Source organism: Lycium barbarum, chromosome 8 (genome assembly GCF_019175385.1).
Source record: "Lycium barbarum isolate Lr01 chromosome 8, ASM1917538v2, whole genome shotgun sequence".
NCBI lineage: Eukaryota > Viridiplantae > Streptophyta > Magnoliopsida > Solanales > Solanaceae > Lycium > Lycium barbarum.
In genome coordinates, this window is record NC_083344.1 from 94,868,264 (window position 1) to 94,940,352 (window position 72,089).

The following is a 72,089-nucleotide window of genomic DNA, read 5'->3' on the forward strand; positions in this document are numbered from 1 at the left end:
GTTAATAAATTAATAATAATAACAATAATAGTGGTAATAATAAGATAATAATAATAATAATAATAATGATGATAATAATAATAAATAAATAACAATTATTGATAAAACAATGACAATAATTAATAATAAAATAACGATGATAATGATGATTAATAATTGATAACAAAATAACGCTGATAATAGTGATTAGTAATTAACAATAATAATAATAATGACAATTAGTAATAATGATAATTTAAGAATAATAATAATAGTTATTAATATTAATAATAATGATAATAATAATAGTTGTAACAGAATAATAAAACGTCGTTCTTGATAAGAGACTAATAACTATAGTAAACATAATATATATTATTATTTATTTATTTATTATTTTTTATTATTATATTTTTTTTATTTGTTTATTTATTTATTTATTTTTTAATATTAGAAGCGCAAATATGTATTTCGGAGGAGAGGCGGGACAAAATTGGGTGTCAACACTCGGCCCTGGGCATCCAGCTGGCCCTTTAAGTCGTCAACCTCATGTTGGGCACGGACAAAGCCCTCATTAACGAGCACAACACTCTGCAGAAGAAAAAGAAAAACTGAGTTAAGAAGTTGGATAAATGAGAGTTGAAAATCACACATCAATATTATGGAAAGATGAGTGTAAAGCCTACTCGGTTGCCTGCATACATGCCTTTGTTAAAAAGGCACTGCCAAGGGACCCCGACCATATTTCTCTTATCTGAGTCTGAAATAAGAGGCCTCAGATAACTTGCTACTCCCACAGGGCGGGACAAAAAGCTACAATCCTCGGGGAGGATGATCACGGCTGATCTCGTCCTTCTCGGTTCCACACTAGGGCCGGGAAGATACCTACAAGGGAATCCCTTGCGCCCGTTTCAGTGGACCGGCTTGCTGCCCTCGTGGCTTGAGGAATAGGAAGGTGTCCGAACCCAACTGCATCCCCAGTTGCATGAGGGATCTCTGAGAACATGTCGTCCAGGTTATCGGACCTCGGTGCAGGAGTAGGAGAAGTCGGAACGGCTCCAGCAGCCTCGGTAGAAGCAGGTGCCTCGGATGTAGTAGCTTAGTCACCACCGGGTAGTGGGCTGGTAACCATTGTAGCCTCGTTGTCCGAAGCTGGAGCTGATTCAAGACTTTGATCAGCCTCGGTATCCGAAGACGGGCCAGACCTTCTAGGCCTCTTTACCAAGGGAGCCACTTCAGGCGAACCATCACCTGAAATATCGATAAATTCAATGGACCTCAGTGGAATCAGAAAAAAGAACATCATCTTCCCTACCTGTGTACGGGGTCAGGATGGAAGTTCCTTCCTCAGTTGTAGGTAAGGGCGGAATGGTAGTTTCCTCCTCCGGAATAGAGGCGACAAAGAGGCCCTCACCAACCCTTCGAATGAGAATGTCGGACTCTGATTCATCCCTCAGGGTCCGAACAACGCTCCTCGGCCTCTTCTTTTGTTTCTGCCCTTTGGCCGAGGGCTTTCTCTGCTTTTTTTCGGCTGCAGGAATGAGTCGGGATGACCTTGCCGTATCAAATTCAGGAGCCGGTGCGGCAGTCTCGGCCGTTGATTCGGGTCTTGGCTCCACCGAGCCCTTGGGCAAGCCTGAATACCAAAGGATTTAATAGAAAGAAAAAGAGAACGAGAGGATGCAATTAATATCGAATTAAGGAGAAGATTACTATGATTTTGGGCCACCCATCGGCCACGGGACAGGTCCCCCCATGTCCGTTTTAAATGAGGGTGTTGGCTAATGATTGCCCCAACCCACTCGGAAAGGTTCCGGATAGCTGGAGGTATCCATACCTTGACTAAAAAAAATATGCGTGTAAAGGAGAAATTTGGGCAAAGTATAGAGTAAAGATAATTATAGAAGAGAGAACTGAGAAACTTACATCTATTATTCCACTTTTTCGGAAAGGGCATGCGATTATCCGGAATAATGTCTGCGGTCCTTACCCGGACGTAACGTTCCAACCATCCTCGATCTCTATCCTTATCGAGTTTGGAAAGAATCGGGTTCCGACCTCGTTTGGCGACCTTTATCACGCCCTCTCGGAAGATTCTTGGAGAATACAACCGGATGAAGTACGCTAATGTGAATTCCTTTTTGGCATTATTGGCTAGTAGGCAGAGTTAGGCCATGATCCTCCAAATAATCAGCCCAATTTGGGCCAAGTTCACGGTGTACGTCCGACATATCTCGAGAATAACCGGATCAATTGGAGGATCAAATTTGAGCGTGAATGGATACGTGTAAATGTATAAGAAACCCTGTAATCTGCAATGGAATCGTCTGGCCCGGGGGAGAACACTTGCACCTGATGCTTATCCCATCCACATTCGGCCAGGACCCGAGGGAGGAGATCCTCTGTAATAGATGAAGGGTATTGCCTTACGTCGTAATCCCTATCCGCGATTGGAAATGGCTTCTCGACGTCAAATTCGTGGTCGTAGTTGAGTCTGGACGGTATTATGTCCAGAGCAGTCGGTTCCACAAATGTTTTTCCTTTGGGTTGTGAAATAGGCTCGGCTCCCGGAGAAGAACCGAAGGAACGTCCTGGGAAGTAGATTCGGTGTTGGCAGACATTTTTAAGGTGAAAGAGCGGGTATGAAAATTTTGAGGATTAGAAGAAGCAGATGGAAGTTTCACAACAAGAACAAAACAATGAAAGAAGAAATATTAGAAGGATGGAAGAGACAGTTAAAAGATGCACATAAAACCTTGAAGATTCAGAGCAAATGAAGTCAACAAAGAGGCTTTATGATCAGATAAGCAAGAAGCAAGAAGTAGAGAACGTGAAGTGAATGTGAAGTGAAAGTGAAAGTGAAAGTGAAAAAATGGAGCTGTTTGGGGCTTTATATAGGCATTCCACTATAGCGGTTACAGAAAACAATCAATCGAGCGGCGACACGTGCCCCATAATTAACGAGACGTGATATGAAGCCACGTGGGTTAAGGCGATTCCCGAGATCGACCACTTGGGATGAGACACATGGCCGATGTCAGAAGGACGTGACATAAATGTTCCCGCCAAATTTGAAGATAAGAACGGAGCTTATGGAACCACCGGTTTTGGGACTTATCCACTTCCTGTTACTCTGGTAAACTATGATCCAGAAAGTGTGGGGACTATCTGTATACGGTAAAAACCAGGTCACTGTATGATCAGTGAATCCGGAGCCGAAGGTAAGTCCAAATGAGCACGATATGTTCGGTTTTTTCTTTACATCGGGGTATAGTACCGGATACAGTTGACCCGAGACAAGAAAAGTGTGTCCGTTGGTCCGGGTATGCCGATCCAAACTCAACGAGTCCGTTGTTTCGGGTACGCCGATCCAAACTCAATGTGTCCGTTGGTCCGGTTAACCGGTTGCGATGTTGCCACGCGTCAGGAAACCGTTCTGCCATTTTGTACTAACGACCGTACGGGTGTCAGGCAGTACGGTCCTACCTTATCTTTTTTAGGGTTTCTTTATTCTTTAGGGCTTTGCGTTGCATTAAAGGCCTATAAGGCATACCTATAAATAGAGGACATTCTCCCCCCTTTTGGGGTTAGCTTTTTCAGATCTCAACATTATAATAATCAAATATATCGAAGCTCTCTCTCTCTCTGATATTGGTCCGGATTTGTGGAATTCTTTAGCTTTATTCATTAATTCAACATTATATATATATATATATATATATATATATATATATATATATATATATATATATATATATATATATATATATATTTAGTGTAAATCACCAATCACAATACACATCTTCATAGCAATAACACACATATATACGTATATAGCAACAAACAAATACATAGGCATTTCCTTCCAACCGAATAGATTAAAATTCACCCACATATTCTATACCTCAGTTATAAATTTAATTGTTACCGAAATCTGGGGTAAACAGTTATCTATTGTGTTTACATCTTGTTGCTAAGCCTCAGTGTTATTTGTTGTGTTTATAGCTTCTTGTAAAAGCCTCAGTGCTATCAAATGTATTTACATATTGTTTTACTCACGAGGCCTCTTTCATGGCTCAGTACGCTATTTTACGCACGAGTTTTTTTGGTAAGTCTCGTTACGATATCTTACACACGAGGCCTCTTTATGGCTCGGTGCATTATCATACACACGAGGCCTCTCCATGGCTCGGTACATTTTCTTACACACGAGTTCCTTTATGGCTCGGTATATTATCTGTTGTATGCCCCCAATGGCTCTTTTACACACAAGGCCTTTGTATGGCTCGTTGTTTGGTTGTTGTGTGCCCATAGTGGCCTTAGGTCAAGTTGCAAGGGTTAGAAGAATCTAGTGTACTTGCCTTCAAAAGTGTAACAAGGAACTTATCACATTCCATCGTATGAAAACCAAAAGATTGCATATTATGCCGTGAACAGTAAGAGTTGGTATTCATACCCCCAAGTTATCCTTTATACTCAGTTATACTTAATGTTTCGAGCTCGGTTTTATCTTATATTGGTCAGTTTGCCTTACATACTTGATACATTCTTTTGTATTCACGTCCCTACGCCGGGGACCCTATATTTCATGCTACAGGTTTGGATAGACAGGTTGACAGACCTCCACAGTAGACAGTTTCCACAGTTCAGCGGTGAGCTCCGTCTCTTCCTGGAGTTAAGCCAAATCTAGTTGGTATGATTATATGTACGCTCTATGGGTAGGTCTGGGGCCTGTCCCTACTATATAGCAGATGTCGTACTTCTAGAGGCTTGTATACGTATGCCATGTGTATAGTAATGTTGTGGCCTTGTCGGCCTTGTTGTTGATGTACAGACACGTGTGGTGGCCTCGTCAGCCCATGTATAAATGTTTTGGGTTGATCTAATTATCAACATATTATATCGTTTATCTTCAGATTTCATGTGTTACCCTTGACGGCTTATGTTGGTTCTATTGTATTGGAGGTATATGCCTTACAGGTTGGTACGCTCGGCAAGTAAGGCACCGGGTGCCAGTTTCGCCTCCAAGCTTTGGGGCGTGACAAGAAGGAGAGCTAACCTTCCTCTTTTTGCCTGAGTGCCATGAGGGTTGGCTAGGTTAGCTACCCCAAGCTCGTAGAGTCCATTATTTTGTTGGAGAGAGAGATCGACATTTTTCATGCGTGTTTGTAGATCTCGCGTATACAGGGCCACTATGTGTAACTCTTTTTCAAAAAAATTATGTTATTAAGATAACTCAGTTTTCAGTCTCAGCTTAAGATATCAGCCTATAGTCTCAATTTTAATCTTACACCTGTTTTTAAATTTTAAATGATTTGCATGCTTGTTGGTGACTCGTACATTCTTGTTTACTTATGTTTTACATCAGTAAGTCTTATTCCACCTTTTAGGTGGTAGTCTATGGGACTTGTTGAGTTTCCCAGAGGTGGTACTTGGCCCGTCAGGGCTGTTTCCACTTTTTGGATGCAATTGGCGTTGGCCACGTTCCAAGTGCTACTAGTTAATTGGAATCAACTTCCAGCTTCCTCGCTTCTCTTTTCGGTGGGAGCTTCAGACTTATTGTTTATTCATTTTATTTTAATACTCCGGGTTATGCCCCGAGGACATATATTATGAGCCCGTTTGGATTGGCTTACAGCTTAAAGCTGTTTGCAGCTTATAAGCTGAAAAAAATAAGTTGGGGTAGTCCAACTTATTTTTTTTGGCTTATAAGCTGTTTTCAGCTTATAAGCTGCTTTAGATAAACTAAGTCAAATGGGTTCAATTATTTTTTTGAGCTTATTTTAAGCATAAAATGACTTTAAGCTAGTCAGCCAAACACTCAAAAAAGCTGAAAACAGCTTATAAGCCAACTTATAAGCCAATCCAAACGGGCTCTATATCATCACTCTTGTCAGTGTTTTTTTAAAGGTTCATGATTTAGTCTAGTGGATGTGATGAATTTCACTCTCAAAGTTAGTATTCAGATTTAGACTTTGAATGATTAAGTATCATTAATTATATTAATTAGTCTTTTTAATTAAATAGAATAATTCAGTCAGGTTATCTTACAAGTTTGTAGCTGCATGTATTCATTTTCAATGTCCAGTTAGAGTCGGGCGCCAATCACTCCCACCGTAATTTTGGGGTGTGACACATTGCCTCCTCCCTCCACCCTTGAATGCCCCTAACCCCCAACCCTGCCAACCCCGACCTGCACTCCCCACCCCAACCTATATCCCCCAATCCCCAACTCATCCCCATAGTGTTTTTCTTTATTACAGATAAATGCCTTTGATATAAAATTTTTACTTACTTGCCAAATTAAAAAAAAATATATAGGCTAGCAAATCATATATTTTTCGAGCAAACATTTTCTTTGAAAAATATTTTTCTTATTACCACACACACCCTTTATGTTGCTCCCGCCTAATCGGTGTACTCTTTCTCTATATATATGTGTCAAAATATCATCATAGTCGAGGAGGTCTGTTAAAAGATTTAAATGATTTTCTTAAAAATATAAGTCGACTCAAATTAACGAGAGAGATTTATAGTTATTTTTCAAAAGTATGAAAGCAGTAACAGACTAAAAAAAAAGTACTTTATTTGTTTCAATTTATGTGGCAGCATTTGCTTCTCAAAAGTCAATTCGACTAATCTTTGAAGCTAAATTAGATTAGATTAGCTTAGCTTAATGTTTTAATATTAAACTTTAGATATTCAAAAATTATACAAAAGAGTAGTATAATTTATAATTTTTCTCATATTAACATGATAAAAGTACATTAGACAATGAAGGTCAAAATGTACATAATTCGAATCTCTAAAAAAATAAAAAGTATCACATAAATTAAACACAGAAATATTGATTTGCAATTTAGTGAATCTTGAAGAGTACCTTGAAGGGGACCACTTAGATAGATTCTCCTCCTCTTGTCGGGAAGGGAAGAGGTACAGTAGAGAAGCTAGATTTGAATATTATTATATTTCTCTGCGAACTTATTTGATTTGATACGACATTTAAGAAAGAGTAAAAATTTTAAAAATTTTAATTCAAAATAAATCTTGAATATTTATGTGATTGTAAATTATTTCATAATGTAAATTTGCTTCCAAATTAAAAAAAAAATTATTTATTTTAATACAAATTAAAAAAAAGATTCACATAAATTAAAATAAAGGAATCATGTATATTGAGTATAACAACATACAAGAAAGAACATTAAACCCCCAAAAGGGGAAAAGCACAAAAAGATAGATTGATCAAAAGGAAACGCACACATGAGAGAGAATTTTGGTATCACTATGAAAGAGAAAGGACAATGATAACGACAAAAGCTGTCCAGAAATGATCCTTGCTCCCCACTTTGCCACGTCGGACCTTCACGTTGCAAAAGTAGGACCCATCACGACACCCTACCTTTTAATTCAATTCAATTCAATTTGTTCCTCAGCCAATTTTCACTACCAAGTGTGTACTACAATGAAAAATGAATAAAACATAGGCTCAAATAACTTATACTCCCTCCGTTTCAATTTATTTATCAAATTTGACTTGGTATGAAGTTTATATAAGAAAATAATGAAGACTTTTGAATTTTGGATCTTATAAAAAAAATATGTAAATTATGTAAAAATATCATTTAATTTTGTGGTCATAAACATAACGTGTAGAAAGTTGGAATCAAAAAATTGTCAAAAAAGGAAAGAGACATTCCTTTTTAAACAGACTAAAAAGAAAAGTAAGACAATTAATTTAAACGGATGAAATGTTGGGTGTACGAACAACGTCTCACATCGGTAGCTGAAAAATGGGGAGTCAATATATGAGTGTGTGAGGCCTTCTGGAGAAAACTGTGTGGGCTTGGTCCAGACCGGACAATATTACACCATGTTAAGAGTAAATGGGGGTCGGTTCAGCCCAACAAATGGTATAAGAGCCCAGGTTTGGCGGGACAAGTATGGCGATGGTAGAGAGATGGTGCGGGCTCAGTTTGATTGTCATTATGAGCTTTCGAGACGCCAACACAAGAAGAAGCTAATTGCGGGCTTTGTTTGCCATAATACTCTAATGATGTGGGCGGCACATAGTGAATCTCGAAAATTGACCGTGGATTGTGGTAATGGTTCGAGGGGGAGATTATTGGATGTACGAACAAAGTCTCATATCGATAGCTGAAAAGATTGAGAGTCAATATAAGGTGTAGGAATCTCTTAATGGTGTGAGACCTTTTAAGAAAAACGTGTGAGTTTAGCCTAAAATAGACAATATCACCCATGTTAAGAGTATCTGCGGGTTGGTTGAGCCCAACAGGGAGTACTAATATATAACAAGATATTTTAAAAATATTTGTACACTATAATTTTTCAACGAAAACGGATTTAATTTCCTCCCTATACTTAGCTCCACCATTGTGCTGTAACGAAAACAATATATCTACGTTCCTTTTAGGAATATATTGCTTTGATGCATTTAAATTAAAGGTTTCGGACAACTAAGTGATGCATAATCAATGTGACATTAATTGTGAAGTATGCGTACCAAATTAAAATTCTCTAAAGTATGAATCACAGCTCCTGCTTATACATTTTCAATTGCTTTGGCTTACCTAATTGTTTGATCGTAACACTACATAAACGCTAACTATTAGTCATCCATTGAAAATATTAGAATTTCAAAAGGTGTATAAAATTTAAATATCCATGTTCTCATTAGTTAGAGAATAAAAAATTTCTTGAGATCAGAGGCGGATCAAGAACTTGAAATTATGGATTAACTGAGTTTAGATAAATTTCTTAATACATATATAGAGTCTGACCAAAAGCTAATGGGTTCACATGAACCCGTAGCTTACGTTCCGGCTTCGCCTCTGCCTAAGATGAGTTTAATTGGAAAATCATGTTCTGTGAGAATTTATAATCAACTTCAACTTGTTTTAGAATGAGGAAGCATAATAATATGAAAAATATTTACTCCTTCCGTTCTCAATTTAAGTGCTTACTTTCCGTTTTGGCCTTTTGCAAAAAGAGTGCAACTTTCTATATTTAGTAAGTTTTCCAATACCAACATTCTATGTACATTACCAGTTTGAGGCCACAAGATTTAAAGGATTACACACATCTTCAATTTAAAATAACAAGATTCAAGGTCTCTTTTTGTTCTTAAACTCCATATCCAATCAACTAAAACATTTATTTGTGATGTATGGAGTAATATTTTGTGTAAAACTAAACATTGGATATTTAATTTGGACAATACCATAAAGTATAATTAAGAGAAGAAAAAGAAAAGAAGAAGTAGCCTAGTTGCGAAAATGTCGGTTGGTTGAAGGGAAGGGAGTAGAAAAATAATGAGCATGTGAAAGGAACATTTATGGCAGATTGACAGTTAAGAAAAGCCGCCAATTCGTTTCCATACAGACAGTTTCTCGTTAACGTAGTTGTAGAGGGACAAAGATCCTCTTCTCCTCCAAGTAAACAAAACAATTGTTTTTTATTTTACATATATGCCCACCCATTAGCCAGGGTCGGTAATGTAACAAATCAGATTTCACCACGTGTACAAGGAAGCTCAGATTCCAAGAAAGGACAACTTCCAAGCATAGAATTTTGCTAGAGAAAAATACTCTATATATATTGTCCTCTGTATGTATTGTATACACTGAATTATATGCATGCAGACAAAGTGCTTTAGAGAGAAACAAAGAGGAGATTGAAACTAGTTAGAGCTTGAGAATAAAGATTTATTAAAGCGAAAAAAACAATTTTAAAGAGGAAAGTAGGCAAGAGGGGGAGGCAACTTTCATTTGCTTTTTGGACTTCACCTCTCTTTTTGTCTTCTTATCAAAATCCCCTCCACTTACCCAATCCTACAAATCATTTTCTCTCTTCTTTGGAACTTCTCTCTCAGGAAGAAAAAATTATCAACAGAAGTTCCAAAGGAGAATTATAATACTATATGGCACCTGTTTCATTGCCCCCGGGTTTTAGGTTTCATCCAACAGATGAAGAACTTGTTGCTTACTACTTGAAAAGAAAGATTAATGGAAGGAAAATTGAACTTGAGGTCATTCCTGAAGTTGATCTCTACAAATGTGAGCCATGGGATTTACCAGGTATAATTCATGGTTTCCTTTCTTGTTATTGTCCTCTTTAAAAGCAAAACATATATGTAATTAATGTTAATAATAAACAGAAATCATGGGTTTCTTCAGATCATCATCTCTAATTCAAGTGCCATAATTAAGACGAGTGTCAAAGGAAAAAGGATAGTACTAAATATTTGCCTAAATTTTCTAACGTGGCTAGCTTTGGGATAATTGCTTAGAGAAAGAAAAAGAAACATTTGCTTGCTAGATATATTCCAAAGTGATTATCAAGAAAGGTATATAAGTAACGAAGACGACAAAATAAAAGACAAGCTATCATACTATTTCCTTTTTTACCTTGTTACAGAATATAGAGACTCTTCATGTAAAAATGAAAAGACTCATAAAACAAATTAATATTTTATTTCTTTGGTGTTTCAACGCATGCAAACTAATGTGTTCTGATTCTGGATCTCTGAACACACTTTAGTAGTCAAAAATCATACGTATGCTTTATATACAATTTTCTTAAATACTATCATTATTCATGCATGTTTCTTGCTTTAAAGGAAGTTATTAAATTGGTCCCTACATCTTTTAATTTCCTATTGAAGCTTAAAGATGTGTACTTACAGCTTGGGTGAGATGAGATACTCAAGTCAAAAAGGCAAACTGAAAAAGAAATAACATTATTGCATTTGTCCTCCAGGGAAATCATAAGTTCCAGCTCTCAACTCTTTTTGCCATTTAAACCCCTCATTTCATAATTTATTTTAATCCATCTTATTTTAGAACAAGGGTTTAGTTCCTTTTTTATGATTACCATGTTTCCAGAATCATGGAGATCTCATTTTACTTATTGTTAATTTATTATGTTACAGATAAGTCCCTATTGCCAAGTAAAGATATGGAATGGTACTTCTTCAGTCCTCGTGATCGTAAATACCCTAATGGAACAAGGACTAATCGTGCAACAAAAGCTGGATATTGGAAGGCTACTGGAAAGGACAGGAAAGTAAATTCACAGATGAGGCCAATTGGAATGAAGAAAACCCTAGTATATTACAGAGGGAGAGCACCTCACGGAACTCGAACAGGTTGGGTTATGCATGAATATCGTTTGGAAGAAAGAGAATGTGAAGTTGCTAATGGCTTGCAGGTACCAATTTAATTTATATAATTAGCGTAATTTAACATGTTGTGCTCTCTCTAATTTTCTTTTAAGTGATTTGATAGCAGTTGTGGAGCCAACAAGAAAATTCTAAAATGTCCCGCCTATGATTTAATTTTGTAATTTAAAGTAATTTTTGAATCTCATTTGCTACTTCACTAGAATTTTTTTAATCTTATATTAAGGGAATTCAACAATTTATATATAACTAGAAGATTTTACCTATTTACACAGTATAGTTTTTTTTAAGAGGATTCAATTGAAGCCCATTTCTTTAATTTAAGCTGCTTGATAAGTATGAAAATTTCATTATACTAACATGTGTATAGAAGTTCAAATCATATTATATGTTGTTTAATTTCTATATAATAATAATGATAATAATAATATATTAGTATCAGATCACCTAAAAGATAACCACATATAGATAACTATTCATAAAAGGTGGGATAAGTAACTTGAAGATATTATTTATAATGTCACTGTATAAGATATTGTTCTGTATAATATAATGTCAAGGTTTAGATCATCTGATAATGTTAGTGTTGCATGAGAATTGCAGGATGCTTATGCACTTTGTCGTGTATTCAAGAAGAGTTTGAATCAACCAAAAAGCGGAGATCATTATGCAAGTGATAGATCTTCTAGCATTAATGATCAGCTATATACTGAGGGAAGAGGTGAAGATTATGAGACTTCTGATTATGGAATGCCATCAGCTACAACAAGCTCATCCATGCTTGTCCATGGACATGGTTCTCCATTAATGAATGTTGCTGGTCCTAGTGATGATAAGTGGATGCAATACTTGTCAGATGAAGCTTTCACTTTCAATAATCCGTCATTTCCCAGTCATAATGGAGGTTTGCCGTATCACCCATCTAAGGTAATCCTGCTATAATTGAGATATACATCTACACGTGTGTTTGGCAAGGACAAACTATTTTGAAAAATATTTTTAATTTTACATGTGTGGTTGATTAAGATATGTTTAAGAATATTCTTTTAGGAAAATGATTTCTTTATTATGAGACTAGGAAAACAAGTTCTACAAGAGTAACAAGAGTATTTCATACAAATTGTCTCCTCCTCAGTCCTCACCCCCAACACCCTACTCTCACCCCAGCCACACCTCCATATCTGTAGTGTTTGCCTAAATAATATATAAACGCTTTTGGGACAATAATTTCTGCTTATTACCAAACATAAGAAATATATAAGAATACCACTTTATTTTCTCTAAATAAATATTTTTTACAAAAAAAAAAAAAAAAGCTCGTGGAAAACATTTTCCCTCTGTACCAAACATACCCTACAAGCAAATTAGTAGTAAAAAAATGACTTTGAAGAATCAGGAAACAAGAAATAAAAATGTGAGTTTAACTTCTATTCGTTTTCAATGTATAATTATCAGATCATTTAAAAGGTAATTAACTGTTATAAATCAAATTTGTAACTTGAAAAGTAAAGCAAATAACGAGCCACGGCAGGTAAAACTACTGTCATCATATTAAGTAAAAGAAAATAGATCTTACTTTTGGTTTTTTTTCTAAGAAATGTTGATTCTCTTTTTTGGATTTGTGTTTGGGTTTTCATTTCACACCTTTTATTTTATAATTATTGTTTTATTTGAAGGTTGACATAGCATTAGAGTGTGCAAGGTTGCAGCATAGATTTGCATTACCTCCACTAGAGGTGCAAGATTTTCCCCAAGTAGGGTATGTTGATTCTTCCAGGATGATGTCTCAATCAAATGATGTCATGTATCATCAGTCCACAAATCAAACGGACATTGTACAAGAAATCCTATCAGTAGCCCAAGCTTCACATGACCTTACAAATCAAGATTCATGGGCTGGAAATTACAATTATGTAGTTCCCAGTGATGATTTCTCATTTCTTCCTAATAATAACCAAATCCATCATGACTTGGGTAATTCCTTCAATTTCATGGAACAATTAAAGGAAGATGATCAGAATATTAGGTCCATAGCGGTCAGTGATTTTGATGAGGATTTTAAATCTGAGAGTATGGTAGAAAGATTGAGATGGGTAGGCATGTCAGAAAAGGATGAGAAGGTAATGCAACTAATCTATGAAATTGATTTTATTTTATTTTTTGGAATCCAATATGCTTAGATAAGTATTTAATTTGCTTTGTTGTACTTGACAGACCTTTCTTGACGACTACAAGACAGTTCCAATAGAAAACATTTCAGCTCCCCATAAAGAGGAACAAGATCAGCTCCAAGGTATTTCTGAATTAGCCAAGTGTTAATTTCTTCTTCTTTTGTTTTAGGTCTCTTTTTAAAAATATTTAACTAATATGCAATGCAAAGAATTACTATACTATAATTGTATTGTAACTTGTTGTAAGATGTAATATACCTTATTTTCTAGATTACTAATTGGTTACTTGTGACTATTGAGTTTTACTTCTATACAGCGTAAAAGAAAAGAGAGATTAGTAACCTGAAAAATAAAGAATGTTACTTGCTATAACATGTTAAATAAGGATAGTATAAAAGTTTCTTGCAAGGTCGATGTGCAAAGGTTATACTAGTACTATTTTGTCTTTTGTATTTTTGCTCTCTTTGTTGATCAGTATTTACTAATTACAGGAGAAGCAAGCGGCCAGCAAAATAACTTCAATGAAACAGAAGCAAACAATTTCTCATTAGGCTTTGGTAATGACAGCTTCTTGGATGATGAAGACACAGATGGTTTTTCAAATTCTCCAAGCTTTGAAGTTTATGAGAAAATTGAAGTGAACCAAGGGATGTTTATTGCCACAAGGCAAGCAGCCAATACATTCTATCATCAAGTGGCACCTTCAAAAACAGTCACAATTCATAGAGACCTAGTCACAGTTCATGATTTTCCCATTAGAAAGATAACAAAAAGTGCCACTTTTCTTGACACACTTATGGCATTTTCAAGGAAAACTCTATCAGGAGTAGTTATGAGTGTCACCATGCCTAATTGGAGGGGAACAGTGAACACTTTGGTGGAAATGATTGCACCTTTGCATACATTTTGGAGTATTTTGGGGAATGCTTAAACAAAGAAGACAATATTGGCTCCAAGAGTGGAGGGACAAGAAGAAATCAAGATTATAAATCCAAAATTTGTGGAAAGGAAATGGCTTTATTTCACCCTTGTATTAGCTCTTTCCACCATTTGGTTGCACCATATAATTGTCCGTTCTTTCTTAGTACCATTTTTTTTTTATTTTGCTTTTGCTTGCTATAGATTAACTTGTTTTAATGCTAACCACAATTAATTGTTATTAGGGGAAAGCTTAACTTAAGGCCCCCTGAAAATTGACACTGATGTAACCTCTTCATATAGATTGTATTTGTTCTTTTTCAATATTCTAAATCATAGCGAATTATTTTTATTCAGCCTATCAATAATGTTTTCGTCAGGATCACGTATCGTGATTCTCTTTTGTTATTTGGTTAGATAGGCAATATTATTATGCCTTAATAGTTTAGATCGCTTTGAACTTGACATCTTTTGTTCGGTGTACATTTGAATTATTATCGGTTCTAATTATTGGCATTAAACATTTTTTAATACGCAAAGAATAAAGAATTCCTGTGGACCACTTTTCCCAACTACTTCCTTGTCTTATATGAAAGGCAAAAGTCTCTCATTAATTAGAAAGAAAAATAATTCTAAAAATTCTTCTCCTTATATTGAATTGTGTTATAAAATAAATACTAACTTAATTCATAAAGTACAAAAGGTACTAAATGATGAATAGGTAAGACACTAAATGATGAATAGGTAAGACAGTGCGTATCAATTGCTTTCTATTAATATTACTTCTGCCCTCTCAACATTGCATATGTGCTTCCTATTTATAGGAGCAACATACAAAGGATTAGTCACCAAGTAAACTCATAAAACTTACACGTATGAATTCCAAGATGAGCACAAGATAGTTAATGGGCATCCACTACTAGGGATATTTATAACTTAATGGACATCCACTACTTGGGATATTTATAACACTCCCCCTTGGATGTCCATTAATAGATGATATACCTCGTTAAAACCTTATTAGGAAAAAAAAAACCCCGTGGGAAAAAGTCCTAATGAAGGAAAAAAAATAAAAAAATACACATATCTAGTAATACGCTTTGAGGGCTGCCTCATTAAAAACCTTGCCAAGAAAACCCAATGGGACAAAAACCTTGGCGTAGGGAAAAAGAGTGCAGCGCGTATTCTACTCTCCCTGATCAAGACCACGATTCAGATGTTGGAGTCTTCGCATTCCAATCTTGAATATCATCTTCTCAAGAGTTGAAGTTGGCAAAGATTTGGTGAACAAATCTGCAGGATTGTCACTTGAACAGATTTGCTGTACATCAATATCATCATTCTTCTGGAGATCATGTGTGAAGAATAACTTTGGTGAAATGTGCTTCGCTCTATCTCCTTTTATAAAGCCCCCTTTTAGTTGAGCTATGCATGCAACATTGTCTTCATATATTATTGTGGATATTTTGGTATCACATTTCAAGCCACATCTTTCTCTAATGAAATGTATCACTGATCGTAACCACACACATTCTCTGCTTGCTTCATGTATAGCTATTATCTCAGCATGATTTGATGAAGTAGCTACAATAGACTGCTTTGTAGATCGCCACGATATGGCAGTACCTCCGCACGTAAACAGACAGCCCGTTTGAGATCGAGTTTTATGTGGATCAGATAAATAACCTGCATCTGCATAACCAACTAGATCTGTACTACTATTGTTAGCATAAAACAGACCCATATCGCTAGTTCCTTTCAGATATCGCAATATATGCTTAATCCCGTTCCAATGTCTCCGTGTAGGAGAAGAGCTATATCTTGCTAGCAAATTAAAAGAAAACGCTATGTCAAGTCTTGTAGCATTAGCAAGATACATAAGCGCACCTATTGCACTAAGATATGGTACTTCAGGACCAAGTAGCTCTTCGTTTTCTTCCTGAGGTCGGAACGGATCTTTGCTCACTTCAAGTGAGCGAACAACCATAGGAGTACTTAAAGGATGCGCATTGTCCATGTAAAACCGATTTAAAACTTTCTCAGTATAGGCAGATTGATGGATAAAGATCCCTTTTGCGAAATGTTCAATTTGCAGACCAAGACAGAGTTTTGCCTTTCCGAGATCTTTCATCTCAAATTCTTTCTTCAAATATTCAATCGCCTTTTGGAGCTCTTCTGGAGTTCCAATGAGGTTTATGTCATCAACATAAACAGCAAGTATAATGAACCCTGATTTTGTTTTCTTAATAAAAACACATGGACAAATGGCATCATTTATATATCCTTCATTTATCAAGTACTCACTTGGGCGATTATACCACATACGCCCTGATTGTTTTAAACCATATAATGATCTTTGTAATCTGATTGAATACATTTCCCGAGACTTTAAACCAAATGCTTCAGGCATTTTATATCCTTCAGGAATTTTCATATAAATTTCATTATCAAGTGAACCATAAAGATAAGTTGTAACCACATCCATAAGATGTATTTCAAGAGTTTCATAGACAGCTAAACCCATGAGGTATTGAAATGTTATAGCATCCATAACTGGTGAATATGTTTCTTCATAGTCGATGCCGGGTCTTTGAGAGAATCCTTGTGCAACAAGGCGTGCTTTGTATCGCACAATTTCATTTCTCTCATTTCTTTTCCGTATAAAGACCCATTTGTGACCAACTGGTTTTACACCATTAGGCGTTTGGACTACAGGTCCAAAAACCTCACGTTTGGCAAGTGAATTCAATTCTGATTGAATTGCTTCTTTCCATTTTGGCCAATCATATCTTCGTCGACATTCTTCGACAGATTGAGGTTCCTGATCCTCACTGCCTTTTATAATATTTAGTGCAACATTATATGCAAAAATACTATTCACCATAATTTTCGAACGATTCAAGTTGCCCTCATCACCAGTAAAACTTAATGATAGTTCTTTACTCATTGGAGTCTCGGGTTTGCTGATTTCTTCAGGAATATCAGAATTAATCAAATCTTGAATCTCTTCATGAGATCCTTTCATAGTGTCATTCTGATCATTGTTTGTATTTCTTTTTCTTGGATTTTTATCCTTGGAGCCCAATGGCCTACCACGCTTCAGGCGTGGATGAGATTCAGAGGCTATGACACTAGTAGATTGTCCCTTTGGAACATCAATTCGAATAGGCACATTCTCTGCAGGGATATGCGACTTAGTTATTCTTTTCAAATCAGTAAATCCGTCTGGCATTTGATTTGCTATTTTCTGTAAGTGGATGATCTTCTGGATCTCCTGCTCACATATAGGGGTACGTGGATCAAAATGAGATAGTGATGGAACTCTCCACGCAATTTATCTTTTGATTTATTTTCTCTCTCCCCCTAATTGTGGAAAATTTGTTTCATCAAATCGACAATCTGCAAATCGGGCAGTGAATAAATCTCCCGTCAATGGCTCAAGATAGCGAATAATGAAGGGTGATTCAAACCCAACATATATTCTTAACCTTCTTTGGGGGCCCATCTTGGTGCGCTGTGGTGGTGCTACAGGCACATATACAGCACAGCCAAAGATTCGGAGATGAGAAATATTTGGTTCATGACCAAATACTAATTGTGACGGGGAGTATTTATTATAATGAGTCGGTCTAAGACGAATAAGAGATGCTGCATGTAAAATAGCATGACCCCAGACGGTTGTAGGAAACCGTGTTTTCATAAGTAATGGTCTTGCTATCAATTGCACACGCTTAATAAATGACTCAGCAAGGCCATTTTGGGTATGAACATGTGCTACAGGATGTTCAACCTTTATCCCAACTGATAAACAATAATCATCAAAAGCTTGGGATGAAAATTCTCCAGCATTATCAAGACGTATAGCCTTTATAGGATAATCTGGGAATTGTGCCCTTAAGCGTATTATTTGTGCCAATAATTTCGCAAACGCCAGGTTGCGAGACGATATGAGGCACACATGAGACCATCTCGAAGACGCATCTATTAGAACCACAAAATATCTGAATGACCCACAAGATGGGTGAATAGGTCCACATATATCCCCATGTATACGATCTAGAAAAGCAGGGGATTCAATGTCAACTTTCATTAGTGATGGCCTGATTATCAATTTGCCCTGATGACAAGCGACACATGAAAATTCACTACTTTCAAGAATCTTCAGGTTCTTAAGTGGATGCCCTTTTGAATTTTCAATAATTCGTCTCATCATTATTGATCCATGATGACCCATTCGGTCATGCCAAAGCACAAAAGTTCCTGAATCGTTAAACTTCTGGTTTACGATTGAGTGTGCTTCCACTGTACTAATTTCTGCATAGTACAGGCCAGAAGACAAAGTTGGTAATTTCTCCAAAACATATTTCTGGCCGGAGACATTCTTTGTAATGATAAGATATTCATCATTTGTTTCATTTAATGTCTCGACGTGATACCCATTACGGCGGATATCTTTGAAACTCAACAAGTTTCTTGGGGATCTAGAAGAGAATAATGCATCTTCTATAACAAGTTTTGTCCCCTTAGGTAAAAATACAGTAGCTCTTCCGGAGCCTTCAATTAATTTCGAATTGCCAGAAATTTTATTAATATTTCCCCTTTTTCTACGCAAGTGAGAAAAGTATTTCTCATCTTTGAATATAGCATGCGTTGTTCCACTATCAATCACACAAATATCTTCATGATTGGTCATTGATCCAAATAATATTTGAGGATTTTCCATATATTCTTCAAAACGAAAGAATAGGCAAAGTAAACATCGAAGTAGATATTTTGATTAGACAAAGTATTACACACACTTTATTACTTATATATGGAAACATAACCACATTAGCTAATACAAACGACATGTATGAAATATCTAAGTTAATACAGATCCATCACCGATCAGATGATCTATTTTCCCTTCAGGGATTTCAAAGAAATCTGCCACATCTAGATGCATGGGCTCAACATTATCTTCAGAAATAAAATTTGCTTCGGCATCCTTTTCTGCCTTTTTGAGGGAGGCTTGATATAGCTCAACAAGGTGCTTTGGCGTACGACAGGTACGTGACCAGTGCCCTTTTCCTCCACATTGGAAGCATTTATTTTCTGAATTTTTCTTTTGCACAGATTCATGCTTTTCATCCTTCCTTTTACACTGCTGGTGGTGAAGGGTATTATATGGTGCAAAACGAGAATCATGATTAAAATTCCTTCCTCGACCACGACCATGACCACGACTGGGGCCACGACTCTTCCACGCCTAAAATGGCAAAAATTTGCCTCATTCGCTTCAGGGAATGGGGCAGTACCAGTGGGTCGGCTTTCATGATTTTTCATTAATAATTCATTATGTTGTTCAGCCACTAAAAGATGTGAGATTAGATCAGAATATTTCTTGAACTTCATCTCTCGGTATTGCTACTGCAGGAGCATACTCGAGGCAGGAAAAGTGGAGAATGTTTTCTCCAGCATATCATCATCAGTAATATTTTCACCACATAATTTTAGTTGAGAAATAATTTTAAACATTGTAGAATTATATGCCTTAACAGATTTAAAATCTTGGAACCTTAAATGGAGCCAATCAAAACGTGCTTGTGGAAGTATGACCATCTTCAGGTGATCATTTCTATCTTTCAGATCATTCCACAGCGTAAGAGGATTTTTAACCGTGAGATATTCCATTTTCAAATTCTCATCAAGATGATGGCGGAAGAATATCATTGCCTTAGCACGGTTTTGGTTTGATGCCTTATTTTCATCTTTGATGGTGTCTTCCAGACCCATCGCATTAAGGTGAATCTCGACATCAAGAATCCATGACATATAGCTATTGCCGGATATATCTAAGGCTACAAATTCACGTCTAGAAAGATTTGCCATTAGTAAAGGAAAACAAAGAAATCAATACCTTCGAGGCTTGTAAAGTATTTGCTCGAGATGACAGAGTCTCGTGCTGATAACGTATTATAAAATAAATACTAACTTAATTTATAAAGTACAAAAGGTACTAAATGATGAATAGGTAAGACACTAAATGATGAATAGGTAAGACAGTGCGTATCAATTGCTTTCTATTAATATTACTTCTGCCCTCTCAACATTGCATATGTGCTTCCTATTTATAGGAGCAACATACAAAGGATTAGTCACCAAGTAAACTCATAAAACTTACACGTATGAATTCCAAGATGAGCACAAGATAGTTAATGGGCATCCACTACTTGGGATATTTATAACTTAATGGACATCCACTACTTGGGATATTTATAACAAATTGTCTTTTATTAGCTTGTAAATAGCTAGTAATAGGCTACTTCCATCTTAAAATGGTTTTCTCTCTAGTTGTACAGTATAACAGTAACAAGTTGGCCGAAGCTTTAGCTGCTAAGTTTTGTGGAAAATAGTGTACTAAGGATACACTAATTTCTCAATTGAACTTGACCCTCAAGTGATTGTTAACATGCTCAAGGCCAGGGCTACTAACAATCCCAAGCTAAAGATGATCATTGACAGAATCATCTTAGGACTTGAGAACAGCAATGCTACTTTCCTTCACAATTACATTGAAGGAAATCAGATTACATATTCTTTGGCCAATTTTACTGCTGACCAGAACCGCAACAAGATTTTCTACTCTGTTGATCAGTTCCCTAATGTGTCTAGGGGACCTTTTCAACTAGATAAATGGCAAATGCCAAGTCTTAGGACTAGGTAGCATAAATCTAACTTTAGATCAGTCAGTTGAATGTATAGAATTTTTGCTAGGCCGGAAGGACCATATCCATTAGGCATATCTTCCCTTTTGGAGTGATTGAATCACCAGTTGTATGTTATACAGAGATATGGTCTAGCTCTCGTCTCCTTATATTATACAACAATGTCCTCCACTGAAGGGTAAGCTTTATTTTTTTTACAAAAGAGCTAGTAATAAGATTGACATTGCCCACATGAGAGATGGGCTTGAAGGCAAAACTGGTCGATTTGCCCGCCCCAACCCTGTGCGAGATATATTTGGAGCTTCTATTTTCACTACCAAAAAAAAATATGAATTAGCCACGGATAAACTTTTTAGCTAAACAGCAAATTAATCGCTAATCATATTTCGCGACGCATTAACAACGGACATCTGTTAGCTGCGAACAATTATCGATGTATTAATGACGGATTAACAAGGTTCCTCCCTGTCTCTCATCCTCCTTGCACAAGCTTGTAAGTCCGTCACTCTTTAGTTTGCGTATGTGGTCGCCATCAAGATGGTTTATATAAATTAGCAATTTTATATGAAAAGATGGCATAAAGAAAAAGGAAGAATGAAAATAAACTAAAAAATGATACCAAATTATCATGACTTGTGGAAAATTTTCTCTCTAACGTGGATATATATTTACTGAGAGTTTCAGTACCTTATTTCGGAGCAGCTTAGATTATACATAACGAAAAATGAGATACATAAATTAAACTTGTAAGTGTAACAAACTAGACCAAAAACAGAAAACTAGACAACAGGTAAATCTTCCCTTGAAGTTAAAGCTGTAAGAGAAAATCCAATGTATATATGTGCATCTTATTTTATGAAGTGTCGCTTATTAGTACTCTGTCCATTGCAACTCTTGAATTAATCTCGATTCAATCAAATACGAATATTCATATGAAAAATGCACACCAATATATAAGTGCATAGGTCTTCTATAATTGACCAAAATTAAAGAAATTCGACCCTATCATTTTAGTACTCTGTCCGTTGCAACTCTTGAATTAATCTCGATTCAATCAAATACGAATATTCATATGAAAAATGTACACCAATATAGTAATGTATAGGTCTTCTATAATTGACCAAAATTAAAGAAATTCGACCCTATCATTTCTAAAATGTTATTTGCAATTAGAGTAATATCAAAGAGTTTTTGTGAAGCCAAGTGCAATCGTCTCTACATTCGTAAATAGTACTCTCTCTTTCCCATTTATGTGACACACTTTCCTTTTTAGTCTGTCCCAAAAAGAATGTCATTTTTCTATATTTAGAAACAATTTAACTTTATAAGATAATTTACCGTCACACAAATATCTAAGACTTGTTTTAGACCAAAAAAATTTAAAGTCTTCTTTTTTTTTTAAACTTCGTGCCAAGTCAAATGATGCCGCATAAATTGGGACGGAGAGACTAAGAAAATTGCTCTCTGTGTGAGTAGCTAAGATCCGTTCATTCTTCATGACCAAGAAGAGTCTCTAATACCCCAAAAGTACTTGTGATTCTTTGCTTCACTAAAACCCAAAGAATGCTATATAGTAAAGCATGTATGTCTTCTAAGGTATGTATCCAAAACTAATTTAGCACGCAATATTGCAATCACAAATTTGTTTAATATTTTTTTGCAGATGTGATATTTTCTCCGTATTTCTTTTTTATATATTATTATATTAAGGATCAGGGAAAGAGAAGGGAAAACACATAAGACACACAGTGAGAATTGAATGCACACCTATTATGTATGAAAAACTCTCACTAATAACTTCTTCTTCTTTTTTTCTGAAAAAAAAAAAAGATAGTGGTGAGAGTTTTTTTTATATTTAAAGTATTTAACTGCATGCCGACTCGGGTAAGCTTTCTTAACGTGACGTTTGGAAAAAGGATAGCCTAAAACCAAACTTGGAGAAGATAATCCAGATACTTATACTTGTTCGAGATGGTCAATTATCAATCTTAATTTAGTAGGCTTGGAGTCATTGTCTTGCAGTTTTGGATAACCTATTAGTTGAAATTTCTTCATTTCAAAATCAGCTAACCTTACTCAATCACGTATTCTTTGTAACTTGTAAGAGTTTCTATAAATCCTTTTTATTACACTTGTGACTTGTGAGAATGTACTTGATATATTTAGAACTTCCTGAAAGAAAATTAATGCAGATTGATCTGATGTGTGTACACTGTATCTGGAACATAATATATTCTTCAAGAATCAACATTGCCCCACACTTTCGTACATACATTATCTTGTCTGGAAAGTGTGTGTGTGTGTTTTTTTTTTTTTCATTAGGGAAAAAATTTACCTGAATTCGGTGTTTACGCTAAATCAGTGAATGCAAGACACGTGTCTTGCATTATACCCACTTATCACTTGACCAGCATATCGTGTCACATCAGCTCTTATAACTTGAAAGAAATATATAGTCACATTTTTATAGCCAAAAAATAATATTCTTTTCGTAGTTCTGCTTGTTCATGCTATGATGGAGCTTTCTCTCAGCCCCAATTGGTCCTAGCAGATACTTGAAGCTTATATTTCCTTCTGGAAATTATACATATATTTCAAAAAGATTCCATAGGTATTATTAACGCTTCTATTTTGCACATATATATATATATATATTATAAAAATATCAATATGAAAATACAGGGAGAAGGGATCATAAGCATTTATCCTGAATGTGCTACAGTGATTAATTTTCCCTTGCAATGTGATTATTTTCTACTACTTTTTTGTCACAATTTGATATGTCCATCTATTTTCTAAATTTTAAGAATAGCATAGACATCTTTGCTCGGCTACAGAATAATTCAGACCATATATAATCAGAGTGTAACTACATGTTTTCTCTGTTTCTAATTAATACAAGTGTAGTCTGTTCAAATATAACAATAAATTTCAGTGCTCAGTCCTATTCTGATCAGTAAATAAAAACAGCATACCACAAGTGTTCTGTTTTGGTACAATTCAGTGGTCTAGAAAGATTGTCCCACCACAACAAATGTAGTAATCAAAGAATGAAGCTGCAAAGCAACAGACTTGGCAGCATATGTATAGTGAAATGACAATAGACTTGAATGCCTAAATCACTGGTCCAGAACTTGCAAGTATCCAATATAACACAGATATAGTTAGCGTTAACGACTAAACCAGCTAAAACTCTTCAGCAGGAAAATTTTGGAGAGAAGAGCATGACGGATCGATGATACAAACATCCTCAGTTCCCTGTAGGATTCAAGTTCCATGACAAATAGGCTGGATCACCAAATGGCCTGCACGGTCACAATTCCAGAATAATCATCAATGGTATACTTATAGGTGCCTTTTCACACATGTTAGAGACATAGTCATTTATAATACATGGGCGGGTACAACACACGCCAGTATGTATTAAATCTGACATCAATTTCAATTTTGCCTATCCAATTAATTGTATCAAAGAAACATCTCTCATTTGCCTCCCTAAATCAAAATAAAAAGGACCATCAACAAACACAAAACCAAGACTCGCATTTTCGAAGAAGCTTTTTAAAGCTGCTTTTAGAACCATGCCGATTACAAACACATTTAGTCGTTTATAATTTCTGAAAAGCTTTCTAGGCAAATGAAAAGGAATTTAGCTACTAGCTTGCATTGTATCAACTGCTGAAGAAATTCCAAGTTCACAAGTTCTTTGACTCGATTGTCACTGCTAATTCTGGCTTTTATTAAAAGGAGGGAAACTGAAATACATATATAGAAGGAACTGGGAGGAACTGAAAGGCAGAAGCATATAAATATTGGTTCCTTGAAATTCTTAATTTAAATGCAAGAAAATTTACATTATCCCAGATCTCATCTGAAAAATAGCAACGTGCACCTGGTGGCTAGTGCGATAAATGAGTATTAAGCTATCATAAAAGTGAGATTTATAGACCTTGAGCTCTTGTCGATTCTTAAATGCAACATAAAGTTTTCTTTTCTTTATAGCACTTCAAACAATTGAAACTGTAAGCATGTTATCCAGCAAATCTATTCGTAGCAGCTTAACTAGTCGAAAAGAGAGAAAAAAAATATATGTTTCGCTGCAGATACATATATATAACAGGCATATTGGATTAAGGAATCAAAACAGGAAGACAGTATTGAGTACTTTCTTACCTTGGTTTGATGACATACATAAGTATGAAAGTTATTGCCACGAATAAGCAAATTCCACCAACGGTCAGGTATGCAATGCCTAGGAAGTTATTCTTTCCGCCAATCCATGTTGTGGTTGAAAGAACCAGAGACTTTTTACCTTCAAACGTATATGTGTTATAATTATTTTGTATTACTACAGTTATCTTCTCATTAGCTTCAAGGTCAAACTCCAGCTTCCCGTATAACTTTCTGAATTGTGGTAATGCCGCAGTTCGCATCCAAATTTGAAGATCCTCTTGCTCACTCATCTGCATGTATAATCCCCGAAATAGTCAAGATAATGATGAAACATGGAAAACGGAATAATGATTAGATGAGAAAAGTGAGTCTGTACTAACAGGTATGCTCTCATTAAGAGTTCCACCCCCAATTAAACTTCCTTTCTGAAAATTTTTAGGGTAAACTTTTGATCCAAATTTGTGCTTTCTATCACTTGGCCATGAAATGTTCTTCCTATTGATTTGTAAAGGTTTGTCCTTAATTGAAAAACGATACGTATCATTAAACAAACTCCAAGCAATGAGGCCACAGGGAATCACGGGCTGATTTCCGTTCATGTCTTCAGGAGCACAAGTCTTTTTCAAATCACCCTTAAAATTTGGGTCGCGCAATTGCTCGTCATTTCTGCTTTTTACATATCTGTGAAAAACATAGTAAGCTGTCAATACCAGTTAAGTGAATATCATTTACTGGAAAAATAAGGTGATTCTCCTTCAAATATGTCCACTCTCGATGAAAAAGTCTATCTGTTATAAAGATCTCAAGGGAAAAAATTAGAGAGTAAGAAAAGGAAAAACAGGCGACTTTCACATATATCTATTTATTTTCATCTCAATCATTATACATCAACATATTAGGGAAGAGTAAGTTCTACACTATATTTTTCGTTGGTGTATGTCGTCATGCCATTCCAAAATTTTCCATCGGCAAAGATCTAAATTCTGGTTAGTAACGACTTAAAAGTTATAATCCTTCAGTTAATTACATATTAGTGACTTTTCCATAACTTCCTCAATTGTATAAAAAGATGTCATCTTTAACTTCTTGATTTGTTATCTGTTTCCCATTTCATTTTTATTGTTAGTTTCAACTTTATGTACGTATGTTTTTACTTTATATAGTTCATGTAGAAAGTTTTATGGCTTATTAATGAAAAAATTATGGCACAAGAAGCCTGTGCCCCAATGATGATTAGCATATAATAAATCTTCCTAGCTTCAGAAGAAAATCCCAAATACTCATAAAATGTAACAAAGCTTTAACTTAAATCAAACAAAATCTTGGACATACCGGCGATGATTCTGGTAGAAGTTATCAAGCTGATAATAAACATAGATCGGATGCTTCATTTTCTTAGGAACCTAAAAACATTCAGCAAATGCAATGTTAAAATTTGGAACAGAGAAAAAAAAAAAAAAAAAAAAAAAAAAAAAAAAAAAAAAAAGGCAACATATTTGGAACAGGGGACTAACTGTCAAAGTTTTGATACAGGTCTTGTTTGTTTTATTATTTTGGATAAATGAAATGCTATCATGATATACAAGTTGTTTATCCGTATAATTTGAAGGAACGCAATCATCATCGTAACGATCTACAATTTCCACAACCTGCATACAAACGAAAGATATTTCATGTCAAATACCATTAGAAGGTGAAAAAGAAACTCCCGAAAACCATAAAGAATAGATGGATATTCGAGTACTTTTTCTGATGCAGACAATGAGGCAAGGCCTATGGGAATGAAGACGATTCCAAGGAAGATAAATGTCGTGACAACCTGAATTCAGAGAGTGAGAATATATTCAACAAGCCATTATTAAAGCAAAGACTTAAAGAAGCCTTGTCAAAAGAAGTTATGTCAAATGATTATGTGAATGTGGTACCCATTGTGGAGTTAAAATTGGCTTGCAAGCAGGAAGCTCTTGCTGGGTAAACCTCGAATCTACAGCACAAAAATATGCCATCTAAATTTGGTTATTGTCTGTAAATAAAACTGAAAATATATAAAGCAGAAATCTAATTAAGCTGGCATATACAAGTCTTTCAACTTAGATTTCAATGATTATGTGAAAGACTTGTAGTAGCATCATCCCTATGCATCATCAGAGATTCAATCAGCCCGTTATTTATAATACAGAATAAACATTCTGATAAGATGTAAAGCCAGATCATAATCCGGTTAATTAACCATCTGCAAGATGAGAGACCATAAATTGAAATAATGCAATAAAAGGAAGTAATTGTTTGGGTATAGCCGTTATTAAGCAAGGAAAACTGACATGATTTTAGTTTGAAATGCACCTCAGTACATTTTAGTTATGGAAACTTTAGAGTCGGACCATACTCCTGGTTATTCCATTTCACTTTAAGCTCTATTATCAACAATTAAATACAAGCTGCTATCTCGGCAAGCTACCTCTACCTGTGTGGGGTAGAGAGGTTGTTTCCGATAGACCCTCGGCTTAAAAGATGGCCAGCTACACGCTGGACATTGAGAAACACAATGATGTGATTCAGAAATTAAGAAACTATTTTTCCCCTTTTATTTCATTTTATATGATACTCTTTCCTTTAGTTGTTAAAAAGAGAATCCTTTAGTTGTTAAAAAGAGAATGATATATTTCTATATTTGAACTCTTAACTTTAAACTTTCTATTTTACCCCTGAATCATTTACTTTTACAGGCATAGAAATGTCATGACGTGTTTAAGACCATAAGTTTTAGGAGTAATTTTGGTATGTTTAAAAGACACCAAAACTCAATGACTAGCCTCCCCCAATAAAAAACACTTCAACAATTAAAAAGGCAAACAGAATTAGCCTTTTTACACACACACTTTCGTTTTAGGAACTTTATAGTGCAAGCAGAAATATTTTAAAAGCATAAGGCAGTTAGTTGCATGATTTGGAGTCTGGAATATAATTAGCATCCTCGATAAATATGTTAATTTCACTCATTTAATCAAATATCAAAAGAATTGTGTATTAATGATTTTTGCAGTGCATCTCTATCCCGCTACTACAATTAATTCCACAGTTAAATTAACTAAATAGGCTTCATTAAGAACAACTGATAAAACAATCTAAATACCCCATATATAAGATCTCTACATCTCAGTAATTCAAGTAGTAAATTGAATTTTATAAATAACCCAAAATCGCTACTTCTCGAATATGCTTAAATTATAAAATAGGAAAGGAGAAACAAAGAGAAATTACAAAAGATCACAATTCTTGAATTGCCAGACCATACAAAGGAGAATACATTTTCCCTTTTCTTGTTTTCTACCAATCAAAATTGTTACAAAAAAAAATAAAAAAAATAAAAAAGAAAACGACCCTTCAAAACACATTCTTGCATGCAGAGATTCAGAACAAAAAAAGTTTTAAAAAAAAATTAAAGAAGAAAAGGAAGTATTAATTACAATCGGGTTTTCTTGATTTCTTTGAAGCAGATGAGGTTCCTTCACCCATTTTTACCCTCAATCTACAGAGAAGAAACAAGTATTTAATCTATAATTGTGAATATTTTTCAAGAAAGGAGAAAAAAAGGGTAAATTGGGACAAGAATTTTCTTTTCTTCTCCCTTTTATTTTCTGTTTGAGAAAGAAATAGCGAAAAGGCGCAATAAGGTTGCATGGCAAAAACGGGTACGTGAAAGTCGCTGCCTTCCATCCCCCAACTCCCACGTTTATACCAAATCCAGTAAGTACTTCATTTAATTTTAAAGATAATATTAAAGTAAAAACATATACCACTTCACATAATTAAATATTCCCTCAGTCCCAACTTGATGCGCAAAAAAAAATGATACATTTCTATATTTAGAATTTTTAATTAAAATATCCCTTTTTACCCTTAATGAAATGATTTACGATCACGCAAATATTTATGACTTGTTTTATACCACAAGGTTTAAAAATCTTCTTTTGTTTCTTAAAATTTGTGTCTAATCAAACTATATCACATAAATTAGGACGGAGGGAGTAAGTACTTAATTTAATTTTAAACATAAAGATTAAAGAAAAAGCATACACCACTTCATCATAATTAAGTAATAAATATATGTAATGCAATATATTTTATATTGATTGATTTAATATAACGGCAAAGGGTCATATATACCCCTGTACTATTCCGAAATAGTTGTGTGTGTCCCCCGTTTGCTTTTTCGATGATATATACCCCTGCCGTTAGCGTTTTGGTCATATATACCCCCGCATCTAACGACCCATTTAACAGGGACACGTGGCACTATCTCAACGGCTCCAACCATTTTCTTTTTTATTTAATCTAATTTACCAAACACAAAACAAAACAAAAAAAATGAAAATTAGAAAGTCTAATCTCCGGCGAACCTCCACCACCAGCATCCGACGACTGCAATGGTATATTCATGGATCCAAAATTAAACCCACTTTGAAATCTGCCCAATCTCATCAACCCGACAAGGTTCAGTCCATTCTCAACATAGTCAACAAAATGGTGGCCCAAAAAAAATCAAAATGGCAAAAAATTTGTTGGAACGAATTGTGTATTGATAATTGAATCTAAAAATTGTGATTAAAGCTTGTCTTGGGTAGCTGGAACATGAAGAAAAAACAGAAACTTCATGGACAGCCATTAATGAAGCTTGAAGCTTCAAGTTCAAGTTTTGGATTTCTTCAAATGAGCTTTGTTTAGAGTGAATGTTATTGCAAAAGATTAGTTAAATCTTGAAGAGTTGATATCTGAAATTAGGGATAATTTGGTGAAGAATTTGGTAGGTTTTGGGGTGAATTTCAGCTGCAAATTAGTTGGAGAAGAAGAAGAAACCCACATTTTGAATTTCAGAAATAGCCACAGTTTTAAGAAATAGGCCCTTTCCAGTTTAAAACAATTTTTTAATGATAAATTAGATTAAATAAAAAAGAAAATGGTTGGAGCCGTTGTGTCACACCCCACCTTGGGGGGTCTGACCGGCACCCGGCATCGGAAGGGCCGAGCGAACCAACTGTGATATCTGAACTCTGTAACACGAATCATAGGCCGACAAGGTCGTTGAATAACAATTGTAAGAAGTATATCATGACAACCTGCAAGCAAAAAAGGTCCAACAACACATATATGCATAACTAGGGCCGACAAGGCCACAACCAAGAAAAACAACTAGTCAGAAGGCCGGCAAGGCCAAACAAAATACCTGTACACTGACTGATAGTCTGTAAGCCTTTAAGAGTACCAATATGCATCAACTGGTCGGGACAGTGGCCCCGACGTACCCATAGCCATACTCGTAATATATATATATATATATACACATGCATGCATCCTATTTAATGACCTGACCAGCAACTCCGGAGAATGGAGTGCAAACATCCCTGCTGAACTCTGGTATCCTACTGAGAAAGGTACACTAATTCATCTACCGTACCTGTGGGCATGATCGGAGCGCACAAAATGCGTCAGTACGAAAGATGTACCGAGTATGTAAGGCGGTAAGCATAAACATAACATAAGCATAAGAGATATAAATAACAAGAGGGAGATATAGAGGCAACCTGATACTCTGAACTAGGCCACTGAGGGCGACCATAACCATGACAGGAATATAACTGTATGCTCGTAAAATCATTCCTCACTGTTGAGGCATATAACAATAATAAATCCCACTGTGGGGTGAGCTCATCATCATAACATCATCTTTGCCCAACTGATCAGTGGCAATGCACAGCTACGTGTCTACCCGTCCGCCTACAACACGGCTCGGTAAAGAAAGAAATACATCTAGGTGCACAGCTACGTGCCTACCCAGCCGCCTACAACACAGCTCGGTAAAGAAAGAAACATGTCTAGGTGCACATATAGGTGCCTACCCGGCCGACTATAGCGCGGCTCGATAATGAAAATAAATACATTTATATAAGTGCAATGCAAGAGTGACCTCAGAAGAGATATCATAAAAAGAGTCAGAGTGACCTATCGTCGTTACCCTCCGACTATCGTTATTGTCGCTACGTTCTTTACCTTTCAATTCAAGAGACAACATGGAGAACATGTAAGATATTTGGTATGAGTTACACATGAAATAGAGTCCAACTCGTTCGGATGGTATATGATCAATACAAGCTTAGCGGAAACATTCCAATTCGGTGGCCAAAAGAGATATGGAAGCATGAAAGGCATTTGATGCAATCATATATGAAATAAAGATTAGTCCATCACAAGGAAGCGTATTCATCTCATGTTTAGTGGAAACTTATATCTATGGAAGGTCCGTCATCTTTAAGTGATGGACAAGAAAGATAAGGATGCGAGAATACATTTTAATACAAGCTATTTCAGAGAAGAGGTAAGCTTAACCATTTCGGGATATGGCCGACTCAAGTTTTACGATAATGGTTCAATCAATAACCAAAGAAACATGGAAATATGGGCAGTACTTTAATATAAGTCATGTATGAAGTAGAGGGCTGCTCAAGTATAAGAACATGATCGACTTATGTTTTCACGGAATGAATGTATCAATGAAACGTTCGTCGGGTTCTAGTCTGCCACAAAAGAGAATAGAAAGTCCTACATACCTCGCTGATGGAGTTATATATGTTTCCCGAGTCCTCGAACGCTTTATAACTGACTTCCTACAAGATAAGAACAATTCGAGATCAACTTTGAGCATATAGCCAATAAAAATCTTCATTTAGGCATTTTATCGAGCAATTCGTAGGCACGAGCTTGTAAGCTCTTTTGTAGTGTAGCTTCTTGTAAAACACTACCAAAAACCTACTTTTATACTCCTACTTACTACCATGATTCAATCCATACCATCATGACTCCAAACAATACAACAAACCCAACACAAATAGCTCAACAAGTTAGCCATGTCCATGGAAGCTTCAAGTTTTAACCATAACTTATTCATATGGGATTTTCCCTCCATTTTCTTAGGTTTAAACACTTATAAAGCTTAAGAAGAGGAGAAAGGGATCAAAACATACCTCAAATGTTACACCTCAGAAAATTTTTCATTCATACACAGTGAATTGACTGACAAAGGGCATGGTGCATACGATGTTTTGATAAGTAAGAAATAATATTTAATGATTCTAAATGAGATTTCAAAGACATTTGAGGTAGGAGGCGAAAGTTGTTAAGGAAAGCAAGGTATATGTTGTGTGTCGGGCAAGAATTACGAGTATCGAATTAATGATGGCTTAATGACATTTTGGAGAAGATTTATAATGTCCCTTATATTGGTAATGAAGTTCTAAGTAAGTTTCGAGAAGGATCCATAAGCCAAATATGGGCATAAGCCATCCCAAAAGGGCGATTTAAGGAAACATTTTCGGATGATCTGATTTGGAGGGGCCAAAACACTATTATAAAGTTGGAATTTGGGAAAAACACCACAGGATGAAAGTTGTCGATAATTGAAATATATTTCCAACCATATGTCGTGGGCCCCCACAGCATATCGGGATCAAAAGTTATATCTATTTTACGACAGATAGTTCGGGGCGAAATATCACATTGCGGCGCGACATGCGGCTCGCAAGTATGACATGCGGCTCCGCAGTTCAACCGCAAAGTGTGCCAGTGAGAGTTGGTAAGCTGGCAAGCTTTGCGACCCAAGATGCGTTCCGCATGTCATGTTTTGCGTTTCACAAAGCGTGTCGCATGTCGTGTCGGTCCAGAATTTTCTGGACCATTTTAAATATACCCAACTCGTTCAAAACCATATTTTTTCTTCATTTTTGGCCAAGAAAACCTCTAGAACCTTCTCTAACATCCATCCACAAGAGAATTCAAGGGAAATCCATGATCAATAACACCAAATCCATGAACCCAAGTGTATGAAACCTAGCCAAAGTTCATCTAATTCAAGAAAACCCAAGGGAAGTGAAGTAAGGTTTTTGGTGCTAGAGGAGTAACTCCATTCAAGACTTGTTCATCCATCATCTAAGGTAAGTTTTATGACTTTCTCATGATGATTGAAGTATTTATACATTGAAACACTTGGATTATAGAAGAGTGTAGTAAATGGGTCATAAAATGTGAATAGTGCCATAGTTGAATGATAGTTGGATTGAATCATGAATGTTGATGAGTTGGGAATATAATTATGTTATAAATGACGTGTAGACTATGAAATAGGTGTGATGTATGAGAAAATTTGATGATGAGCTAGAACCCATAAATGTGGAGAGATTGGAGAAAAATGGTGGAATGTGGTAAATGTAAATAAATGACGATTGTTGATACGATGTTGTGAGTGTTGTTATGAATGTTTGGTAGTTGAAATGAATCATGGGAAAAGTAGTAGAAACAAAGGAAACACTGCCCAATTTTCCCTAGAAATAGTAGCGCGTTCTTCTCGTCGATTGACTAACGATAGTGCGAATTCTCTCTTGAAGGTAGAGACGTGACATCAAAGGAAATCAAGCGAACGATAGCATAGTTAACGACAAAGGTATGTTAAGGCTCGCCCCTTTCTTCAAAGGCATGATTCCCAGGTTACGACTTCATAAATGCTTCCATAACTTTCTTGTTTTCAAAAGTTAGAAGTTTATGATTCCAAGGCATGATTCCTTTCTTGATAACCCGTAAATGTTTTCCAAATGCCTGCATCGTTCCAAAACAAAGGTTTACGATTTTGTAAGCTCTTATGACGACAATGATGGACATATTTTTATCATGATTACAACGATGCCAAAGATGAGAATATTTTTCTATGATGACTACGATGAGAATGAGTTCATGTTTAAAGGTTCCAAGTTATGATTTCAATGACGATATAAGAATGTTGAGCTATTTCTTGACTTCTCAATTTTATTCACGGATGATGACTATTTTAAAGATTCCAAAGTATATGAATTGACGCCTTATGAGATTTATAACTTTATTCTATGTTCTCCTAATGCTATCCTTCATTGATAGTCTCACCTTATAATAGTTGTTCCTTCAAGGTGAGACAAAGTTATGACAATTATTCCATAATATAATCGGAGGTTACCGACCTTACGTCACTCCAATAGAAACATAACTTTCCTTGGGCTCTCATGCATGCTACGTATATTATATGTGTATATGATATGTATATGTACATAGGGGACATGGGGAAAGGTGAGGCGCTATAGACGCATAGCCACCCGATCAGCTGGTATCTTATGATATCATCCCGGACGCGGGATATATGGGTGATGGATCGGGCCGTGCGTTCCTCGGCACTAACATATTATGTTATATATGGATCGGACCGTACGTTCCTCGGCACTAACATACTGTATTATATATGGATCGGGTCGTACGTTCCGCGGCAATATATTAATATATGATGATATATGGATCGGGCCGTTCGTTCCGCGGCAATATATTTATATATGATGATGTATGGACCGGACTGCACGTTCCGCAGCAATATATGATATGATGATGGATATGAAGTAAGTCAGCATGTGCTATTTCTTCTATACGTGACAGTCATATACAGTTGCTCCTTATTAATGTTTCCTTTATCTCATTGACGTATTTACATTGTTATGCCTTACATACTCAGTACAATATTCGTACTGACGTCCGTTTTCTTTGGACGCTGTGTTCATGCCCACAGGTAGACAGAGAGACGGCGCAGACCTATAGGAGCTATCAGCAGATTTTCAGGGCACTCCATTATTCCGGAGGTGCTAATCGTGTTTATACTTTTGTGTATATATCTATGTATATGTATTTTGGGCATGACGGGTCTTATCCCGCCTTTATGTCTAGCACTCCAGTAGAGGCTTGTAGATACGCAGTGTGGGTTATGTGGTCTCCCGAGGTTTCCATTATGTAGATACATATATATATACATGCATATTATTTTGATAGCCTAAAGGCTTATGTCTATAAAAGTATTTATGTTTCAAACGAAAGATGACTTCTTTATGATTTGAATATAAATTGATTAAAAGAGCATTAAATTAGTAGGATAAGTCATAGAACGAGCGGTGCTCGGTGGTTAGCCCCGGGTACCCGTCGCGGCCCCTAGCTGGGTCGTGACATCAAACTATGCAAATCACTCCAAACTATAAATTGCTTCTTGATGAAGTTTCCTTCCAAAGATCGAATTAGCGAGAATTTATCGATTCGAAAATCACTACCTTACTCCTTGTGTTAGACCTGTATAATTTGCCCTTTGATTATCTTGTGTTTGATGGGGAAGTATTTAAGGATGAATTCTAGGGTTTGCAGGTCTTAGGAAGAGGAAAAATAAGAGACAAGTCGTGGAAAGGGTGAATATATATACAAGGACAACTTTGACCACCGACTACGTCCACTGTTCGCGCAGCAGTTTACGTCCTTAGACAAAAATGTGAATTTCTCTCTACTCCGATGTCATATCGATGAACAGTAAAATTTTCTGGAAACTAGACTCATAGACTTTCGATTTGGTAGGTGGATCACTCCATAACTCTAAGTATATTGAGAGAAAAGCTCCGAGACATCTGACTCAAATTTCAGTGAAATTTACAAACTTAACTTGCGATGCCTTTTGTCGACTTTCGTATTACAACTCGTTTGACTTCCAAACATAACAAAAGACCATTATACAATTCAAATACTTCATGTCATTACTTGCTTAGCATGTGGAGCATTCCTAATCTCACCCAAAAGTACAAGTTATCGTATTCCTAACTTGCCGACTTTTGACGAAACTCATGCTTCTTTGATTCATTCACCCTCCAAATCTTCCGCCACTTACTAATATTATTTATAGACTCTTGTAACCATTTTTATTAATAAAATCAATCCCTTTTATCCTCAACATAATTTCTTTTGAACTTGCGTCGACTAACTCATGATACGACTTTAACGTGCAAAAAAATCTGGGGTGTAACACGTTGAGATCGTGCCACGTGTCCCCGTTAAATGGGCCATTAGACGCGGGAGTATATATGACCAAAACGCTAACGACAGGGGTATATATCATCGAAAAAGCAAACGGAGAATACGCACAACTATTTCGGGATAGTACAGAGGTATATATGACCCTTTGTCGTTGATATAAATACAGGGTGCAAATGTAAATGACTCGAGTTAGTGTCGCTTTTTAATGGAGTCCCAAAATAAGTGTCGCTTGTTGGAGTTAAATTAGGAGGGGAAGTATTAATCGGGGGGATATAAATTATTTTGGGACGGAGGAAGTACTCTCTCCGTCCATTTTGATTTGTCCTATATATTAAAAATAATTGTCCATTTTTACTTGTTCAGCTTGAAAAATCAAGAGGTAATTAACCATTTCATACCTATTTTACCCTTATTATTAATTATTGAGTTGACAAGTTCAAGAAATTCTTAGTGGCGACATAACTTTTAAAGTATGTTTTATTGATTTCAATCATTAAATTACATAATTAAGGGTGATATAGTAAAATTATCATTATATTTTTGACTCCTTAATAAACGTGTCAAAGTCAATAAGTGATAAGTAAAAATGGATAGAAGAAGTACTTATGAGGAGCTTTTAACTATTTTACCCTATTTATGTTTTAGGATACATTCTCTCTTCATTGAATATTTACTCCATTTATATGTTATCTTTCCATATAATTAAGATGTTTGTAGTTTTTGAGGACAATTATTACTAAGTTTAAATGAGAAAAGATGGTCTATTAAAGTTTCTGGCTAACCACTGGGTTTCTTTTAGCTAAGTGCTACTCTCTCCAGTTCAAAATAATTGAGGTTTTAGACTTGAGCACATGGATTAAGGAATTCACTTACTCCTAAAAATAAAAAGTTATATTGACTAAAATACCCTTAATTAAGAGGGACTTTGAAACTATAACAAGCTTTAAATTTGTTCATTAAATTAATAATGGGTCAAGGGTAAATTTGGAAAAAGAATAAAATACCTTCTTGATAGACTAAAGCTCAATTATTTTGGACCAACTTAGAGGCTAAATCTTCAATTATTTTGGACCAGAGGGAGTATTAAAGTTTAAAGCCATCTATTATATAATCAACCCATTTAGGGTGGGTTGGTCCTAAATAAATCTAAACATTAATTTTAATTTTAAAATATTTTTTCCGACAAAATTTACAGTTGTCACGTCATTAAATAAGAACCAAAAATTGTATTTTCTGATAAAATGATCATGGAAGCTAACTAGATAAAATTGAGTGACTTTTAAAAGACAACAAAATTGATGACTATGATGACCAATTAACATAAGTTGAGTGACTATTCAGGCCACTGACTTTTTTTAATTGCCATATAAATTATGTATTACAATACCCCAACTTAATTTGTGATTGATGTGTGATTATTGTAGACTTATAGATGTATCATAACTATAAATCTATAAGTCTATAGGGGTTGTTTAGTATGCAGGATGGGATAGCAATCGGATTACGGAATTATTTTTGTCCGCATTTATTTGGTGAGATGGGGTAACAATCCTATATATGAGATATGCTAATATGGTAGAATTATCTCATATAGAAGGTGGGATAGCTAATCCCAACCTATATTTGTCTATCCCAATTCCCATTCCGCACACCAAACAAGCTTAAAAACTTCGATCTAGCTAACATTAGACTTCAAGTAATCGTTCTAATACGATTAAAATTTGATTTTAACTAATATCATTGTCATTGCGCCTTATTTTTGGTATGACGAAAAATGTTTTTCAAAGAAAATATTTTTTCGGAAAGTAAGTGGTTTTTCTACTCATTTTCTTATGTTTGGTACGCAAGTTAAAACATGCCATTTTTAAGAGTATTTGCATATACTCAAAGAAAAATCACTATGAAACTTTTGAATTCAGAGTGCAACTTTTGGTGGTGGGGAATAAAGTTTGGAAGAAGGGGTAGGCCTTCCCGGGGGGTTAAAATACCAAAAGAAATTAAAACTTTTTTATAAAAAAAAAAATGGAGGGGAGGGTTGTGTGGTGTGGGGGTGGTAGAGTAGGGGTTGGGGGTTAAGAATAAAAGTAAAATAAAATATATGAAAAAAAAATTCAATAGGGGGAGGGTGGTAAAAGGTAGGGATGGGCGGGGTGGTGGGTTGGGATGGGGTGGGGTGGATGGTTTGGGGTTGGTGGGTGCGGGGTGTGTTGGGGGGGGGGGGGGGGGGGGTTGAGAAAATGCATTGATCTGGTTTTATTAATCCGGAAAATGTTTTTCGTCAATTTTTTTTATGGAAAATATTTTCTCCTATTTTGAAGAAACAATTTTCCAAGATCTTAAGTGCAACCAAAGAAGAGAAAATAGGAAAATATTTTTTGTCTTACCAAACAAACCCTAAATCTATATGAATTCTAATAGACGGTAAAATTTTCGAGTCAACTTTCATATAATTTTAGTCTATCCTGCAAAATCTCATCTTTTCCCGGTGAATAAATTCGTACTTGAATAACTGACTCAACTTCATCCCAATTATCAACATAAAAATATAATTACTCTGAAGCTGTTTTCTCTTCCTATAAACAGTAAAATATAAATTACGCTGACACCATTTGTTTGTAAAAATAAGCAACGCTCATACCATAAGGAAAATCAAAACACAAAGTTAAATTACAACATATAGTGTCATGATTATTAGGTACATGTATTAGTAGATAAGTACTAGATATATTTGCAAACTTAATTGAAAGAGACTTAAACTAAGATACGTGGCCTATTATGGACCGGTAACATAGAGCAGCCTAAGAAGGGCGACGAACAGAATTCAAGTAATCTTCAAGTGCTTGGATTTGCTCCTCAGAAGGTGGTGTTTCATTGTTCTTTATGGATCTGTGTACATCATATGTTGTTGAACCCAAGAAAAACACCCTATTTTCATAATTGACACAAAAACAAACAGAAATACTAACAAGTGAATAATGAGATCAACATTTAACATGCATATATAGAAAGAGTAAGAAATGCATACCCAGAAGCGAAAAGTACAATCTGTCTTGGAAATATGTGCTTCCCAAATATCTTCATCCCTCTTCCTCCTGTCCTTCCACAAGCTTTAACAATTTCCTTCTTCTTCTCCTTTTTTATTTTTTTAACAGTTTATGGGAATTCTGTTGACCTTCATGAAACACAAAAGAGTGTTGTTGTTTTTAAGCTATGGGCTTTATTTCGTTAGATTACTTGGTCCAGCCATCGGCACCCTTATTTAGTGTCGGTCTTTAATTTTTGATCCTCATGAGTCATAACAAATAATTTTTTCGCGGGATGTAAGCGTATATTTTCATAACATTAGACCAGTTGTGCCCTCCTTTCGATTGCTAAAGGGCAAAAGTAAAGACCACAACATTTGAAGGCAAAAATTAAAGGTCAGCCCATTTGAAGGGTGAACGTGCAATTTCTTCAATTCTCTTTCCTTTAATGGCCTAAAGGAAAGTTATATTATGGGTCTAAACGTCTACAGTACAAGGGGAAGTTTGGTGAATCCGCGACTTTTTTAGTCTAAAAAAATCAAAACTAAACTAACACCAAAAAAAAAAAAAAAAAAATCTGTACGTAATAGACCTCCATAAAAACCCTAAAACACTTAGCCAATTTTTAGCAAACTTTTCTCCTTCATTTCCTCCATTTTCACCCTTTCAACACACTTTTGCACCCCAAAAACATTTCTTAAAGCTCCCAAACCTCAAACTTTGCTATAGAACCCGATGTTTGTGAATGCGGTTATTATTGTAAGCTAAAATTATCAAGGACCCAGATAATCCGGGTCGTCGTTTTTGGCATTGTAAAGTGCCTGAAGATTATTTGTGCTATCTAGTTGTTGTTTATTATTGCTATGTATTTTGTTTATTAAGTTTAATATTCCTATGTATTTTGTTTTTACTAGTTGCACCCTTTCATCTATAATGTAATCTGCACCCTTTATGTACTAATTTATTTTAGTTTTTTCTTTAAATTATCAATTGTTGAACTTTTTATGTATTATTAACTCTATAAATTAATAATAGACTTAAACAATCAAAGCAAATTTAAAACTTACTAATTTTTTTCTTATTGATGACTTCATCATAAACTAACAATACAAATTAACCGCATGAGTCAGAAATTTAAAAGAACTTAAATAACCCCAATCTTCATCAGAATAGAAGTCCTCAATATCGTCCTCAGAAAAATACTGGCGGTTTCCTAAGACACATCTTTTTTCAGTAGATGTTAGTTCTCTATCGGTTGATGATGCTTGTTCTTCGGCCAACTTTGGCATGTAAAATCTACAACGTCTTGCCAGCATTCTGTTGTTTTCTATTCTAATCCTTTGTACGGCAAGCTCGCAAGTTTCTGGACCTATTCGAGGCATGGTTATTGAGTACCTTGTTGGGATTGGAGCATTGAGATTTTTCAAGTTACGAACAAGACGTTCTGATTCGGCAAGCCGATGTGACCATTCTCGGCGTAAACCGCAATAATATTCTCGCCGATTTGAATATTTCACACTGCAGAAATCATCATTACGCTCTATAATAAGGTGGGGATTTAGCTCGTCTAGTTTGAAATCACTGTTATCACTCGAAAAACTGCTATGATTTGAACTCTCATCATCACTGCTATTTGGTTCTTTTGGAAGAAGTAAAGACCGAGTTGCGTTTCTACTACTCGACATTGAATACGTTGTAGTCTAATAACAAAAGAAAGGGCTACTTATATAGTTGCAAACCCCCATGTACCCCTAGTTGGGAGGGGAGGGGGTCTTTATGACCCTACTTACTTATTTTATATAAAAAAAATATTAATCTTCATCAGACATCTCACAGTCCGAATCCCACTTGGATCTAAATCTTGTGCTACCATGTACACCATATTCTACCCTAAGGTAATGTATTTGCATCCGATTGTTTTCTTCGCGAAAATGGTTAAGAGCAAAATTAAACTCTTGTGGAGTTCCACGAGGCATTGACATAGCATGTTTCTTTAGGCGTTTAAGCCGTACTGACGCTAACTTTTGCTCCAGTGTTGCAGCCTCCCTAACACGTCAATCCCACTCCTCTCTCTCATTTTATTATTGTATTCTCGGTTGAATATGTTGTTAGGGTTATTTGAGTATTGAAAACCAGCATCTAGTTCCCATGTCCTACCCATTGCTTCGAATATGTTCCTGGGGTAAAAGATGTAATAGAATCAAGATTACCAAATTGAGTGTAGAATGACATGATAACTCGTTTTAATGCGAATGCTTCCTGAAATTGTCAATCATGTTATATATAGTACTTCATTATTTGACCGTTTTAATATGACTCTAACTTGTATTGCGCACTATTTTAATGCACAATATAAGTGTTGATTTGACAACACACTACGCTTGATAATTTCAGGAATCTATGACACATAAAAGCTTAATTTGACAATACAATGTTGCATTATTTGACAGTTTTAATATGACTCTCACTTGTATTGCGCACCATTTTAATACGCAATGTAAGTGTTGATTTGACAACACACCACGCATGACAATTTCAGGAATCTATGACACATAAAGGCTTGATTTGACAATACAATGCTGCATTATTTGACCGTTTTAATATGACTCTCACTTCTATTGCGCACCATTTTAATGCGCAATGTAAGTAATGATTTGACAACACACCACGCATGAAAATTTCAGGAATCTATGACACAAAGGCTTGATTTGACAATACAATGTTGCATTATTTGACCGTTTTAATATGACTCTCACGTGTATTGCGCACCATTTTAATGCGCAATGTAAGTGATGATTTGACAACATACCACGCATGACAATTTCAGGAATCTATTTAACATGAATGTTGGACGAGTGAAAAACTCATCAATTTCATAAGTCTAAGTCTTACAAGTCATTGAAAAAAAAAATCAAAGTTATAGAAAAAATGTCTCAAAATGCTTCAACTGTTAAGGTTTCACTATTTTGGGATGGAGATATTGTTGAGTACAATTACTCCGTTCATTAGAGTATCAGACCAAAAGCCCATGTTAAATTTCCAACAACTTTAAATTATGAAATACTAGTCAGTTATATGCACAAAAGAATGAAAACTACACCCACTGAGTTTGAAATCTCAATAACAGGCAGATATCCACAAACAATATCAAACGGTGTAGTGCGTTATGGCATGCACAATATCAACAATGATGAATCTTTGAGTGATTATTTGGGATCGCCGGAAGAATATAGTGATTTAGTATCCATTAATGTTCTTGAGATGTATGTTGAAAAGATACCTCGAGAAGAAGTCCCTCAAGTCCAGTCTATTCATGGTAACACTTATGGGGACTTTAGTTCTTATGGAGACATTTTGAGTGGTCAAGTGCCGCTGGAAAATCTAAGCCAGCAATTTAATCAAGCTTAAAATGAAAATTGGTAAATATGCGTTTTTATATTATTATTGTGTGTGGTAGCACGTGTTTGTTGTATGAATTGGTAAATAACCTTTTAAAATCTTTATAGGAGTAATTCTCAAAACTCGCCAGTGGTACCAAATATGGATGTTGGTCAATCCTCTCAGTTCGGTGGAGTTGATCATTCTCCACACCATGACAATGCTTATCAACATCAGTAAGTTCATCACCTTGATATTAAATAATCTGTATATACATATACATATATATGTATATAAATATACATATACATATATATGTATATAAATATATATATACATATATATGTACATATATATTTATATACATATATATATATGTACATATATATTTATATACATATATATATGATGTTGGTATTTCAAATATGTTACTTTTCATGTAGGAGGAAGAATGCACTTGATAATAAAGATTTTCCAAATTATTATGAGTCATCATCAAGTGATGACGATGAAATAGCTAATAATTTAGAGGTAACCGATGATGAAGATGATGATGATGTTCAAGTTGGTATGACCAACAATATTTCTCAAAGCCAAAACCAACAAGAACCAATGCACCACCAAGTACCACCACCGATGGCGGAAAACCCAACTTCTGAAAGCCCAATTCAGTGGCATTCTAACAATATTCCTTATCTTGACAGCCTGCAAGGTCGTGATGATGCATTTGTCTTCACAAGAGAAGATGATCATAGTCGCTAAAAAACCCGGATTGAACCAAAGGATCTCAACAGAGATCAATGCTACCTTGCAGTAGGAATGATGTTCGCATCCAAAAGGGCGTTGCAACGGGCTATAAAAATTTATTGTTTTAAAAAAATTAGGGAGTTTAAGGTTGATTGGTCAAACACAAACATATGGAGGCTAGTTTGTAGATGAGGTATCAAGGCTGTCAGTGATTGCTTAGGGAAATTATTAAACCTGATGGTATGTGGGCTATCACAAAATTCTGCCAAAACCACATTTGTGATATGGAAGACAATCGAGCAGATCATTATAATTTAGATACAAACATAATTGCTCAAGTGTTACTTAAAGACGTTGCCGAAACGCCAAGGTAACTTATCCTACCTAGTACATTATATGTCTTATATCAATTAAAAGATCATTACTAAATGTTGTTTGTTTAAACTTGTACAGGATCCCCATCAAAGATTGCATTAGAAACGTTCAAACCGTATATGGTAAAACTATAAGCAAAAGAAAGGGATTTTTCAGGCGTCGACGCGCTTTTGAGATGATCTTTGGAAATTGGCACACCTCTTTTCAATCGTTTCCAAGATATATGGCGGCTCTACAACATTTTAATACTGGTACTGTAGTAGAGTGCGGCTTATACCGGGTAAAATTTCCAACTTCGTATTTTGGACATTCAAACCATGTATTGATGGGTTTGCTCACTGCCGACCAGTGATATCCATAGATGGCACGCATGTATATGATGCATATGACATCAAACTCCTAATTGCAGTAGGAATGGATGCCAATGGGTCAATATTCCCTCTTGCTTTCGCAATTTCCGCTAACGAGAGCAACGACACATGAGGGATCTTTTTGACACATTTGAAGACTTATGTTATTAAGGATCGTACGAGCATATGCGTGCTGTCTGATCGTCATAAAGGCATATTGCAAAATATGGATAATTTTCTGGGGTGGCAGCCTCCCCTTGTTTACTATCGCTATTGCTTAAGGCACTTGAAGGCAAATTTACAATCCAAGTTTCACTGTGGCACTCTAAACAAATTGATGTGGCTGCGATGGATCATCAACAAAGAAAATAGTCTGCAAAAATGGATCTGATCATGGCAGTTAGTGAACCCGCATACGTTTGGTTAAAGAAGCTCAAAATTGAAAAATGGACGCTTCATGCTAATGGAGGCAAAAGATGGGGCATGCTCGCAACAAACAGCTCAGAGTCTTTCAATGGCTTGCTGAAATCTGCTCGGGGACTACCTGTCACTGCAATGGAGAGAATAACTTTCAAGCAGGTTGTGCAGCGATTTGTGGTTAGGACAAGGCAGGCCAGAGCGATATTAGCCGAAGGCGGGACATGGATGTCAAAGCCCTTCAAAAAGATGGAGCATTATAGAAAAAAATGTGAGCTTCACCAAATGACCGAGTATGACCCCATTCAACAAATGTATGAAGTTAGGATGGGTTATTACAACAGTAAGGGTGGAAACGTGGATACCGTTTATGAGGCAACAAGAACATGCACTTGTGGTAAGTGGAAAACGTACCACATGCCGTGTTCTCATGCTGTAAAGTGCTTCGAGAGAACGGCAAAAACGGTAACAAGTTATGTGGCGGGGGAATACAAGGTCCACAGTTACCTTAAAGCATATTCCAGCCAATTCCACCCACTTGGTAATGAATCTTATTGGCCAAACGAGCCATTTTCGATGGTTGCTAACAAGGATTACATCAAGAAATTGGGCATTAGCTCACGGAGTCATAGACCCAATCAAATGGATGTTAGTGAAAGAACTTACTCTCGCAAGTGCTCTACATGTAAGCAATATGGCCATGACAAGCGTTCGTGTGGGCAACAAGGCCGTGGTGGTACAAGCACGTCTCGAAGTAATAGAGCCTCTAGAACTTGAAGATTGTATTGTTATTGTAATTTAGTATTGTATTGCTTTGAATTAGTAGTATAATTTAATGGAATGAATTATTTTTGAATTAGTATAAACCTCTTGTATTGGATGAATTATTGTTAAATAAAATATTTATATTTCTACATTCAGATATAATATTTAAACATAAAGACAACAAGTTTCCAAACAATACAAAATACATATTACATTAAAAAAAAATGCGGATTACACAAAAGACATAGCAAAAATAAAAAAGACAAAAAAGAAAAATAACAACATAATATAAAAAATTGAAGGTAGATCAAAATATTTTTATTTGTACATTCGATTTAACTAAATAATGAAACACTTAGATCAAACCCTATAAAATATGTCACTTAAACTTAAAGATGACAAGTTTCCAAACAAACAAAACTTACTTCAGGGCACTTGACAACCCCTAAAACGACGATCCAAACGTTTAGTTATATTTGATGTAATGAGCCGACATTATTGTACGCAAAAAAAGATATTAAGTTCTATATAAAATATTGATATTTCGGAATTTTGAAACATGACTAATTTTTGCCCAAGGTATGAAAAAAACGTAATTTTGATAGCTTTAAAAAAAAAAGGTAGCCTCTTTCAGGCACAGATTCTGTGCGTGAAACCTACTTTTGTAACTTTTTTTTTTTGTGTTATTTTGGTTCCATTTTTTTTTTTTTTTTTGTCACTTAAGTCGTGGACTCGAAGTTTGATAGCTCATTAAAGTTACTTACAGGTATTAGGAATGCAGGGCTTAGATATGTAGGAATTAGTTATACAAAATTTAATTACGGCAGGATTAGTTTAGTCAAAGCATTAATGAATTCAATCATACTTAGGACAACCCGGTGCACTAAATTCCCATTATTTGCGAGGTTCGGAGAAGTGCCAGACTACAAGGGTCTATTGTACGCAGTTTTACCTTGCATTTCTACAAGAAGCTATTTACACGGCTCGAACTCGTGACCTCTTGATTGAAGAAATTACGATCCAACACCATCCAAATTTTGTGTAGGTCCAATGAATTAAAGTAAATACTCAAAATTACTTCTCCACTTGCCCTTTTCTTTTAATCTCTAAAATATACGGCTGAGTTGTTAAACAAGAATTTTCTTACAATTAAGTTAGAAAATTATCCTAAACTACCATTGTTTGTCCTTTTTTTCCTTGACAAGTCTCTTATTAGGCAATTCATTTCGGTTTCAACCATCGTAACCTTAAACTGATATTCATAATAAACATTTGAATTCTGATGCTCCAACACTTATTCAGCTATACCAAGTTTCGGGGAGTAACAGCGTCCAATGATCAAGGATAAGTTGGTTGGGGGTAAGAAGTCCAAGGAACTTCCCAACTATGTACAGCATAAACGAACAAAAGAGGCAATGACCTCAGATATGGCGCTTTTACATACAGTATGCATACATATTCTATACTCTGTATCTCCCAATAAACAACGTGACTTCCATTTCCTGTCTTCGAGTCCCGTACCAGCACAACATGAAGAGCAAGTAATGTCTCGAAAACATGGTGAAGTTCACGAGATTAATGGAGCGATAGAGATGATAATACTTAAGTGCAGCATGATGCAGCTTGTGATCCTTCTGCTGGCTTGTCCGTAAGTACCATTCCTGCCGGACTTTGAGCAGGTTGAGCTCTAGGCAAGCGTTTAGCTGCAGAATTCAGATCAATAAATTAGGGCAGCAGGTAAATAAAAGAGACGTCAACTGCTCTGAGACACAACAAAGAGGTGAAACACCTCCTAAAGTGCAAGTCTAAAAATAAGTAAACTGAAACATTAATATACGCAGAAGAGTAATTTCTCTCAACTGTGCCACTTAACCTAGATTTACTTTGAAACCTGACGACTAACCCCTCAGACTATGGTAAGCTGGAGACCTATAGTCCTGTCCTGGAAGACACAAAGCTTCCTGCAGTAGTCCTTTCATTCGACAGGATACATAACTTTGTCAATACTCACCGACTTTCTCAGTAGACCAGCCCAATCTGCTCCACTCTACACCCCTCTCAATGCCAACATTACTGGAGGTCATAATCCCTCCCGCAGCACTGGTGTATCATCTCCTTATGGCAGGTTATTGCTGGTTATACCTCCTCAACCTCCAGTCATCACCAGGCTGCACACTTCACTTCCATATCAACATCTCTGCTTCCCCAAATGATAAACTGCAAACCCCCTTGCTCGTATCACCATGTATAACATCCTTATTCCAAGCTACCCCACCCCCCAACTCAACAAAAAAAAAATTCCTCTCTTCCTTTGGAAGAGAAAACCAGACAACTTAAGTTAAATAAAAGGAACCAAATCATAAGGCCGTAAAGCTCTATATTCAATTACGGAATTTCCATTTTCAAGGCAGCAAGAATTCAACAATATAGACAGTGATCAAATTGTTAATTTTATACTCCCTCCATTCCAATTTATGTGAACCCATTTGACTGGGCACGGAGTTGAAGAAAGAAGAGAAGACTATTAAATTTGTGGTGTTAAATGAGTCACATATATTTTGTGTGGCTATAAATCATTGCATAAAGGTAAATTGTTTCCAAATATAGAAAGGGGTCATTCTTTTTGGGCACGGACTATAAGGAAATAGGTTCACATGAATTGAAACGGAGGGAGTATAAACTAACAATATCTCTTAGATAAATTTCTTGACATCAACTCCATAGTACATGTCGTTATTAGCATTTCTACCCCTGAAAACCTGATAACTACTGAAATAGTTATTTAAACGATTAATTAGTCAAAATGTTTACAAGTATTTGTATACTAGTAGCTAATCTATCAAATTTAATACTAGATGATATACATGTTTTTCATACTACTTAAAAAGTGGACATAAATTAAGATTGCCCAGTACTTGTTTTATTCTCACATCCAAATTTCTGGAATTACTGAACAACAAAATGAATATAGTTAGGTACTTTGGAATGAAGATCCTGTTAAAAGTATTTAATAATACTATAACAAATTTTACTTGTATGTAAAAATTAAGAGTTCTAACAACTATTAATTGTCAGTCTGGCGAATTCGGTAATAATCAGTATTCCAACTACCAGTCTATTATCTTTCATGTAAGGTGACATCATCTTTAGTATTTCTTAAAAATTAGGTTAAGCTGATTTAAAAAACTTAAATTCTCCTGTTGATTACTTATGCTGATACATAGAAACTAATAATCATAGATTGCTTCATTAAGTTGACTTCAAAATTTCCATAGTTGAAGGGAGGTAATTTTTATAACTCTACCCCGGCATAGCACCTAGCATGCGAACCAATAACCATGCAGCATGCATCAAGTTTGCAAGGATCCAATTTTGCAAAAACCATATAGTTTTCTTCATGTGACGAGCACAAGTTTGTAATTGACACATACGAACAGGGGGCGGACCCATGTATTACCTTTTGGTGCTCGAGCACCCATTAACCGCGGCGAATACTATACGTAGACATATAGAAAAAACTAAAATTTTGGTATAAAATATTAAATAGCACCCTAGAAGTAATAAAAGATCTTGGTGCTTTGGTTAACAGGTGGTAGGTTTTAGGCTAAGCCATGAAGGAGCAGAGTTCGAATCCCACTCAAAGCCATTTAACTTTTGTTGATTTTAAGGTGAGCACCCAGGACCATTGAATCCTGGGTCCGCCACTGCATACGAATGTGCATAATCTTGCGATTCACATAATATGAAATCTAACCCAATGGGAACCGGAAAACGGGGGTACCGCATTGGGCAGAAGACGTTCCAAAAAGCGAAGGCTCGCCCAGGTTAGAGAATTTACATACTGCAGTTAACATCAGCATCAAAGCAGGATGCCTGGTAGGAATGTTAAATTTCTGTTCAAGTCGTCACTTTCTAGATTCCACGACAAGCTTCTCATTCACTCCAGGATCAATCGGAATCCATATGTGATTAGACAGAAGTCAGAACAGAACTATAATATGGCTGGACTACAAAGGGTTACCATACAGCAAGCTGAGGGTTTAAAAAGAAAAAGCACCAGAAGTCCCTAAATATTCAGGAGTACAGTGTAGTTTTCATCTTTCTTTGGAACCATTTTGTCCTCGTAACAATTTCCAACTGTTACATAAAAACATATGTCTCATTTGCGAAAATGTAATTGTTGTAACAAAAACATCCCAAAGCCTTTTTACCAAAGAAAATAAAGAAAGGTTAGAACACTGCCCTTGCTTCTTATCAACTTCTTATATATAAGTCAATGTTATGTTTTTTTCTTTTATCTTAAAAGGGTGTTCCAGAAATATCTTGAAAACCATGCCCAGAAAGACTGAATATCACATAGCACAACAATAGCAACAAGGGAAACCTATAAGACAAGACTATCCATGTACACTTCAATTACAGACACTCAAAAGCGTTGGTAAAAGATTATATCACCTACTGTGGCATATGCCTTCGGTAATAGATTATATCACCTACTGTGGCATATGCCTTCCAAAAGAAAAGATATGAAACAAAGAGGCTATAAAGCAGAACACATAAAACAACAAAATAATGGAATGGAACATACCAATTTCGTAGAATACATCATTGACATTAACAGCAGTTTTGGCAGAGGTCTCCATGAAAAATAGACCGTTTTCCTCTGCGTACAAGCGTGCTTCCTGTGAAAGCCATATTAAAATACTCCTAAATATCAGGAAAATTGATGCCCCAGAACAACCAAGAAACTGAACTGCGGAAATACTGGTTATCGGAGAATATGATTAAATCTGTAGATAAGTTAGTAATAACAAATGCCTTACAGCCTATAAGTTCTTACGGACTATCTTCAAGATACTCAATTATGGAATAGCATTTTAAAAAAAAAAGATACACAGCGTACTTGTCCTTCAGCTCTGGATACCAGTTTGTGAAAAATTGTGGAAGTTTAATCCCACAAGGAGGAGTATTTCCATTTAACATCATTAACTGGTTATCTAGAGGCAAGTAACATGTTACTGTATCTCAGATCATTATACAATACAGATTTGATAACTGTCCTACAAATTAGACAAACAAAATGAGAAATTCAACAACTACTCCTTATGAATTCGTAAACAGTTTACAGATAGAACACGTGTTACCCTGACTTACACTGAGAACTATACAATAGAGCTGACACCAGACACAATATGTTGAAGGGTGCATTACAAAAAATTGTATTTCAAAATAGATGGATGGAAAAGCCCAATCAAAGGAACCTCAAATAAGATGATGAAAGGCAATATACATGTACCCACAACAATAAAAAAGGAAAAAAGAACTTACTTCTGCAGTCACCTTCCTCTTATCTTCTAGATCAGCCTTGTTGCCAGCAAGAGCCACGACCATGTTGGGATTACCTACCCAATTGTCAGAAAAACTACATCACTTTACCAAAAAAATCTATGAAGATGAAGTTATACAATCAATAACCTTATATGAGTCCCGAAGGAATTAAAGTAATAAAGTACAATACAACAGAAAGCAAAAACATAAATGTGTGTTGGTAGACGTCTGGATTTTATCCAATAAACTGATGAAAGATGAACATTCTAAATTTTTATTTGAATAAAGTAGATAAGTTAACAGATAAGCACCTTGCTTCTGCAATTCTTGCACCCATTTCTTTGCCCGTGCAAACGAATCCTATATTAAGAAGGAAAAAGAAGATTACACCAAGAATGAATGTGGCATCTAAATTGACATGTACAGACATAGGCAGACACAGTTACACATGCAGAGACGCATAACAGCGAGTTACATAGACATGGGTGATGGCGCCCATAGCCGGTATTGGCCATAACACCCCAAACAAATGAACTTTTGGAAAATTATCTTTTTAATCTTCTTTCCTTAGATTAAGATATTATCAGACTAGCAAGTTAGAAGGAATGCATATATTTTGTGATTCCTTCTTTCCACTCTTCGCTTAGCTGCATTATATACCCACCACCAATATATCGCAGGATACATCGGACCATGTCCTTCATGGATCTAGGAGTACATAAAGGATACCAAAGGTATTACCCACACATTGAAATCGTCAACCTTGAATCACAAGCGCCAAATCCGGGGAAGGGTACTTTTAGCCGCTTAAAGTTTTCAATAACATTTTTAAAACTTTAGTGAAATGACATTTCTAGGGAAAACACTAACATAAATTCTTTAAGATTTTCTAGTTGTCCCCCTTAAATTAAAATTTCTAGCTCCAACCCTGATGTAATGTTAATTTTACAAAAGAAAATTCGATAAAGGGAAAGCAAAAACATGAACAAATAGTCTACCAGTAGTCCAAATTCAACATGAATGACAAATCAACTACCACTCTTGACCAGCTGCACTCCAGGGCCCAAAAATGTCCCATAATTGCAAAGTGAGCACAGGTAAACGAAGAACAAGCAAAAACATGCCTTGCAACTTTGACAATGCATAAAATAAAGCTGCATATATTCCCTATTAATCTATTATCCATTTCCAATGGCAATACAAATGTACTGAGAGACTAGCAAAAAGCCAACTATTGCTTTCATAAGACCCATTTGATTGTTATTCTTTTATAGACTGAATATAGGAAGGCCCAGTCCAGAAGACTAAGCTATTAGATGTGCGAGTTCATTCCGACTATAAACCCTTAATGGCCATTGACACTTATGCCCCTATGTTGTGCTGGTCTTTAATTTTTGCCCCTCATGACAAATAACTTTTTTGCGGCGCATAAGTTGATATTTTTGCACCATAATATCTCACAAGTTATGCCCTTCAAATGGGCATAAGTTCTTTAAGGGTGCGGGACACAACATATGGGATATCATGATGCGAAAATATAAACTTGTGCTACGAATAAGTTGTTTGTCTTGAGGGGCAAAATTTTAAGCGCAACACAGAATAGGGGCAAAAGTGCCAATGACCCTCTTTGGTATCCTTGCGGAACATAAATACCACTCTCACTAGCTAGTTCGGATTGAAACTTAGTTGTTGATCAAAAGAATCTTACAGTGCTGGTGATGTCATAGACGATAATAGCTGCTGCAGCACCTCTGTAGTACATAGGTGCTAAGCTATGGTACCTCTCCTGACCAGCAGTATCCCAGATCTCAAACTTCACGGTATCATTGTTAATTGACACCGTAGATGAAAAGAAAGCCGCTCCGATCGTCGATTCCTGGATCATCAACATCACGTCATAATCACTCACCACCAAATAAATTACTCCCTCTGTTCCATTTCAATTTCTTATCTGGTTTTGACTTTGCATGGGATTTAAAAAAAGTAAAAAAGACTTTTTGAATCTTGTGATCTTAAGTTAAAGATAAGCAGAATGTATCAAAATGCCCTTTAATCTTGTGTTTTTAAACTTGTCATGTGAAAAGTTGGAATTAAAGAGTTATCAAAAAAGGAAAGAGACATTCTTTTTTAAACAGGTTAAAGAAAAGTAAGACAAACAAATTGAAACTGATGGAGTAATAATTACTCCCTCTTTGTTTCTCTAATTTTGACTTGACATGAAATTTAAAAAAATAAAAAAAAACTTTTAAATTTTATGGTTATAGCTATGTAAAATATGCCAAAATTCCCTGATCTTGAACATGTCAGAAAAGTAAAACAAACAAATTGAAACGAATAGAGTAAAAATTACACCCTCCATTTTAATTTGTTTGTCTGGCATGAAGTTTAAGAAAGTAAAAAGATACGTTCAATGTATTAAAATGTCCTTAAAAATAAACATGTGAAGTGAAAAGTTGAAACTAAATAGTTATAAAAAAGGAAAGAGACATTCTAAGACAAATAAATTAAAAATTAGATGAAGTTGAGAATTGGGGAAAACAATGGTAAAAAGTGAAAATAGAAAGAAAGAATAAGTACTTGGAATTCAAGGAATTGACCCTTGACGAATCGTATAACCAAGCTTGATTTACCAGCTCCCATGTCCCCTAACAACACCTGAAGCAATCAATTAAGGAGAAGCAATTAAGGAATAGTAGCTATAAACAGGAATTGAGGCAATTGCATGAATGATACTTACGAGTTTTGCGTTGAGATTATTGTGACCGCTTGACGCCATGATCAATAGTCCCAATTCACAGAGCGTATTTCAATGGTACCTAATTGAAGACACTTTGGAGGAAGTGGAATGTTGACAAGGATAAATAAATATGTTACGTGTAACGTCTCAAATGTATCTAGCTATTGTTGAAATGTAGCTATTATATCTCCCAAGTACTCCCTCCGTTCATTTTTACGATTTTGCACATTTTTTAAGAAATACTAAATGAAGTGTATATTTTACCGTAATATCATATTAATTGATGTATAATTGTATTGGATTTAAAAAATAATTTCGAATGAGTAATTAATGCTAAGAGTAAAGCAGGGAAAATAAATTATTTTTCTCTTAATATGCGAAAATAGATAATTAAAAGTGAAAATTTATTTTTAAGATGGTGGACAAATAAAAGTGAGCGGAGGGAGTACTATTTATGAAACACAGTATCAGCACAAATACGATATTTGCTGGTACACGATTTCAACTGATACCGCTTGATACAGTTGATATCCGTTTTATACAGCTCTTTTGCTTATCCGCCTATACAATTATTTAGCTTGATATGACAACTGTAGATACATTACGCTCTAAATTAATATCTGTTTGTGAAATTTTATACTTTATTTTAATTTGTTTGTTTTACTGTTCTTTTCAATCAGTTTAAAAAAATATCTCTTTTCTTTTTTAATAATTCTTTAATTTTAATTTTTCACATGTTTAAACCGTATTTTGGTACATTCCATATAATTTAGTTTTTAGTCATAATATTCAAAGATCTTTGTTAACTTTTTAAACTAAGCACAATCATTTGCGCGGAAGGCCTGAAAAGCTAAAGAGGAAAGGATTTCTTTTCTTTGGACTTTTCTTGTCCGAAACCCCACCAATATTTTTTATTTTTATTTTTTGTTTGTGCTTCTTTTTGAGGGGGGGGGGTTTCTTTACTTTTTGCTCTTCAAACCGGTGATCTTTAAATTTTATCATTCACCTAAAGCTCGAAGTTATGGGTTCGAATCCTAGCTCAATAAAAAAGATAAAAATTAGAAGATAGAATTTTATAAATCTGTCCATGCAAGGCAGAATTTAAGCCTTAAGACAGAATTCTACGTTAAGGCAGAATTTTGCAAATTCTACGTTAAGGCAGAATTTTACAAATTTTGTCTGAAGGGCAAAAGTTAAAGATGACAAATTTGAGGGGTAAAAATTAAAGACCATCCCTACCATACTGCAAATTGCCCACCAATATTTTAATAAAAAAATTAATTGGGCTGGCTAATTGATAGTTGGACTTCTATTTCTTACAAAATGAAAGTCTGCCGCCCATTACGCAAGGTCTTTATTCGTGTGGTTCCAGTCTCACGGGATGTCCCTATACAAAGCCCACTTCTATTTCTTACAAAGGAAATATATGAAGGAAAATGGAGGGAAGAGAGGAAACTTTATGAAAGTTTTCTATAATAATTTTAGAAAGTTAATTACTTTGGGAGTTTGGGTTTAAAGACCTTTCCTTTTGCTGCTCCTTTTTTATGAGCTCTGCCTCTGATCCATGTTATTTTATTTATAGCTGGTGTATTTGTTTTACAGCTCATTAACTTGGTATAATAGAATTCTACGGTTTATTTTATGGTATGTCACCATTAGTAATGGCGTAATTAAGATTTTTCACTATGGGGTTCAAAGTATGAAGAAAAATACACGACAAAGTCAAGAAAATTTAACATCTACGAAATATGTATAAAATACTATAATTTTAACCTTGAATATACATTGTAATTTTTCGCCGAAGGGGGTTGCTCCCACCTACGACTTCCAGTCTTGTGTTTCATGCTCACACAAAACACATTAAACTAGATTTTCATTTTACTCGATAAAAAGTTGCTCCTAAAGATATTCAAGTGTGCTATATCGATTCAAAGGATCAAGGGCCGATGCATTAACGAAAAGCCTACATGTAAGGCAATTAATGTTCCTTAGATACAAGCTCGTCTATTGGATTATGGGTCGCGGGTCGCTCCAAATGGGCTAACGCTACCCGTTTAGGAGAGATAAGAGATAGTGGTTTAGAGGAATTAACTCATCCCCTAAACTTTCTCCAGAAGGGAACATGCAGAAAAGGGTGGGAGTTACTATTCCTTTTAACCGCTTGTACTTTGCATATAATACAAATTGTTCTCTTCTCAAGATATATTTTTCATCTCTCTAACTCATTCTCTTCATAAGGAAAAGACATACAGATTAAAGCATGCATTTAGCTGGAGAAGATTAACTTTATTTTCTATTGAAACAAGTTAGACTTAATTAGGAGCAATTTGTTAATTGTGATATTCTCTATTCCGATGCGTTAACAGGTATATAAAATCTCTTTCCTGTTATTAATTTATTCAACAATGGTATCAGAATCGGGTTATTTGACTCCTAGTCTTGATCTTTCTTCTTGAAAATCACTATTGTGAGTCTTTATTTACGGTATAACGTGAAAAAACAGAACAATCATATGTGGTGCCGTTCGTGTTTCAATTAATTTTTTCTTGTATTTGTTGAAGAGTATGGGAAGAATTCTTATTTGGCTGAAGTAATTTGAATCGAACAATTTTTGCTTAAAGAACTTTTGTTGCAGCATTTCATATTAATTATTAACAGTTCTCTGTTGCACAAAGTTTACTGCAAATCAAGTTGGGTTTATATTATTTTTTTTGTGAATATGTAGAAGAGATAATTAAGGATAATTGGAATTCTCTTTGTACTGATTTTTTTTTTTGTATGTTTTCATACCGGATGATGACAAAATATCTCAAAGTGAAGTTTGATTTGAACATTATAATTATATACTTGGTTATAGTAAGGATATATTTCACTGTTGAAAGAAGTTTAGTGGCATTTAAATTTTAAAGGCACACGTTGCCTTCAATCTATTTAAGATTAAATTGATTTTTCCTCTCTCTGGTGTGACTTTTTCCTTTTGATCTTTAAAGTTTTTTTAATGTAAGGCTTCACAAATACTGCAGTACAAATTGTAACAATATTTATTGTTAAACAAGTGGATCAACACATCATGATTTGAGTCATGAATACTTTTATGTAATGGAGTATGGATTTCTTTTCAAAGAAGCTCCCGTTTTTGGCTTATACCAAGATGAGTTACGCTTTCTGAATAACTGTAGCATGATAAGAGTTCTCTTATAATTTTTTAAAAACTGTAGAGTGGAATTGTGAAACCACTATTTGATACATATCAAATACTAGATGATCGAAAGCCCGTGCCACCACAAAAAATAGTTTATATATTTGGGCAATTTGCTCGATTGGCCTTCGTTGGGGGTGGTTTTTAATTTTTTTTCCCTTCGCCTAAAATACCTTGAGGTTCTGCGTTTGAACCCCAGCTTCGACATAAAAATAGAAAACATTCGCAAGGCAAGGCTTTGCAAAAAGTTCTGTCTTATGCGGCAGACTTTGCCTTATAAGGCAAAATTTTAGTTATGCCTTAAAGAAAGTTCTGTCTTATGCGACAGACTTTTAGTTATGCGTTAAGGAAAAGTTCTGTCTTTTGCGACAGACTTTTAGTTATTCCTTAATACAAAGTCTGCCGCATAAGGCAGAACTTTTTGCAAAGTCTTGTCTTGCGATTTTTTTTTTTTTACTGAGCGGGGGTTCGAATCCAGAACTTCGGGGTATTTTGGCCCACCTTTTTAAGCGAAGGAAAAAAATTAAAGACCAGCAATTTGAGGGGCAAAAATTAAAGACCACCCCAAAAGAAGGCGATCCGCGCAAAAAATGTATATATTTTAGTAATATAATTTGGAATTTTTACTATTGAGAATATTATAATTCAGTTAATTGAAAATATCAGTAAACTATTTTACCTAGTCCGATTCTCCCATGTATGACTTTTCTGGTTTGGTTCTCCAATTGAAAATTTTAAAATACCTTCTCTTACTGAATTTTGTACCATCATCTCTTTCTACTTAACAACACTGAAAATCGCTTTCATGTGTTAGCATCTGTTGTAGTCTTTAGTAGGCGCTTGGCAATAGAAACCAAAAACAAATTCACTTTTTTTGAAATTTTTGAAGCTGGAGTTGTGTTTGGCCATAGTATTTGAAAATAATATTTTGTTGTTGAAATGTACTTTTTCAGCAAGGTTTAGTTGTGAAAAAAGTGAAAAACAAGTTTTGGTCGTTTTTCAAATTCCAATTGTATTTGGAATTTTCATGATTAAACACTGATTTTTGAAAAAAGTGAAAAAAATACTCCAGAAAAAAGTGAATAATTCTTATGGCCAAACGGGTCCTTAAACTCTTAAGCATAGACCAACTTCGTCATAGTATTTATAAGGAAGTATGTGTACTTTTCTTAGCTGTTTATATTTTGTTTTCTTGATATTATTCTTCATTTTTTGTGTGAGACGTATGTGTCTAAAATTAGTGATTTTTCACCTTAACCAAAGGTATAGTTTTTTTTTTCGCCTTTATGACTTCATTAGCGGTTTTTGCGTTAATTTAAATCCTTATTTTTTTTCATTAAATTTTCTCTAGCGTAGCTTTACCATTTTGTAAACTTATTATCATTATTTAAATGTCTTAATTTTGTTTTTTGCAATAATCTCCTTTCTTTTTATACTATTAGGGAATTTGTCTATTACAAACAATTAATGGATCCTATCATTGTGAAAATATTGAACCACGCTACTAATCATTTTAAATTTTTCATATTACCATTATATATGGCCCTAATTCATTATAATTTTCACAAATTGTTGAATAAAAAATGTCTAGCTTTCAAAATAAATATGATGTATAGTTTATAACGTATCAAGTTTGTAGGCTATTTTTTTTTAATGAAACTTTTATTAAGTCATATAAAAGTAAATTGATTCCTCATTTGCTCTAGAAGTTGCTCAAATTGACCTTAAATTTAAAATAAGATTTGATAAGCAAATATTTAAAATTGGTACATTAATCAGGTGATCCTTGTCAGCTCTTTCTTATTCTTATTTAACATGATTGAGATATTGGATAGGGTGCAAAATACTATTTTCTTCATTCTATTGAATTTATTTTTTAAAAATATTTTTGTAGTAATTAATTATATTTATAGTATTTTTAAGTTCATAAAATTTAATACTAACAAAGCAGAAAAAGGTATCTGGCCATGTTTGGGACTTTTGACAAATGAAAAAAATTCAATAAATGGAAAAAAATTAATTAATGTACACGGTATTAAAAAAAATTATTCATAGAGAAAATTGCTTGTTAAGATCTGGTTGAAATACGTAGAGGTGGAGAAATTGTTTGGGTAAAGGATGGGGAACGCTGGGTCCATGTGTTGATCCCTACTTCAAACCCACTCTTCTATAGTAGTACTTTTTTTTATAATTAAATTTTCAGAAGACAGGCCTTCTGATGTTTTATTGAATAATTAAGCAGTCTGCAGCAGAAAATAGAAAAATATGAACCATCTTGAGGAAAACATCACCCAAGATGATTTTACATTTTGGAAAAGAAAGTATAGCCTATAGCTACTGAAAATTCTAATCATGCTGAATTCTCCTTGTTTTGATCCTTAGTGAAGGAATTTGTGCTTTGTCCCTGTTGAGAATCTTTCTCCCCATTGATGGTAAATCATGAAAACTGTGATAGTCCAACAACTCTTCAACTTGAATAGTAGTGTTTGCCAAAAAAACAGCCAGTTGGTTGCCTTCTCTGAATGTATGCATGATCTGCATGTTCAGCTGCTTCATGATGTGCTGCATCTGCTCCACTCTTTCTATTAGCTACCAAGGTATTTTCCATGCATATCGTAATATGTTCTTCAAGGCTAATGAGTCTGTTTCTATTTGAACATGGTGCAGACTGTGTACAAGAAAATATTGTATAGCCTCCTGAACTGCCACTGTCTCAACCTCCATGTTTGTGGCAATGCCAATGTTTTTACCCTGTGCATAAAAAAGATCACCCTTGTCATCTCTAATACAAAAGGCATATGAGCTCAGATCTGGATTTCCTTGTGATACACCCATCAATATTACATTTGAAAACCTGCTGAGGCATCTTCCATATTACTTTGCAAAAGTGAAGTTTTGGTTTATAATGGCTCAGAAAATCTATTAGTGCTGGCTAGTCAGGTGGAATCCTTCCTAACCATGGATATTTCACTCTGATTAGGTGGAAGATGGACTGCTGAGCTTGATAAACCATCCTATTGTTATTTGTATGCCTTCCATGTTTGATTGAGTTCCTCCTTTTCCATATTTCCCATAATGGATAGCAGCAATGGCCTGAAAAATGCTTTGCAGCTTGTGAGAGGCAGCTGTTGTCCACTATAGTGCGATGACTTGTTGCAGTTGCAACCCTTCTATATTCAGACCTGCACAAGAAGAAAACTGATTCCAAAGCTTAAAAGCTATTGGAGATGTTAGAAAAAGGTAGGACATTATTTCTTGCTTGTAATCCTCACAACAACATCATCTTGATACAATATGAATATGCATCTTTTTGAGATTGTCATCTGTGGCTAGCCTCCTTTTCCACAGTCTCCATAAGAAGAAACTTCTTAATGGGCAAACCCTTCAACCATATGTATTTGTATAGTGCACTACTCTCCTATTTTTGTCTGATTTCTGTCACAACCCCGCTAGAGGCTATGACGGGTACCCAGTACTAGCTTACCGAGCACCTCTGATCTAACATTCCTTTCTCACTACTAGGTGGGTCACACAGATAATTTATGAACATCTCACTTAATATAGCTATCCATAGTTATGCCCGCAATCATATATCAATAAGCTTGACCAAAATATTATACAACAACAAGGACGGACAAGGTTACGAAACATCTACCCACATACGTCTGTCTACGAGCCTCTAAATAAGATACATAAATCCACGAGGATGGGACAGGGTTTCACCGTGCCCAAATATATACACAAGAGTAGTACCAATAAGCTGTAGCTCCGGAACAACTGGAGCGCTTTCGAGATGCTGCTGGTGGAACTCCTAGAAGCTATACATGTCTACCTGTTTACCTGCGGGCATGAACGCAGCGTCCACGAGAAAGGACGTCAGTACAAACGGAGTACTGAGTATGTAAGGGATGAACAATAATATAATAAGACACATTGAGCATATCATGAGGGAAAAGGGTAACCTGCACATCTGAGTGTCTCTTAAGGCGGATACCATGCATGCTTAACTTTCTTTTCATAAAAAAATTTCTCATATACGTATACATAAAATAGAATTGCTGCGGAACGTGCAGCCCGATCCAAAAGCATATCATTTTGCCGCGTAACGAACGGCCCGATCCATCTATAAATTATATACATAATAGTGTCGTGGAACGAACGGCTCGATCCATTTAACCATATATCCCGCATCCGGGATGATATCATAATATACCAGCTGATCAGGTAGCCATGCGTCTATAACGCCTCGCCTTCCCCCATATCCCCCTATCCCCCATATATATATATATATATATATATATATAAAAGCTACGACTCTATCGGAGTGACGTAAGGTCGATAACCTCCGATTTATATTATGGAACAATCATCATCGCTATATCTCACCTTGAAGGATCAATGATTATAAGGTGAGATCAACAACAATGAACAAAATCAAGGAAATCATGAAATAAGCTCAATAATCTCATAATAGCATTAAAATCATAAGCTTTGGAATTTCTAGAATTAAAATCATCATCATTATGTTCATCATAGAAAACATCTCATCTTTAGTATCATAAGAAGCTTTTAAGAATCATGAACTTCTAACTTTTGGAAGTAAGAAGGTTATGGAAATATATATGGAATCATAGTAGGAATCATGCCTTTTGAAAGAAAGAGACTTGCCTTAACATACCTGCGCGGCCTCCTATTATCTACGCTTATCCGTCCGTACTCATAAATCTACATTTGAGAGAATTCACACTATCGTTAGACTCATCGTTGCATACGTGTAAACTACTTTATATCCTGCCGAAAATCGGGCAGCATCTCCCCTGTTTATATGCCTAGCCCGAAATCATAATCCAGCAACCAACAACACAACAATAATACCAACATCAACAACATCATTATCCATACCAATATATTCCATAAAATATCCCACACGATGTTTTTCCAATTTCTCAACCAACCATAACAACATCCATAATACCAAAATCAAAGAATTATATTCAATTTAATCTCAAATTAATCAAAAATTCTCTTTCAAACTCACCTCATGGCCATCAACTTCAGTTCAACTCTTTGTGATTTTTCTCCTATGATTCTTTCCTTTCTAAGAATTGCTAAACCTTTACATCATCTCAATCATGTAAATAATAATAGGAAAAACATACCTTATAGTAGAAGAACTTCACTCTATTCACCCCTTTCCAAGATCAAGTTCATCACCACCTTGAAGAGAAACAAGAACAATTATCTTCCATAAATTTTCTTTGAGGTTTTGATGTCTCTTGATGATATGGAAAGGTTTTGGAAGATTATGGAAGGTTAGGAAGGATTATGGAAAGGTATAGAAAACTATGGAAAGTTATGGAAAATTATAGAACTCTCAAGAAGTGTGAGGGATGAGAAAATGGTGAAAAATGATGAAAATTAATGGGTTAGAGCGGTATTTATAGGTGTGGTTCGGGTCGGGTATTGTAGCACCCGGGGTACTGTAGCAGTGCGTTTCTGCTCCGTCAGCCTAACTTGTAACGTCCATAATTCTCTACTCCGATGTCGTATTGACAAGCGGTTTGTTGCGTTGGAAACTAGACTCGACAAACTTCATTTTAGGCTTTGAAACACCATAAAAATCCTTATATACCAGGAGATATACCCCTCCAAAGTTGACCCAAAATTCTGCCCAGAATTCTGCCAACTTTTTCCAAATTTTTGATAAACTTATTTTCTCCACTTTGCTTGGTCCCGGAATCTTCCGAAATTCTCCATACATGATATTTATCATTGATCATACTTGATAATAGTCGTTCCTTTGGTTTCAAGGTTGTCCTTCCCGATTACGACTTACGAAATCGTAATTCATCCTTTACTTCATTGTTACGTACTTCCCATGGCTTGTACCTTCCAAAACTTTATGGGACCTCTCCGATACTCTATTAATACGGGGAAGTACGTGACATGCTCATGATCTGAAAGTGCGAGGTATAACAATTTCCATCCATGCACTTTTGACAGTAAATTTGCCATTGTTTTCCCCCATTCACCAGGCCTTATCATTATCAACATCCATTAAGGTAGGACTGATGTTTTCCTGAATATAATCTACTGTCTCTTCAGACAATGCTGCTAGTAGTTCTATAGTAGTACTAATAGTAAAGTAAAGTAATATTGCTTATGGCATATGAAATACTATATTCTTGGTATAAAGCTTTGGTGCTGTGTCAAGGTTCGTGGCAGAGAAATTTTTCATTTTTTTAAAAGTGAAATCGTGACTTTTTTTTTTTTATTAACTGTGAGAATTAGTCAGCTTAAAGTATGAATTTCTTTCTCTTCCATGTCCAGAACAATTTACCGTTTCTTAAGTAAAGAAACTACGTGACGTCCTAATGACCCTTACGACATAATTTTGTCTTCTATGAGTAATTGTGACATATGTTGTTATATTGAATGGTACAACCATTCTTATTGTATTTGTGGATTGATAGGGACGAGCTTGAAGTACTTCAAATTGGAGTTCTCGAAGTCGAGCAATGGGACAACGTAGAAGAGTGCGTCGTCATAGGACGTATTCCCGAGGACCTGGAGTCATAAGAAATGATGTCCCCGGGGCGATACAAAATATGTTAAGGGATTAAAGGGCTATACGACGGGAGGAGAGAAAAAACTCAGAGAGTTTAAAATTTTAAAAATGTCTCCTAGTACCTGAACATATTCATCTTTTTCAGTTAAAACGAGTTGAACTGACAAATTATATTGTAATCTCAGATTGAGAGGCTTTAACAATATTAGTAGACTCTTTCCGAGAACCTTGGGGTGATAAATTAATTAACATTTTATCACTAGATTTGGTCAAATCAACCTTTTAAGGTTTATGTTCCAATACTTGAAGATAAGTGGGATGCGAACTTTTACATTGTTAATGTAAATTTCTTTTCAATATATGGAATTACGTTGTTTATCTCTCCTTTCACATATCCTATTTATTTATTTTTTAAATGGGTTGTTACTTAATTGAAAGTCGTTAAAATAATAAACACTTTGTTTGACACTGTTTACTTATTAGTCTTACAAAAGAATGACACATTTATATATTTCCTTAATGAGAAGTTTTTATAACCACACAAATGTTATAACACGTTTAAAGTTAAAATTTCAAAAATCTTATAATTAATACAATTGTTATGATATGTTTAGTACTCCCTGCATTCACTTTTACTTGTCCACTATGGACTTTGGACATTTCTTAAGAAATAATAAATGAAACGCATATTTTACCATAATACCCATATTAATTGGCGTATAATTATATTGGATTTGGAATGAGTAATTAATGCTAAGGGTAAAACAGGAAAAACAAATTATTTTTCTCTTGACATGCGAAAATGGACAAGTAAAAATGAAAATCTATTTTTGAAATAGTTACCAAATAAAAGTGAACGGAGAAAGTACTATAGTTTTAAATTCTTTTTGTTCATTTTGAAATTTCATGTTGAATTAAATAATGTAAAATAAAATAAAATATAGGGAGGACTTTATCGGTTTGTCAAATAGCTGGTTAGAAAAGAAACAAGTTGGGAAATCCCAGTTAGCACACATTTTAATACCTTGTGCTCCATGCTATTCTGGTGTTGCACTAAAGTCCAGTTTACTGCTACCTATCCAACAACAAAAGAATAAAAGAAACTAAAGTGCTCCTCAACAAAAGAATAAGTTAAGCTTATTCAGTGCGCAACAACTGTTTGTGACCTTTTAAAGCGCTCCTCAAGAAACCACATTTACTATTTATGTAGTGGTGACTATTATTCCTAAACTAAATAAAATCAGCACATTTGAGTCTGGAACTTTTCTAATCCAAAAAAAAAAATTTGGAACCAAACTAACTCATTAAAAAAAAAGAATCAAAGTAGGCTTCACGCACAGAATCTATGCGTGAAACTTGTTTCCCCCAACCCCAATATTTATTCTTTGGAAATCAAACTCAAAATTAAGCTTTTTTCCGTACTTTGCCTGAAGATTAGTCACGATTCAAAACACCGGAATATAAATATTTTATATAGAACTTAATATATTTTTTAGTATACAATAATATCGGCTCCTTACATCAAGTATACATATACATTTGGATCGGCGTTTTAGGGGTTGTAAAGTGCTCCGAAGTAAGTTTGAAAACTTGTTATATTTAGGTTTATATTAGGTTGTTTTTTTCTTTTGTCTTTTTTATTTTGTTATTGTATTGTGTCATCCACACCTTTTGAATGTGCAAAAATAAATATAATATTTAAAAATAATTCATCCAACGAGAGGTTCATAATAATTGAAAAATATTTCATTCCATTAGCAACGAAATACTTCATTAAATTACAATAAAATTAAAAAAAAAAAAATCAAGTTCTAGACACTCTTCTACTTCTAGATGTGCTGCCACCACGGGAGTTTTGCCCACATGAACGCTTATCATGCCCAAATTGCTTACATGTCGTGCACTTGCGAGAGTAGGTCTTTTCATTAACATCCATTTGATTGTGATAACGGGTTAGCTTGTTTTTCGCAATTTACGGATATGATTTTTGTTCGCAACTATAGAAAACGGCGCGGCTGGCCAATAAGCTTGATTACTAAGGGGATGAAAGTGGCCAAAATATGCTCTAAGGTATTTTACGAACTTATATTCCTCCGCCACATAATCAGTTACATTTCTGGCTATTTTCTCAAAGTACTTGACTGCATGAGAACATGGCATGTGGTACGTTTGCCACTTACCACAAGTGCATGATTTTGTACGCTCAGTAATGATATGTTTGTTTCCTCCTTTACCGTCATAATAACCAGTTCTAACTTCATACACTCGTTCAACGCCGTCATACTCGGTCATTTGGTGACCCTCTGCCTTTCTCCTATGGTGCTCCATCTTTTTGTAGGGCTTTGGCATCCATGTTCCGTCCTCAGCTAATATGGCTCTGGCCTGCCTTGTCCTATCCGCAAATCGCTCCACGACCTGCTTGAAATTTAGTCTTACCATTGCGGTGACAGGTAGTCTCGAGCAGATTTGAGGAGTCCATTGAAAGACTCTGAGCTGTTCGTTGTGAGCATGCCCCATCTCCTTCCTCCATCAGCATAAAGCATCCATTTTTCAACTTCTAATTTCATCAACCAAACATATGCCTCTTCACTTACTTCCCTTAGCAACTCCATTTTTGCAGCCCATATTCTTTGTTGATGCTGCACCGCAACCCCCCACATCAATTTGTTTACAGTGCCATTTCCAAACTTTGTTTGCAAATTAGTCTTTAAGTGCCTTAAACAATATCGATGGTGAGCATGTGGAGGCTGCCACACTTCCAGAGTACGCATATTGTGCAATACGCCTTTATGACGATCCGATAGGACACATATGCCCTGACGACCCTTAATAACATGAGTTTTCAGATGAGTCAAGAACATCCCCCATGTCTCGTTGCTCTCGTTGGCGGCAATTGCGAAAGCAAAAGGGAATATTGACCCCATTGGCATCCATACCTATTGCAATTAGGAGCTTAATGTCATATCGGCCATATACATGCATCCCATCTATCGATATCACATTCCGACAGTGAGCAAAACTATCAAATACTTGATTTGAATGCCCAAAAGATGAAGTCGAAAATTCTGCCCTCTAAAAGCTGCCACTGTACAACAGTGCCAGGATTAGCATGTTGCAGAGCCGCCATATACCCCGGCAACACTCGAAAAGAGGATTCTCAAGTTCCAAAGATCATCTCAAAAGCACGTCTACGCCTGAGAAATCCCTTTCTCTTGCTTATGATTTTACCATATTTGGGGTGGATCATGTTAATACAAGTTTTGAGAGGCATCCTGCATAAGTTTAAACAAACAACATTCAGCAATGATATTTTAATTGCTATAAGATATATAATGTACTAGGTCAGATAAGTTACCTTGGAGTTTCCTCAATGTCTTTAAGTAACACATGAGCAATCATGTTTATATCTAAATTAAAATGATCCGCTCGATTTTGTCCCATATCACAATTGTGCTTTGGATGGAATTTTGTGATTTCCCACAGACCATCAGGCTTAACAATTCCCCGAAGCAACCACCGACAACCTTGAGTCTTTCGCTTACAAACCAGCTTCCATACCGATTTGGTTGAGTCGTAAACCTTAAACTCCCTCATATCCTTTATACAATACATTCTGACAGCCCATTGCAATGCTTTTTTTGATGCGAACATCATTCCCTTTGCAAGGACGCATTCATCAGTCATGAGATTTTTTGGTTCAATCCACGTTTTTTGGCGACTTATATCATCATCTCTTGTGAAGACAAATGCATCCTCACGACCTTGTAGACTGTCAAGATATAGAATATAGTCAGAATGCCACTGCATTGGGCTGTCAGGAATTGGGTTTTCCGCCATCGGAGGTGGTACATGGTGGTGAGTTGGTTCTGGGGACTAAAATGCATATCTTCTTCATCCCCTACACTATCTTCATCATCGGTTACCTTTGCATTATTAGCTGGTTCATCGCCATCACTCTCTGATGTATCCACATAACTTGGACAATCAGCGCCATCTAAGAAAGACCTCCTCTTACATGATAAAAAGCATATGTTAAATTCCAAATTCAAATATAATATATATATATATATATATATATATATATATATACCATCAAGGTGATGAACCTACACATATTGAGAATGAGCATGGTGTGGAGAATGATCAACTCCACCAAACTGAGAGGACTGCCCAACATCCATAGTTGGCACCACTGGCGAGTTTTGATAATAATTAGCTGCACCGAACTGAGAATTATTATAATAATCAGCTCCACTGAATTGAGTGTTTTTGATAATAATGAGTTGCTCCACTAAACTGAGATGATTTTCCAATATTACTCGTATCAGGTCTATAACCCCTACAAATATTTAAAAATGGTTATTTACCAATACATACAATAAACACGTGCTACTGCACAAAATAATAATATAAGAATGCATATTTACCAAGTTTGATTAAATTGTTGGGTAAGATTTTTCAGCGGCACCTGGCCACTCAAAATGTCCCCGTAAGAACTAATATCTCCATACGTGTTAACTTGACTGGGTTGTTCTTGCGAGACCTCTCGGGGTATCTTTTCAACATACATCTCAAGAACATTAAGGAAGACTAAATGTTTTAATTCTTCTGACGCATTCAAATAATCCCTCAAAGAATCATCATCATTGATATAATGCCTACCATAAAGCACTATGCCATGGGAAACTGATTGTGGATATCTGCCTATTATAGAGATTTCATACTCATCTGGACTAACCTTCATTTTTTCATATATGTAAGTGACTTGTGATTCATAAGACATTTCAAGTGGACATTTAACATGAACGTTTGGTCTTTTATTATAACGAACTATACTATTGTCATCAAGGATAATACCATCCCAATGTATTGAAACCTTAACTGGTGGAATATCTTGAGCCATTTTTTGTAGGAAGTTTGATTTTTTTTTTTTTTTGAATGACTTAAGAGAAGTTTTTTTGAATGACTTAAGAGACTTAAACTTATGAAATGGATGGATGAGTTTTTACCTCGTCTAACATTCTTCTTAAATAGATTCATATTGACCCCTATTGCGCATTGAAATGTTGCGCAATAGTCACTATTTTCGTCAAAAAATGCAGCATTGTATTGTCAAATCGGTCCTTTATGTGTCATAAAAAAGCTGAATTTGACATGCATGATGTGTTGTCAAATCAAGCATGGGTGTCATAAAAAAGCTAAAATTGACATGCATGATGTGTTGTCAAATCATGTTATAATCATGTTATGTTGCGCATTGAAATGTTGCGTAATATGAATTAAATTCAAATAAACGGTCAAAAATGCAGCATTTTATTGTGTCATCGGTCCTTTATGTGTCATAAAAAAATTGAAATTGACATGCATGATGTGTTGTCAAATCAAGCATGGGTGTCATAAAAAAAACTGAAATTGGCATGCATGAAGCATGATGTGTTGTCAAATCATGTTATATTGCGCATTAAAATGTTGCGTAATATGAATTAAATTCAAATAAACGGTCAAAATATGCAGCATTGTATTGTCAAATCAGTCTTTTATGCGTCATAAAAAAGCTGAAATTGGCATGCATGATGTGTTATCAAATCAAGCATGGGTGTCATAAAAAGGCTGAAATTGGCATGCATGATGTGTTGTCAAATCAAGCATGGGTGTCATAAAAATGCTGAAATTGGCATGCATGATGTGTTGTCAAATCAAGCATGGGTGTCATAAAAATGCTGAAATTGGCATGCATGATGTGTTGTCAAATCAAGCATGGGTGTCATAAAAATGCTGAAATTGGCATGCTATCATAAAAAAGCTGAAATTGACATACATGATGTGTTGTCAAATCATGTTATATTGCGCATTGAAATGTTGCGTACTATGAATTAAATTCAAATTCAAGCATGAGTGTCATAAAAAAGCTGAAATTGGCATGCATGATGTCTTGTCAAATCATGTTATATTACGCATTGAAATGTTACGTAATATGGATTAAATTTGAATAAACGGTCAAAAAATGCAGTACTATATATAACATGATGGAAAAACAACTAGTATTCACTTTAAAACGAGTTATCATGACATTCTACACCCAATTTGGTAATCTTGATTCTATTACATGTTTTACCCCAACAAACATATTTGAAGCAATGGGTAGGACATGGGAACTAGATGATGATGATTTTCATTACTCAAATAACCCTAATAAAAGATTCAGTCGAGAATACAATAAAACAATGAGAGAGGAGTGAAATTGGCGTGTTAGGGAGGTTGAAGCATTGGAGTAAAAGTTAGCTTCAGTAGGGCTTAAACGCCCAAAAAACGTGCTATGTCAATGCCTCGTGGAACTCCACAAGAGTTTAATTTTGCTCTTAATCATTTTCGCGAAGAGAACAATTGGATGCAAATACGTTACCATAGGGTAGAATATGGTATACATGGTAGCACAAGATTTAGATTCAAGTTGGATTCGGACTGTGAAATGTCTTATGAAGATTAATATTTTTCTTATAATAAGGTAAGTAGGTAAGGTCATAAAGACCCTCCTCCCCCACCCCACCCCCTGGAGAGTACTTGGGGGTTTGCAACTATATAAGTAGCCATTTTTTTTGTTATTAGACTACAACGTATTCAATGTCGGGTAGTAGAAACTCAGCTTGGTCTTTACTCCTTCCAAAAGAACCAAATAGCAGTGATGATGAGAGTTCAAATCATAGCAGTTTTTCGAGTGATACCAGTGATTTCAAACTAGACGAGCTAAATCCCCACCTTCTTATAGAGCGTAATGATTATTTCTGCAGTGTGAAATATTCAGATCGCGAGAATATTATTGCGGTTTACGCCGAGAATGGTCACATCGGATTGCCGAATCAGAGCGTCTTGTTCGTGACTTGAAAAATCTCAACGCTGCAATCCCAACAAAGTACTCAATAACCATGCCTCAAGTAGGTCCAAAAACTTGCGAGCTTGCCGTACAAAGGATTAGAAAAGAAAACAACAGAATGCTGGCAAGACTTTATAGATTTTACATGCTAAAGTTGGCCGAAGAACAAGCATCATCAACTGGTAGAGAACTAACTGTCACGACCCAACCCCGTTGGCCGTGACTAGTGCCCGATCTGGGCACCCAAACCCATCTATCAAATGTATTCAAATATATAGCAGAAGCCGACAAGGCTATATTCCAAATTTAGATAATTTCTAGAAAATTTCGGCAGAGTTTCCTTTATTTTACAGACTATCCAAAATAGCTCTGTACACAGCAAACACCATCAAAGGCCACACAGGGCTAACAAAGCAACGTATAAACATATGCGGACCGGCCGCCTCGGCGTATGGGATCGCCCAAACAACATATACACATAACCATACAGAAAGACCATAACCCACAGACATGTCTACAGGCCTCTAACAGACATAACAGAATCATATGACGGGACAGGGCCCCGCCGTACCCCAAATGACCATATGTACAGAAGATGAAAACAACAGAAGATATATACCAAAATATAAGCTCCGGATCAACAGGAGCACTCCCAAGTAGCGGAACAGGTGTCCTAAGCCGGTGGCGTATCAAAAGGAGCGTCTGTACCTGCGGGCATGTAACGCAGCCCCCCGAAGAACAGGGGGGTCAGTACGGAAAATGTACCGAGTATGTAAAACGGAAATGCAACAAATAAAATCATAATCAAGAACAGAAGTAGAGAATGACAACTGTCAGGATCACAGTCAGAGCCGGAGGTACAAAGATATAGATAGCAGAATCATACTCGGAGTCGTAGATCCAGAATAAGACAGGCGGAGCTATAGTCAGAGTTCGAAGTACAAAAGGTGAATACCTTATCCGAGACCTCAGAAAAGTAATGTCAAAGCATAGATGATGCATGTCAAGTCGTATAACATCATATAAACATATATAACATGTCCCGGCCCTCTGATAAGGGACTCGGTGAATGAAATCATGTATAACAAAATCATATATCATATATGCAAATAGCGTGTCCCGGCCCTTTGTTAAGGGACTCGGTGGTGAAATCATGCATGTCAGAATCATGTACTGTGTATACATAACATGTCCCGGCCCTCTACTGCGGGTCTCGGTGGATAATCATCATGTGCCATCCTGGCCGCCATCCCCGTATCATCATCTCATAAACATATACAAATAACGTGTCCCGACCCGCAAGTACGAGGGACTCGGTGGGAAATGCAGAGAAATGCGCACGAGATCCTGTCCTGGCCCGGGCTCAGTGAAAAGACATACTGTGACTTGCATGAACAGAGTAATGCAGAAACATATGCATATAAGTCCAGACTTAATAGACAAACCAAATAATAAGTCTTAGGATGTACCTTTCGTAACCTGCGACGGATTATATCAAAGCAGACTCCCGAGATTGTTCGTACATAATAAATATACCATAGGGTTTGACTGAATAGTCAGAATGGTCGTTCCTTAACAAATGGGACTGTTTAAATGACAAATCATTTCAAAGGAGTCGGATATTAGTCATAGTGTGTATGGACGCCCTTTTTGGGGATGGCACGATTCATTATATCAAATCATGTTTCTAAGGTCATAGCACATATCAAAATGTAATATAGATTCATCACATTTACTATCTGACAGACGGAACAATAATTAAAAGATTCTTTTAAGCACTTTATAGAAATAAGACAAATAAAGCGATAGTAGGAGGTCTCGGAATCTGCGGGCCCACCTCGGGTCAACCGAGGTGGTAAACTCAAATTATGAATCATAGCCCTTGTAGAGTCCTTCATGAGAGTTTTAGGGCATTCCGGTTCCATTTATGAAAATTGCATACTTATAGGTCAGTTTGGAGGCAATTTAGGAAAAATTGATTCAATCTCACTAAAGGATTTGGAGCCAATTTCAATCTCGTAATCCGAGGAGCAGGGTCGTTTCCAAGGCTCGCGTTCGAGCCTACTACGTTTAGAACATGCCAAAGAATAAAGAGCAAAGCTTTACATACCTTGGTTGCGCCTTACGCTTGCCCAATCTCAATTCCCGTTTCGTCCAAAAACTGCAAATGGTCACATTTACCAATTACTATTCATGAGACTTAAAAATTCTATTATTAACCAATACTTGCCTATAAAAATTTGGGCAGCATCTCCCCTATACATATAGCCTCCCC

The 72,089-nt window shown here is 35.6% G+C and overlaps 3 protein-coding genes and 1 long non-coding RNA gene across 4 annotated transcripts; 1 reads left to right on the forward strand and 3 right to left on the reverse strand.

Annotated features, from left to right (window-relative positions):
• Positions 1–9,641: 9,641 nt before the first annotated feature.
• LOC132606333 (NAC domain-containing protein 54-like) lies at positions 9,642–14,620 on the forward strand. The gene is made up of 6 exons (XM_060319790.1): positions 9,642–10,076; positions 10,931–11,208; positions 11,783–12,106; positions 12,856–13,299; positions 13,394–13,472; positions 13,842–14,620. Exons 1-6 carry the CDS (start codon positions 9,920–9,922, stop codon positions 14,279–14,281), a joined length of 1,722 nt encoding a protein of 573 aa, XP_060175773.1. The 5' UTR covers positions 9,642–9,919; the 3' UTR covers positions 14,282–14,620.
• Positions 14,621–23,797: 9,177 nt separating this feature from the next.
• LOC132606334 (ALA-interacting subunit 5-like) lies at positions 23,798–28,846 on the reverse strand. The gene is made up of 8 exons (XM_060319791.1): positions 28,616–28,846; positions 27,074–27,132; positions 26,893–26,967; positions 26,663–26,797; positions 26,481–26,551; positions 25,529–25,829; positions 25,149–25,438; positions 23,798–24,280 (listed from the first exon to the last, which is right to left on the reverse strand). The coding sequence occupies exons 1-8, from the start codon at positions 28,662–28,664 to the stop codon at positions 24,226–24,228; spliced, it is 1,035 nt and encodes a 344-aa protein (XP_060175774.1). The 5' UTR covers positions 28,665–28,846; the 3' UTR covers positions 23,798–24,225.
• Positions 28,847–38,664: 9,818 nt separating this feature from the next.
• On the reverse strand, positions 38,665–39,548 carry LOC132605151 (uncharacterized). Its single transcript, XR_009569061.1, has 2 exons — positions 39,082–39,548; positions 38,665–38,981 (listed from the first exon to the last, which is right to left on the reverse strand). It is a non-coding gene; the product is annotated as an uncharacterized LOC132605151 (long non-coding RNA).
• A 6,787-nt stretch (positions 39,549–46,335) lies between these two features.
• On the reverse strand, positions 46,336–53,333 carry LOC132606335 (ras-related protein Rab5). Its single transcript, XM_060319792.1, has 7 exons — positions 53,177–53,333; positions 53,017–53,094; positions 52,148–52,315; positions 50,751–50,799; positions 50,440–50,513; positions 49,700–49,793; positions 46,336–46,814 (listed from the first exon to the last, which is right to left on the reverse strand). The coding sequence occupies exons 1-7, from the start codon at positions 53,213–53,215 to the stop codon at positions 46,714–46,716; spliced, it is 603 nt and encodes a 200-aa protein (XP_060175775.1). The 5' UTR covers positions 53,216–53,333; the 3' UTR covers positions 46,336–46,713.
• Positions 53,334–72,089: the final 18,756 nt, after the last annotated feature.

Bases quoted from the DNA above. Each gene is read 5' to 3' on its own strand.
- LOC132606335 (XM_060319792.1), bottom strand. From the start codon at position 53,215: ATGGCGTCAAGCGGTCACAATAATCTCAACGCAAAACTC. The intron at 50,514-50,750 runs GTGCTTATCTGT...ACAATTGGGTAG, and splicing joins GCAAGAATTGCAGAAGCAAG to GTAATCCCAACATGGTCGTG. The intron at 46,815-49,699 runs GTATGTTCCATT...TGAATTCTGCAG, and splicing joins TGATGTATTCTACGAAATTG to CTAAACGCTTGCCTAGAGCT.
- LOC132606334 (XM_060319791.1), bottom strand. From the start codon at position 28,664: ATGGGTGAAGGAACCTCATCTGCTTCAAAGAAATCAAGAAAACCCGAT. The intron at 25,439-25,528 runs GTTAGTACAGAC...TTATACATGCAG, and splicing joins CTCTTAATGAGAGCATACCT to ATGAGTGAGCAAGAGGATCT. The intron at 24,281-25,148 runs GTAAGAAAGTAC...GTGACCGTGCAG, and splicing joins ATGTATGTCATCAAACCAAG to GCCATTTGGTGATCCAGCCT.
- LOC132606333 (XM_060319790.1), top strand. From the start codon at position 9,920: ATGGCACCTGTTTCATTGCCCCCGGGTTTTAGGTTTCATCCAACAGAT. The intron at 11,209-11,782 runs GTACCAATTTAA...TGAGAATTGCAG, and splicing joins AAGTTGCTAATGGCTTGCAG to GATGCTTATGCACTTTGTCG. The intron at 13,473-13,841 runs GTATTTCTGAAT...TACTAATTACAG, and splicing joins GGAACAAGATCAGCTCCAAG to GAGAAGCAAGCGGCCAGCAA.